At 39.7% G+C, this 70,361-nt stretch overlaps 7 protein-coding genes and 1 pseudogene across 10 annotated transcripts in view; 5 read left to right on the top strand and 3 right to left on the bottom strand.

The window, feature by feature from the left end:
• The window catches only part of LOC133731907 (pumilio homolog 2), a 7,835-nt gene extending 4,961 nt beyond the window's left edge, over window positions 1–2,874 (top strand). The window contains exons 5-9 of the mRNA XM_062159354.1: window positions 294–506; window positions 597–707; window positions 1,224–1,418; window positions 1,874–2,048; window positions 2,337–2,874. Coding sequence (XP_062015338.1) covers window positions 294–506; window positions 597–707; window positions 1,224–1,418; window positions 1,874–2,048; window positions 2,337–2,380 — 738 coding nt within the window. The 3' untranslated portion in view covers window positions 2,381–2,874. The remainder of the gene's footprint in view (window positions 1–293; window positions 507–596; window positions 708–1,223; window positions 1,419–1,873; window positions 2,049–2,336) is intronic.
• Window positions 2,875–4,062: 1,188 nt separating this feature from the next.
• LOC133733193 (uncharacterized) lies at window positions 4,063–4,891 on the bottom strand. Its single transcript, XM_062160817.1, has 2 exons — window positions 4,430–4,891; window positions 4,063–4,323 (listed from the first exon to the last, which is right to left on the bottom strand). Exons 1-2 carry the CDS (start codon window positions 4,784–4,786, stop codon window positions 4,150–4,152), a joined length of 531 nt encoding a protein of 176 aa, XP_062016801.1. The 5' UTR covers window positions 4,787–4,891; the 3' UTR covers window positions 4,063–4,149.
• A 1,484-nt stretch (window positions 4,892–6,375) lies between these two features.
• On the top strand, window positions 6,376–10,589 carry LOC133731908 (transcription factor PCL1-like). Of its 4 annotated transcripts, none has more exons than XM_062159358.1 (2): window positions 6,376–7,551; window positions 10,127–10,589. In XM_062159358.1, exon 1 carries the CDS (start codon window positions 6,569–6,571, stop codon window positions 7,526–7,528), a length of 960 nt encoding a protein of 319 aa, XP_062015342.1. In that variant the 5' UTR covers window positions 6,376–6,568; the 3' UTR covers window positions 7,529–7,551; window positions 10,127–10,589. The 4 variants fall into 4 exon arrangements, with proteins under 4 accessions (XP_062015342.1, XP_062015341.1, XP_062015339.1 ...); XM_062159357.1 differs by lacking the exon at window positions 10,127–10,589 and adding an exon at window positions 8,065–8,457; XM_062159355.1 differs by lacking the exon at window positions 10,127–10,589 and adding an exon at window positions 9,782–10,082 and having other exon boundaries at window positions 6,377–7,551.
• An 18,272-nt stretch (window positions 10,590–28,861) lies between these two features.
• On the top strand, window positions 28,862–33,266 carry LOC133730167 (TMV resistance protein N-like; annotated as a pseudogene).
• A 2,249-nt stretch (window positions 33,267–35,515) lies between these two features.
• Window positions 35,516–36,610, top strand: LOC133730391 (putative pentatricopeptide repeat-containing protein At1g12700, mitochondrial). The gene has a single exon (XM_062157990.1). It carries the CDS (start codon window positions 35,516–35,518, stop codon window positions 36,608–36,610), a length of 1,095 nt encoding a protein of 364 aa, XP_062013974.1.
• A 15,514-nt stretch (window positions 36,611–52,124) lies between these two features.
• On the bottom strand, window positions 52,125–54,533 carry LOC133732946 (pentatricopeptide repeat-containing protein At5g59600). The gene is made up of 2 exons (XM_062160556.1): window positions 52,825–54,533; window positions 52,125–52,732 (listed from the first exon to the last, which is right to left on the bottom strand). Exon 1 carries the CDS (start codon window positions 54,501–54,503, stop codon window positions 52,902–52,904), a length of 1,602 nt encoding a protein of 533 aa, XP_062016540.1. The 5' UTR covers window positions 54,504–54,533; the 3' UTR covers window positions 52,125–52,732; window positions 52,825–52,901.
• A 1,136-nt stretch (window positions 54,534–55,669) lies between these two features.
• LOC133730390 (uncharacterized) lies at window positions 55,670–59,587 on the top strand. The gene is made up of 3 exons (XM_062157989.1): window positions 55,670–56,019; window positions 56,572–58,974; window positions 59,146–59,587. Exons 1-3 carry the CDS (start codon window positions 55,670–55,672, stop codon window positions 59,585–59,587), a joined length of 3,195 nt encoding a protein of 1,064 aa, XP_062013973.1.
• A 2,943-nt stretch (window positions 59,588–62,530) lies between these two features.
• LOC133733491 (disease resistance protein RPV1-like) lies at window positions 62,531–68,654 on the bottom strand. The gene is made up of 7 exons (XM_062161121.1): window positions 68,032–68,654; window positions 66,683–67,322; window positions 65,463–66,591; window positions 64,988–65,308; window positions 63,687–64,892; window positions 63,021–63,580; window positions 62,531–62,923 (listed from the first exon to the last, which is right to left on the bottom strand). Exons 2-6 carry the CDS (start codon window positions 67,153–67,155, stop codon window positions 63,107–63,109), a joined length of 3,603 nt encoding a protein of 1,200 aa, XP_062017105.1. The 5' UTR covers window positions 67,156–67,322; window positions 68,032–68,654; the 3' UTR covers window positions 62,531–62,923; window positions 63,021–63,106.
• Window positions 68,655–70,361: the final 1,707 nt, after the last annotated feature.

Below are 70,361 nucleotides of genomic sequence, written 5' to 3'. Positions count from 1 at the left end.
TGTTTCAGATGTGAATGATACTGCCTTTGTTCAATCTTGTCTTCCATCAATGACTAAAGTTTATTTAGTTACAGCAGTCTCCTAGAGAAAAGTGAGATACAGTGGGTTATTTTTTGTTATTATATTACAATTTCCTTGATAAAATTGATTTCTAAAGTTACTTAAATTTTCAAGGTCATTTTCGTCAGATTTTTTTTTTTTTGGGTTCACAAGGGGTCTTCTCTTAAATAATAGTATAAATACAACGGTTGCTATGGTATATTCCAGTATAAATGGTTTTACTAAATGTTCAGGCAATAGAAGTTGTTGATCTGGACCAGAAGATCAAAATGGTCGAAGAACTTGACGGCCATGTCATGCGCTGTGTGCGTGACCAGAATGGGAACCATGTCATTCAGAAGTGTATTGAATGTGTCCCTGAAGAGGCCATTCGTTTTATAGTCTCAACGTTTTTTGATCAAGTTGTGACCCTTTCCACTCATCCATATGGGTGTCGTGTGATACAGGTAGAGAGACTTCTTTCTCTTTTGTTTCTGTGTTTGTGTAACTTCTTTTTAACAAGCTGAATAATGTATAACAATGTTCTCATGTGGCAGAGAGTGCTTGAGCACTGCAATGACCAGAATACTCAGAGCAAAGTTATGGATGAGATTTTAGGAGCTGTTAGCATGCTGGCACAAGATCAGTATGGCAATTATGTTGTTCAGGTTCATAATTTTCCTTGAATATACTCTTGTGCTGAAAGAACCTTTATGGACTTTTGTTTGGTCACAGTTGTCATTTGTTTTTATGATTTTTGCTTTGATATGTGGTGTTTTGATTTTCTTCTAATTATGGTTCAAGTTTGATGTCTAAAAGTCACCTAAACATTTCGTAGTCATGAAGTCTGAGCCTATATATTTGTATTGCCTTCAGTTTCATTACTGTATCTTTGTTAGCTAAGCAACAGAGTTCCATTACAGTATATTTTGTATTCAGTCTGCACCTGTTGAAACCATTTATTTGGTTTTCCTATTAGATGAAGTTCACCTTTTGTTTTCTTCTTCTTCACCCCAATATTTCACTTTGAAATTAATTGCAAATTATCAGCTTGTTGTTTATTGAGTTTGAAACCACAAACCTTGTGGCTTGTGTTAACATGTCAGCATATCCTTGTGTTAACATTCAAAGCTTCAAATTATGTATTGAATTTTCTTTGATGCTTTACCTTTCTCTATGAACAGCATGTACTGGAGCATGGAAAGTCACACGAGCGTTCTGCTATAATAAAGGAATTAGCTGGGAAGATAGTCCAAATGAGTCAACAGAAGTTTGCCTCTAATGTTGTAGAGAAATGCTTAGCTTTTGGTGGTCCTGCTGAAAGGGAATTACTAGTGAATGAGATGCTTGGCACTACTGATGAAAACGAGCCTCTTCAGGTTAGTCGTACTTCTGTTCTTATTACAAACTTCTATGTATTCATAAGAGTCATGGATTCATTGTCTCCCCAATAAAGGATAATTAAGGTGTGAAATAAGTAGAGGTAGGATTTTGTGGAATGTACTGGATTTTGGATTTGCAGAAATTCTCACCATGGGAAACTAGATTTAGAACCTTGTGCTTTGTAACCAGATGTGTTAAACCCTGAAATTTGGAACATTTGTCATTTGGGATTTAGTTTTTATATACATTAAGGGAATGAGTATACAATTAGAAACTTTTTTTTAATTATTTTTTTGAATACAATACAATGACACACTTAGGTTTCTGAGAATCCATGCTGGTATGCATGGTTCTGTATGCTGATTGCACCTTGACACACACACATAGATTTTTCTTTCTCGAATCTCGGCATGATGTCCCTTTAATTTGATTGATTGGCTTGTATGTACAGGCAATGATGAAAGATCAGTTTGCAAACTACGTTGTACAGAAAGTGTTGGAGACTTGTGATGACCAACAACGCGAGCTGATTCTTTCACGAATTAAAGTTCATTTGAATGCATTGAAGAAATACACTTACGGGAAGCATATCGTGGCTCGTGTAGAAAAACTTGTTGCTGCTGGGGGTACTTCTTCTTTTTCTCTTTGCCATTTAATTTTATAGCTATGCTCTATATTTTACGTAGAAGTATACACATTTGAAAATACACAAGGCAGATGTTTGCATTTCACTCCTATTCCATAGATATCAAATGAGTTCATGTATAATAACTGAACTGTTGACTTGATACTTTCATTCCATCACCCTTTAATTCTCGGTTATGAAATTTTTTTAAGGTGGAAATTCAGTTTATGGATTTTTTTTGGGTTGGTTTTTATAATATATTAATCCGTACTTGGTTAAATTGTTTCAGAAAGGAGAGTTGCTGCTGCTCAGTTGGCTCCTCACCCTGCTTAGGCGGCGTAGGAAAGAAAGTTGTTTGTACAGCTAACTGAGGCTAGTGTGTGTTTCCCTCTCTCCATCGTTCGTATCTAGAAGCTCCGACTCTTACCTATCTTTTTCAAGACAGGTATGAGGCAGGTTGGAAAATAAAGTTGTTGCTTTGTACTGGAAAACTGTACATTGTGTAGTTTAAAAGTTTATACATAGAGTCGAAGCTAGCTGAGGTTCAGATGTTGAATGTTCGCTCGCACCTGAGGCCCCTGCAAGAGGAGATAAATGCACTATACAAGTTTTTCTAAGGGTGTAAAAATGATTAATGGTGAGGTTAGTAGTCTATATGTTGACGTGACTGTACAAAAATGTTGCCATGTGGAGAGCTGTTCATGATTAGGCGAGGCCACAGTTTTTTATAATGTATGGTAATGACGTTGTTTTTTTTGTTCTTCTAATTACATAAAGTACAATTTTCTATCCGATCAAGTATAATGATCGAGGTGTTATCTTATGTATTTGCTGCTGTTTTTTAATGCATCAATGCTCTTTCTTCCACAAAACAGAGAAATTAATAATTCTCCCCTAAACTAGAATTTCGGCCCATTTTGAATCGCTTTGATCCAATCTTGGTGCTTTGTTATAAAAGTTTCCTTTTGAATGCTTTTCTTGATGTTCAATGGGATCTTCAGTTAATGTTTTTTCAAGGTGAGATAACTCCAGTTTATTTTGTTGCCTAGTCTATTTGAAGAAAACATAACAAAGACTGTGACTCTCTTTTGTACTTTCATGTTCAGTAGTGTTTTGCAGATGACTTTTGAGGTGAAAATTTTGGAGATTTTCAAATTGACCACTCATCTGCAGTAATCAAAATTGAACCAAAATTTTCAGGTCATGGATTTTTCTTTTAAATGGAATACATAAAATTTCGATGGAAACTTTGTTTTGATAGGTGTTGGAAGCATTAGCTTAGTGTTCAAAATTTATAAGCAAGACACACTTTTGTTCTTCACCTAAAAATCCACCGAACCTCTTCAAGGTTCCCGTCTCAAAATACGGGCTCTATTTAACTTCACACAACAAACATTCTGAAGGTGTTCGAAACTTCATACTGAAGACAACATCTGAGCAAAAACCTTGAGACCAAATTATATTAGCAATGATACTTGTTGATCTCCATGATCGAGACATAAAACTTTGCACTACTTGCATGAAACAAAATGAGTAGTGTTTTTTTTTTTTTTTTTTTGGATCGTCTACAGTACATTAATGTATCGATACATCAAGTAGACTATGTTCAATACAGATGTAGACTAGCTCAGTATATGGGTAGAAATGTATGGAGTTTTTTTTTCTTTTGACTTTGTCAAGGGGAACCGAAAGGCTTTCTAGGCCCAAGATAAATCCCTTCGGCCCATGTGAAATGCTCCAACTGTACATTGCAGCACAGTGCCTGACCACTTTGACAACTTCGGAGTTCGAACCTAGGTTGGGGAGCACACCCAACTAGGCAAGAACCACTATGCCACTTGCAATGGTTGAGTTGGTCTACCCTTATACCGAGCTAGTCTACATCTGTATTGAACTTAGTTTATTTGATGTATCGGTACATCAATGTACTGAAATATTTTCCTTTTTTTTTTTTTTATGCTCCCCTATTGCTTCTTGCATAACACTATTTTATACAAACTCTTGGCTCATCCACATTACTTTCAACTGTTTCGAAAACTTCATAATACAAATCAAGAGTTACAAAAACGTCGAAATGGTTACAGGAAGCAAGTGCCTACATTTTAATCATCTGCATCAAATTCAAACTCTTCAACCTTTTGTCCAAATCCCTTAGGCCCAGCTCTTGCTCTCAGTCTCCTCTTCTTTCCACCCTTCTTCTTGTTAGCTTCCTCTTCTTTCTCAAGCTTCTCCCTCTCCCTCTTCTGCAAGTAATCTGTCACACCTAGGTACACAACCTGAACCCAAAACCACCCAAATTCTCAAAACCCACAAAAGTTTTCAGTAATTTAAGCATTATGAACATGGTTTAATTGAGAAGGCAATCAAGTATTCTGAGTTTACCCCAATAGTGAGAATGGTGAGACCAACAAATGCAACAAAGAGAAGAACAGAAATGGTGACAGAGACACCATCATCACTAGTGGTGGCCACTATCTCCTGTGCAGTCTCAATTGGGTTTGCTTCTGAAGCCACAGATTCAACTGAGGTTGCATACGTTCTCCAAATTAGGGTGCTTCTCTGGTTGATATTCTCATGTGGGTTGTGGAAAGTTAAGGTCTTTTTGGTTGAAAAATTGGTTTGTGAGGGCAAAGGCAAAGAATTTGGTTTCTGGGTTCTGAGAAATTGGCAATGGTTTGGTTTGAGAATTGGGGGAAAAGTTGTTGGGGATAGAGATATGGATGTGGTAGCCATTCCCATTTGCTACCACTTTGTCTATCTCTCTCTAGCCTCTGTGAAGTGTGAGGGGGTAAACTCTTGGGTACTAGTCTAGTACACCATTGTAATGTGTTGTTCTGTTCAAATTTCTGTTGGGGATGGTTCATGAAAGGCCTATAACTAGTCCACTAGTAAAGGTGGATTGGGTCAACATTATTATGATCAATTTATAGGCCCAAAGTTTTATCCAAGGATGGGGCCCAAGACCTCAAGTAGCGTTTGCTTTTGTGTTGTTCTAGCAAAATTCTTTCCAATAAATTGCAAGAAAGATCATATTTTGGATAATAGGCGCCTAGGATGCTCGATTCTAAAACCCTAAAATTTCAGAGCTGGTCATTGGTGAACAACCTGTTTAGTCATCATGATAAACAATATAACAAGTTGATTTAAATCTGTCATATAATACAGCTTTATTTGCCATTTTATAAATGTTAATAATGAATTGGTATAATTTACATCGATAAAAATTATTACTGTAACATGATGAAGTTTTTCTTATACTTTTATGAAATTAATTAATTTTTTTTTTTTAACAATGTACAACACTAATTCAACTAGAACTCTAATTACTTTCTTACACTCAAAAAATTAAAAATAAACTTGATTGTGCGTTTGCCTGCTCGAGAATCTAGATAAAACTTGATGTATGGCCACTACAGAATTTTGATCATTTCAACAAGACAACAATGAAACAAACACTCCAATCAACAATTGCATTTATGCTTTTTTTTTTTTTTTTCCATCAATCCTTTATATGCATGATAGATGGGATGTAATTGGTACTTTTATTAATGTCTAGAGAAGAAAATGAAAATGATGTGATATATAATGACCTAATTAATATCAATGTGATACAACTACCGACAATTGAACACATGTGGACATGTGGTGTGGTACGTGACAAGTCACATCACCGCATATTTTTCTCAACATAGTCTCCTCCCTTCTGCACCGTACGTTCAGGCATCTCTGATAAAATCGTGCGTCTTCTAAAGCCTGGACCATGGAAGCCCAAAAAGTACCCAAACAAAACTGACAGCTGTCCACCAACATATCTCTTTCCCCCCCCCACTTGTTTAAACTTTAAAGTCGCAACCTTTATTACAAAAAGACCCCAAAATTCCAAAAGTCGGTTCTTTTCTATAAAACAAAATTATTCACTTCCCCCAAAATTACCAAACCGCCCTTCGAAAAGAGCAATCGCTTTGCTGACATGGACACCTCCATCAAATGACACACCTTTATTTGATTCTCAAACCCGCGCCCCTACCCGTCATTTCACATTCGGATAAACCCCACTCCCCAAACCCGAATTATGGAGACGTGTCTCCAATACCCGAGCGAGTAGAGATTCGTATCAAAAGGCCGCGAGTGGGCGAGTGAGATATTTTAAGAAAAGATCAAAAATATCTGGCTTAGTCCGTCCACGTAAGCAAGAGATTGAATCAGATTTTTGCACTTTTTCCAGACTTTTCCATCCCTTTGTAAAAGGTCTTTTTTTTTTTTTTTTTTTTTTTTTTTTTCTTCTCTCTAATTTTATTTCTCCTCCGAATCTCACGAAATATCTTTGTATGAAAATCGATTTGCTTCTTCTTGTTCTTGTTCTTGTTCTCAGTCTTCGTTTCTCCCCTGAATTTTCTCTCCAATCGGATCTCGATCCCGACACGATCCGAATCCGTGACCCGAAGAATTCGACCTCGCTGATGGTAGTAATAATCTGAGAAAAAAAGAAAAAGAAAAAAGAAGATAAGAGTTTGAGCTTGGATGGGAGAGGAGGTGAGGATGAGCGAGTACGAAGGAGGCGGCAGCGGCGGCGACGGCGACGGCGACGAGGAGAGGGTTTCGGAGTGGGAGGCCGGGCTTCCGACCGCCGATGATCTGACGCCGCTGTCTCAGCCGTTGATTCCGATGGACCTGGCGTCGGCGTTCAGTATCTCCCCGGAGCCGTGCCGCACGGTGGTGGACGTCAACCGCGCGTCGCAGAAGACGGTGTCGACGCTGCGTGGGGGAGCGCACTCGCAGGCGTATTCGTCGAACTACAAGTCGTTCGAGGAGAACAACAACCGCAGCGACGAGCCGATGGTGGTGGAGCTGGAAGAGACGGAGCCGTACGGCGGCGGGGAAGGATCCGATTCGAGGAAATCGAGGAGGGTTGATAGCCCCGAGGAGGCGGATTCGGCGCTCCGGATCGAGAATTCCTCGGGCGGCGGCGGAGGGGGCGGAGACGACCCGTCGGGTCGGGCGGTCAAGCGGCCGAGGCTGGTGTGGACCCCGCAGCTGCACAAGCGGTTCGTGGACGTGGTGGCCCACCTGGGGATCAAGAACGCGGTTCCCAAGACGATTATGCAGCTGATGAACGTGGAAGGATTGACGCGTGAGAATGTGGCCAGCCACTTGCAGAAGTACCGACTCTACTTGAAGAGGATGCAGGGCTTGTCCAACGAGGGCCCCTCCTCGTCCGACCCGCTTTTCGCCTCGACTCCGGTGCCGCAGAGTCTGCACGAGTCGGGTGGGAGCGGGTCGGGTCACAGACAGGGGCACATGCCCATCTCGATTCCCATGCCTTATCCGCCGGGCGCCATGATGGCTATGCCTAGTAGTTACATGGGGATGTCCGGCGGGTATCATGGGTTCGAGTCGCATCCTTCGTATAACATGATGCAGCAGCAGAAGTATGGTTCCATGGTGCCATACCCACCACATGTTGCTCCTAATGAGAAATGAAAAATCTTGCACATTAAACTCAGGTATGTAATAAGCTCGTACCGATTTCATTGCAGTAAAGTTTCTAGCTTTTATTGCTGTTTTAATTCATTGGATTAGATTCGGACTAATTGAATTGAAATTAGGACTCTCTTTGCTGCAAGATTAGAATTTGCTCATTCCACATGCTTAATTTATTTGATTGGTCTTGGTCTTGGCATGTGCAACTACAGTTATGACCGTACCTTTCTTTTAATAGTCCTAGAATCTGGACTGCACTGTGCAGTTAAGTATATGCTTCTCAGAAGAAAACTAAGCAAGACCAAGCACTTATTTGGAGCTTTAAATGATGATTTCCATTTGAGTCATTTGGCGTGCCATTGTAGCTGGCATCCTTTCTTTTCTTACTTGTTTACTGCTTTCAAGCTTAGGAAGGCTTTATAGCAGCTTCTCGGTTTTCTTGAGTCCTAGTTTCTTAACCGTGTATGATGCAGTTTTCTGTTGATAACTGCTTACAAATTTCAGGTTATTTATGGGATGTTTTTGTGTAGATTCAGAAGTTTGAACAAGTTGGCTGAAGCTAACTCGTGGAACTCAACCTGTAAGCTTGCTTGATTGGTAAACTTGAACCTGACAGGCACGGGAAGGGTTCTTAGGAATTATATGTAGACCTTTTAGAGGCATATTCCAATATCATTGTGGGTCTTGTATGAATCTGGGAATGTAACAAAACTTCCCTCTTTAATCGTATATATCTACCTCCCACTCACATGACTGGGGAGGTTCGATCCTAGTCTACGTAGTTGACAGCGAGGCATTGAGTAAATTCTTAACCTGTTACAAGTCTACATATGTTATTCTTCTTGTATCAATGAGGTATTAGACCTTTTTGTTTCCTGAATCAAAGGAAACGCTCAATAAAAGAAGAACAAATTTCAGTTGGCTGTCCCTCCATGCTGTGTTGAATGTTTTTATCACCTTCTGCTTCGTTCGTCGTGTTTTCAGGATTATGAACGTTTCTTTATTATCTCTGAATTTGGCAATTACTTCTGTCAACCTTTTTTTTTCTCCGTTGTCTATGCTTTTAGGAAAATGTAATAATTCCCGTGCAGCTTTTTGCTGGAACAATCCCTTTGTTAGTGCTAGTCGTATTATGTGTGCCTTTATGTCCACACTGTTGTTTCTAAATCTCCCTTTCTGATGTACAAGAGTAATTTCTGCACTGTTTAATATTTCAAAAGATCAGGGATGTAGTTCATGACTTGTGTACACTATGCCCAGCTGTTGCAACGTCACAATTTGTTTTCCTTTTGTCTTTTGTTTTTCTTTTTTTCCTCAAAGAAAGGATTTGAACAGTGAGTCAATACAGAAATCATGGCTACTAGTTGGCAGTATTTGTTTTTGTATACATGATGCTTTGAATCAATTTTCTCTTCATCGTAATTTGATACAGGAACTGGCTGTTAATTGTCATTCTTGCATCCAGTATCCTTTATGGTCTTTGTTTTTAGTGACAAAGTTTTGTATTCTTTTTGTTGAACTACACATAAATCCCAATCTATGTCACCTATTGAGTTCAGAAAGAGTGTTGAATCATCAGTAATAAGCAAGTCCTTTGGGATCAAAATATATTGGTCTAAAATAATTTTGATCCGTCACTTATGACTCATAATTGCAAAACATGATTGGTTAGTGCATCACAATCCTTTTGCCTTATACTACCCTAACATCTCCAATATGCTCACCATTTGCATTTAATCAAATTTAACCAAAGTTCATGTCATCTATTTGCTACTATTCTAATTCAATGGATGCTGGGAAGATTTAGGACACTTGAGACTCAAAGAAGAGGAAATATGAGCTTGTGATGGTTAGCTCCCAATTATAGTTACCAGTTGCAGTTACCCCTCAGTTTCGTGACTTTGTCGCCCAGTTTTTGCAGACCAGAGGGTGAGCAGGGATAGATGTAGTTGAAATATTGAACTTGGGTAAAAGTACAGAGAAGCTTTAGCAAAATACTATTACTGGAAAGTGTTTCCCATGAACTTTTAGGTGAAACTGTCCAAAACAATGGAAGATATGCATTCTGCTTCACTCTGTTTTATATGTAAGAGCATCATAATGGTTGGTTTGTAACAAGTTTCCTTCTCCCGATTAGAGCTCTAGTAATGTCAACATCGCTTGCAGTTCACTTGAAATACTTGGTTCCTTGTTATGATCTTTTCCTTGGACTTGAAATTGATGTAATTGAACCATTATGCACATAACTTGCAGATTGTTCCAAGATACTAGAGTTGGACTTCATCGGAAGAGTTGTAGCACCCTGCAACGGCGATAAGTGCTGAATTGCTTGTATCCATGGTGGCATATTGCGCTCCTAACTATTCATTGTTTAAAATAGGCTGCCACCCAAAATTATAATTGTTGTACTACTCAATAGATTGTGACTGAGCTCTTATTGTTTCTTCTTGTAAACTTGAGGCTGAAGTCTAGTTGATAAATAGACACTGAACAAACTTGGTCATGTGATTGGATCGGTTTCTGATGATCAATAACATATTAGCTTATTGTTATATCATAATTGGCTTATACTAGCTAATGCATTGGCATTCTCTGCAGTTTCTATTTTGAAACTAGTTACCTTTGAATGGTCACTTGTTGGAGGAAACTTGAAGAGGCTGAGCTTATAGTAGGTGGGGTTGAAGATGTGTTAAGAACTTGAGATCTAAAGAATAATTGTCTTTTATGTTTTATTATTTCCAACTGTATTATATGGGTATTTCGGCCATTAAGCCTCAATTTTTAGGAAAAATTTAAGAATAGTTGGAAATAAAGACTAGAGTTTAAAAATTTAGTGATGCTCTTAGGTCATGCAGTTCCAGTCAAAATAGTTGTTTTCTTTGATGTCTTTGCATCATCAACCCAGTATGTCGCACAGTTTTGCAGAACGAAATGAAATTTATAGAGTTGGCTTGGAATGTTGGATGCTTTTCTTCTTCACTCCATTATGAAACGCGATGGTCTCCAAGTTCTCTCTTTTTTTAGCCAGGAACACTATTTGAAGAAAATGGGCATATATCAGTGTCATCCCCAAGAAAATGAGTTCTTATAACAAGAATGGTATTTTTTCCCCTTTGGTCTCAAGTCTCAACTGTGATGATGGAGATGAAGTTTGCCGGGATTTATCTACAGTAAATCAAATTATTGCTAAATAAGATATTATTCAAGCTGCTGCAGGTTTTCTTATTCGCAATGAGCAAGGTATTCCTATTGTTGCTTCTGCTAAACATATCGGAAGTTCCCACATCCTTTGCGCTGAAGCTTTTGCCTTAAGAGCAGGATTACAAGCTACTTCTTTACATCAGTTTACCAAAATCAAAGTTGAAGATGACTCAAAGGTTCTTATAGATTGTCTCAATAATAGAACGAACACTCCTTGGCGAATTAGCACCCTAGTCCATGATATCAGGATCCTTGCAGCTCGGTTTCAGAGTATTGAATTCCGTCATATTTGCGTGAGGCAAACTTTGCTGCTGATGCCTTGCACATCTGGGACAACAAATTGATGTTGGCAACTGGAGCTCCAACTTTTCACCTTCGGTTTCTCAGGCTATTAAGTTTGATGTTCTTTCTTTAGGCTGTATTAGAGGTTTCTCCTTGTAATGCATTTTTTTTAACCATCGGAAAAAAAAAAAAAAATATTTGGTGGGGATATGATAAAAAGGTCCGCTGAAAGATGGAAATGATAAATAAGATCACTTTTGGTCAGGAAAAGACTTTTAAGGCCAGACATTTTTATAAATACATTTTGTATCCCGAAGCTGACGTAAGTAAAAATTTAAACTTTACTTTTTCCTTAGGATAACCTCTTCTAAGCCTTGGAATAAAAATAAACTAGCCTTCAACATGCTAGATTCATACACTGCTTAATGACTAATGTTAATACCAATCAGTCCACCTATATTACTTTCGTGTACGCTTACCCCCAAAAAGACAAACAGAAGGATTTTTGGGAGGAGTTAACTAGATTGAAATCTCCCAACAGAGAATGTTGGGCTCTTATGGGAGATTTTAACATCATTACTACTCTTGAGGAAAAACTTGGTGGAAACCAAGTAGTAACGAACTATATGCTACATTTTAACAATTTCCTCAACACTGTAGATCTTTTTTCTCTACGTGCTGCAGGTCTACCGTTTACTTGGACAAATAAACATGAGGATGATACTTTAATGTTTGAACACCTTGACAGAGTCTGTGTTAATGCTAACTTCATTAGCACGTTCCCGGATATGAAGCTGGAAAATCTTCCTATCATAGGGTTTGACCATGGGCCTATTTGCTTAACCTTAAGCAATGAAAGGAAGAGGAAAATTAGGCCATTCAAATTTGAGGCTATGTGGCTCTCCCATGAGGGATTTAAACCCATGGTTAACTCCATTTGGACACAGCAGTTTAATAATGATCCCTTGTTAAACTTTGTTACAATTGCAGGGCAGTTTGGTGTTAAGGCACGCGGGTGGAGCAAAACTACATTTGGAAATCTCTTTCGGAAGCTGGAGGAACTGAATGAACACAGTTATACTATTCAACAACAACTGATGGCTAACCCTTCTTCTATTTATTTAAAATGAACAGGATTTGCAAATCAGGAGGGAGCTTAAACAACTCTATAGTAATGAAGAGGTTTTTTGGGCTCAGAGGGCTAAAGCCAATTGGCTTTCCCTTGGTGATAGAAACACCAAGTTCTTCCAGGTCCAAGCCAATGTTAGGAAGAAATCAAATTGTATTACCAAGCTTAAAGATAATGCGGGCAACTGGGCTACTTCGTCAGCGGACATATCCGGGATTCTAATACAGGACTTTAAGAAAAGATTTCAATTGGACTATACCCCGAATGTGAACCATATTAATGATTTTCTTATCATTATTGAACCACACATTGATGTCAATGACAATTTGGTTTTAATGCAACTTGTTAAGTCTAATCTGTCTAGCATGCCTAACCATATTATGACTTGTTTCAGGTGCCCTAAGAATGTGACTAAGGAGATAGACAGGCAAGCCAAGGATTTTTTCTGGGGATCGGACACCAAATGCCCTCCGGTGGCGTGGGAGCAAATCTGTAGACCTAAATCCCTGGGGGGACTAGGAATCAGACCTGCTGGGTTTTTCAACAATGTTGCATTAGGGAAATTGGCCTAGAAGATTATCAATGATCAAGACAACTGGTGGGCTCAAATCATCAGGAAGAAATATATGAGAAAAGTCAATTTTTTTCAAGCGAAGTAAAAACAGAGGAATCCATGGTTTCGAATGGGATACTGGATACAAGACAGTTGATTCTCAAAGGTATGCGATGGATTCTAGGAAATGGAAGGGATATAAAGTTTTGGACTTTTAACTGGGCTTTGGATCATCCCTTAATAAGTTATATCCCACAAGAAAGGAGGCATTCAATCAACATCGAAGAAACTGTAGGGGATTACATCATCAATGAAGGTTGGAACAGGAATAAACTGGCTTCTGTTCTAAACAACCTTATTGTTAACCAGATTATGGGAATTCCCATTCCAATTTCAGAACAGCAGGATGAGTACGTTTGGGGTCCGACAGCTCAAGGTAAGTATTCTATTAAGTCCGCCACTTCGCTACAACTTTCAGATACACAAAAACATGATCAAATTGATCTCATTAACAAACTCTGGAAGCTAAACATTCAACCAAAAATTAAATTGTTTGGCTGACTGCTTATCCGCGGCAGGCTGAAAACTAGAGATAGGCTTTCAAAGTTTGGAGTTTTAGATGATAACACTTGCCCTCTTTGCCAAGAAGATAATGAAGCAGCGAATCACTTATTTGGTTACTGCAAATTTACTTCAGAAGTTTGGAAGCTGGCAAATGTTGATACCCCAGGAAACTGGGAAGAGGGTTACCTTAAGGTTTTTAAGGAACTCTTTTTGTTACAACACTACGATAATAATTTATTTTGCAAGGTTATAACTATTTGTTGACACATTTGGAAAGCGAGGAACGATGTTATCTTCCGGAATACATCTCCTAACCCGAGAATGGTCTCTATAGCTGCTGCTGCTATTGTGCTCAGCAGCTCAAACCACCTGGCCACAACTCGAAGGGCGCTGCCAAGCTCTCAACCAAACTTAATACATTGGCAGCCACCTTCCAGAGATTTTATTAAAATAAACTTTGATGGATTTGTTTGCTCGGACTCTGCTGCGGGGGGTTTTGTGTTACGAGATACAGATGGAAAGCCCTTGCTAGCGGCGGCTTGAAATTTGGGAAAGACCACGATACCGGTTGCAGAAGCCATCTCCTTGCGCAACAGTTTAGCTTGTGCTCGAGATAAAGGATACAGACGGGTCGAGGTTGAAGGGGACTCTAAGCTTGTCATTGATACGGTCACTGGAAACATCAACCTGCCTTGGAGACTGATCACTCTGTTAGAGATATAAAGGAAATTGCCTCTTGTTTTGATTCCGTTTCCTTTAAACATGTGTTTACGGAGGCAAATTTTGTAGCTGACGCAGTTGCAACTCTAGGACACACTATTACCTCTGAAGTTATTTGGTCTGGTAGATTTCCGACAGGTGCTTCTAGAGCCTTGATGTTTGATCGTGTAAACTCTGGATGTCCCAGAGGTTTTAGTATTTAATAGTATTTTATTTTTTTTCCAAAAAAACTAGCCTTCAACATGCCACAGTTTCACCTAACAGTCTCCTGCCTAATATATGGTTACTAAGACTGGCAGAATCACTTCTATTTGTTTCTAAAACAAAGCAAGAAAGGTTTCCTTTGAAGCAGCAAATTCTAAATTTTAACTTATGAGATAATAACAAAATCTTAAATTCTAATTAATAATTAACAGAAAATTAAGAACTTGACGAACTGGATGAGCAAATTGAATTTATTATTCAAACATAATTACATGCTAAGAACTCAGAGCCTCATTCTTAGATAAATAGCTAAAAACTGTTTAGCTATCCATAATTATAAGTACAAGTACTTACTTGATACAAAAGCACACCACTCCACAAGATTTTTACAGCAAAGAAGGCACACCACAAGCACATGCACTACTGTTCTAACTATATTATTACAAGCACTTCTTCTTTTCTGGCTATCTTACTTCTTGACAGAGAGTGAGAGAGCTTCTATCTCAAGCTTCCGATGCCTTCCTAGAGAAGGTGAGGGCTCCTTATATAGAGAGCGGACCTCAACAAGGAATTCAAAAACACTTAAAGAAAGTGGAAGACTGGAGGAATCTTCCTTTTTGAAAGGTAAATAACTTTACCTTTTGAAAAGTAAAGTTCTTTGTCTTTTTGCGTCGGTCACCGCTCATGTCTTTATCATGCTTTTTGAAAAGTAAAGTGTTTTGTTCTCTTGCGTCGGCAACCGCTTATTTCTCCATCATGTTAGTGATATCGTGGAACTCTTCATCAGCAAAAGTGGCTGATGAGCCGAGACCACTGCCAGGAATCTCATGATCATAGTTCTCATATTCAAGATCTGAATCCGAAGGGACTTGATATTTTTCTTCTCGCTCAATGTTCTCCAACCATGTGGTGGTGGCTAGAGTACAATCAATTTCTTTCCTCAATATTGTTGTGAAAAAGTCACAACTTTCTTGTCAAGCCCCGAATTTTGAATAAAGGAAATTGAAATTCAAAACGCGATAACTCAACAAATCGCCCAAATGCATACAAACTTTTTTACATTTAATCTAAGCAACAAACAAACCAAGCCCACAAATGTCAATACTGACTCGTTCTCTAGAGTCACATATTACATTACCAAATGTTTACATAAACTCGAAAGCATCAAAGTAAATGTAAACGCTCACAAGGAGCATACCGACAAACAGCAGTAGATACACAAAATAGGTTCTAAACTAACATTGCTGCAACAACAAGCCGCGATCTCAACCCTGGTTGCCCTGACCTGTAGGAATAATCCCTACACCATGGAATAGTGCACCGGGTGGCAACAACAAACCCGGTAAGCTTTTTAAGCTCGTATGAGTAAAACTCAACTGAAATGACTCAAAAGACACATGCTTATAATTTCCTCAACTTATGGATAAATTAAAGCAACAACATTTTACTCCACAATACACAACCGAACTTACAATCACACAAGGTAAAAATCAGTAATCCCTGCATAGAAAATTAGTTCAGGAGATCACCTATAATCACACAAAATCACACAATTCAAATCATAGCAACTCCTGTATAAAATTTAGTTCAGGAGATTACATAAAAGCCAAACAATTCAAATGAAAAGGAAAATAAATAAGAAAATCAAACAACTCAAGCTAAAGCCAAGAAATCACCCTTTCAACTCCAGTGAATACTCATACATTTTAAATACAAAACCCATGTCCCTCTTGGACGATAAAAGAAAGAATACACACTCGAAACTCTCTTTTAAAAACGTGTACTCATGAGTCTCAAGTAACACCCTTGTTACCCCCATGACATACGATGGCAGACAAATTAGAGATCTAACTGAATAGTAACCAATCACTCAGCCAAAGACTTGGCATCCCGATATATTTGCCTCTGTCACTACTGTGACACCAGATCGTAGACCGAAAATATTTAAAAAGTCTCACATGACTCAAAATGTTACACCCAAAGCTCAAGTACACTTTCAACATAATATAAACCAACAATTATATGATATATTGCATTCCCAAAAAGAGTAAATGCTCAAACAATAAACTAAATAAAATTACAATTATTATGCTTATCACAATGCCACACCATCAAGATATATATTTCACACACACACACACACACACACACACACACACATATATATATATATATATATATCTATAAGTCATCCACTCAGGAATGCTACTAATACTAACTATAGTCCATAATTGCAAAACTCAAGAAAATTATTTTTATAATTAAAATCTCATTTTAACTTACCGATGAACCGTCGATCAAGTTCATATAATTTAAAACAAAAATTTATTCCCAGAAAACAATTTCACAATTTAGCGATTAAACCGAAACAATAAAGGAAACTCGATTTGTTCATAAATGAACCTAGTGAGATTTACTCACCTCTAAATCCCGCTGCGTCTTCTCTTACAGCCGAGATAAAGTACAGAACACTCTCCGTCAATCACCTAAGTAAAATAAGGTCTCGACTTAGTACACGATTAAAACGAAAGCGATTACGGTTCGAACCGAGCATTTGAAACAAAAACCGAAGATTTCGTCAATTGAGACAAAACTTCCTTTGAGACCCCCTAAGGTCTATGGAACACTTCTAGGATCAATTTATCAAAATTATACGACGATCCAATGGTCTAATCCTCATGGATCGCAAACTGAGAAAACTAAAACTACGTATACCTAGCATGCTTCAAATGATCACAACATGACCCCATAATATATCAACATGCGCGTATCAACAAGTAGAAGACAACTATGAAAACAGAACCCCAAACACTGGCCGGACGCGCCGCCGACAACCCCTAAATTGGGTCATGAAACCTATGCCAAAATGTTCACAACAATAAGCCCAACAACTTCTTCAACTAGCACAAAGTCCAATTTTAACTATAGAAGCCCGAATTTACCTCGAAAGAAAAGGGGCCTATTGAAACCCTAGAATTTCAAGTCCTCAATTCGACCTCCACACTTCACACCACTTCAAGCTGCTTGGAGGGATTGATGTACGTCTCACAAGCTTCAAAACCCCTCAAAAATTGGTGCCGGAGGTGGCCGGAATCGTGAATTCCGACGATGACCCTGAAGCAGCGCTGCCGCCCAATTCTCCGCCTTGCTGTGCCTTCTACGGCCAAAATCGAGCAACAAAGCTACCACAGACTTGAAGAGAGATGAATGACGAATCGATTGGGATCGATGGCGCGACCAAAGGTGGCCGGACGGCCGAGATATGGCAGGAAAACGAAAATGGGGTCGGGTCGGTGCTAAGGGGGAGAGAGAGAGAGAGAGAGTTCGGGTTTTCCGAAAATAGAAACCCTAGGTTTTTCTGAAAATTTCCCAATTTTTTTTCTATTTATCTAAAATTGGAAACTTTTTCCGTTGGCCATAACTTCTTCATACGAACTCCGATTTTCGTGTTCCGCATGTCCACGAACTCGTATCGATGCGCTTTACGATTTCTGTGATGAAAGTTTTCACAAAATCATAACATATAAAAAGTCAATCCATGAATCGAAGCGTTCCGAGCGAATAATTGTCCGCAATAATTTATATATATTTCTCGATTAACATAAGAACAAAGCACCGAAACGATAATTTGTACCAACTTGGACTTTTATTAATTTCACAAAAAATACAAGAAATTAATATGAAAATCCAGGTCATTACATTTCTGGTGGAGGATGATTGTAACAAGTGACCACTATTTTTTCTCCACTTGCAAGAAGACTAGAGCTGTAATCTTTAAAGACCAATTTCTTAATACTTTCTATAGCCATAGCTTTCATCCATAGGATGCTTTGATTTGGTTTTCCATTGCTTCCCACAAGGGCGGGTTTGACTACAAGGCTTTGAATAATCTTGACATGGTGGTATGAAGAAATGTAATGGATTTGCCCATTTATCACTGTCCACTATGGTGGAGTTGAGATGAACTTTAGTCTCAAAATACGCCTGTCAGGTCTAATACTTTTAACAGTTTCAGATATAATATATAGGAGCCCTTTTAGATCGTCATTGGATTTTGTCCACAGATTATGAACAAAACCATTTTCTACAAGCCATAGCTTGGATGCTTAGCTTGAACATTAACTAAATATCTCCCATAATAAGGGCCAGGGACCACAAATAACGTTGAAGGGAGTTTATACCCAAAACCTCCTATGAGATTATGGAAATGAAGCCACTCATATTTCTTTAATGCTAAAACATGAACTTTAGCACTTTCTGGATTTTCAAGATATAAAATCTTGAGATTCTCAGCTGGATTAGTTTTCTCTTTTGTATGGATTTCATACAATTCTTCTGTTAAAGCTTCCAGGCACTGAAGCATATGATTCTCATTACCTTTATAGAAAGCACTGGGAATATTGTCTAAAATAAGCTTCTGTTTGAAGGTCAAAACTCTATTTGTTTTGAATACAGGTTTCTGGAAAACCTTTAACAGCTTATTATGAACACACTTTCTTCCCATTAGAATGGGTTGATTTTCCCCAAAAGGGTTTCGCCTACTTTTTGGCAAAGCAGCATCCATCAACGGACTTGATATGCCTTTACCGTTTGTCGTTTGAGATGGAATAGCCGATCCTTTACCCTGGGATCAATCAGTTATGGTTACCCTTTTTGGATGCAGCAGAAACTCATTTAAGAGTTTTTCTTCATCATTGGACTTAACAGACTACACTTCATCTTGCCAAGACGAATTGTTTTCTTTGGGATCTTGTTTGGGCAATCTAACCCTTTCAATACCTTGACTCGTGTCTAGTCTGCTGTAGGATATATACTATGTACTGGTAGCCTGGTCCGTCATGCAAGAGTTTAACTATTTTGCCACCACTCTTGTATCTTTCCCAAAGACCTTTCTCTTCAGGCTCTGGTTTTTTGCTTCGCGGATTGAGTCTTTCATCTCTGTTAAACATGGTAATTTCTCTTGTGAGCGCGTCAGGCAAATAATTCTTATCACCTGCAACCATTTCAATGTCATACTCATATTGAGTTAAAAATATTTGCCATCTAAGAGTTCTTCCCCTATCAGTTGCATCAATTAATTTATAATTTTTGAAATTTTTAACTATTTTATTGTCAATTCTGACCAAAAACTTGTCCCCTAAGAATGATTCGCACCCTTAATGGTTTTAATTAGAGCAAGGACTTCCTTGTCTCCTGTTGAATAATTTAACTTTGCAGGATTAAATTTTTCAGATAAGAAGTTACAAATCTTCTCATGATTTGTATCTGGTGTTGCTGCTAGAACAACTCCTGCCCAGTAATAATCATTTGCATCAGTCTGAAAAATGATCAAATCACCCTGTTTAGGTAACAGTAAAGGTGGCAGGTCTTTTGTTAACTCTTTAATCTTTCTGACAGTATTACTGTCATCCTTTGTGAAAGACCATTTTCTCTTCAAACTTGTTTTTGGTGAGAGAAGAGCAGTGAGTCTACTGACTTGAGGGATAAAATCTCTAGCAAAATTAACGACTCCTAAAAATCTCATAAGAGATTTAGCATATGGGATTTCGTCTGGAAACTGGCAGATTTTCTTGACTATATGCTCTTGAAGATGAATTTCTCCATCTTTAACATGAATACCTAGAAAATCTATTTCACCTTTAATGAGGTGGATTTTCTTTTGTCCAAGGATGATCCCCTTTTGGACAATAAGTTTGCACACCTGTTCTAGGTACTTCATATGTTCATTCATAGTCTTAGAAAAGACAAGGATGTCATCTATATAAACTATGCAGAAGTTTGAGCAGGGCTTACAGATATTATCCATCTTTCTTTGAAAAATGGAAAGAGCTTGCTTAAGTCCGAAAGGCATAACCAACCATTCATAATGCCCTTGAGGAGTTCCAAACGCCGTTAGAGCAATGGAATCCGGATGCATTTTGACTTGCTAGAATCCTGATGTGGCATCAAATTTAGAGAAAATCTTTGCTCCTTTAAGCCTGTTAATGAGCACTCTCACTTGAGCTATTTGATAACCGTCTTTAACGGTTTTTCGGTTTACATCTCTATAGTCTATTACCATTATGGTTTTTCTTAGTTGTTCAGCATGATTTCTTACTAGGAATGCTGGAGAATGGTGTGGACTGTTGGAAGGTCTAATGAGCTTCTTTTCAAGGAGCTCTTGGATTTGAGTTTCCATTTCCTTCCTGTCTTCTTCTCTGTAGTGAGGAATAGCTTTTACATGAAAAATAGCATTTGCATCATGCATTTTTAGATGGAAATATACTGGGTCTTTTTCCCAATACAACTGAGGATCTTCACTGATTACAGGCTTCAAAAAACTTTTGATCTCTGCAAGAGTCGATATTTTCTTCTGTTCTAGTTTATTTCCATAAAATTTTAAGGTTATGTTCCATGATATTCTTCTCCATCTGAGCTTTCTGCCTCAGATTCCATATGAGATTCTGACTCTGACTTAGAGCTGGTCGGCTCATTTATCAGGATTTCACTGTGATCTTTTAGCTGTAAAACTAACTGGAAAACGGGCTTATGATCACCACACTTCACTGACGATCTCTAATATTGCTGAGTAAAACCAGGACCGATGACACTAACAGCATTAAGAAGTTTGGGTTCCTAGTAAAATCTTTTATTTTTCTCAAAATCAATCATTTGTTGGTTTTGAGTTACTATTTGTTGAAGGAGAAAGTCATTCCCTATCAACAATCAGCATTCAGACTTGTACATTGCCAAATTGTTTTGACAATGAAATCTCCACCTTCCGTGGAGATTTTGACATTTCGAGCTCTTATGTTCATGGAGATCTCATGTGATCCTAAAGCAACTCCAGTAGCTAGTTTATTAGAACTTTCTCAATATTTGCTAGGAATGACATATCTTCTAGCTAGAATATATCTAGAACCACTATCAACATATGCATGTAGGTAATATTTTTTGTGATTTGGAAACTTCAGTTCGACTGTTAGGTAATTACTATACTTGTTTGTCTGGACTTGCCTTGCTTGTTTGATGTTTGCTGGTTCTTCCGGCTGTTCTTCTAGAGGTTATGTAAAAGGCCTAGTATCCCTTACAATTTCACCTTCAGATTCCTATTTCTTTTCAGGACTTGAAGACTTAGTCCTTTTCAGAGATAATTCCTCATTTTGAGGTTTCTTTGTTAATGAAGATATTATCTTCATCTTTTTGATGTCATCTTCAAGGTTCTTTTCTTGTTCTGCTTGAGGTTCATCAAAGATGGCATATTCTTGATCTATCAAGATATGAATATTATTATCTTTTGTCTTTCTTCTTGCTTCAGCAACAAAGCATTCTCGATGATAAGTTTCACAATACATGGGAATTGTGCTATCATATTTGTATCCACAATAGTCACATGTGAAGCTTTCAGGATTGGGATAAAAAAATACTGGTTGTATTAGCAGTATCTTCATTTTTTCAATTTTGGATGTTTAATATGAATATAGAACGAGATCCTATATCATCATCATCTTCTTCTTCAGAACTTTCTGAAGAGCTTTCTGTCTTGTATTCCTCTGAGTAACTAAGAGAATACACAGAGTCATTGTCTTCATCAGAATAAGCTATATCAAATCATTTTAGGTTTGCATATTCTAGAGCTTCTTCATATTTTGATATTAAAGCCTTAGCAGACCTCTTTTCTCTTTTAGGACATTGATTGGCATAATGTCCTTCGGCTTTGCAGAGCTAGCATCTACACGCTTTTGTGTCTCTAAGAGGATTATATCCTGATTTTTTCTTAAAAAACCTCTTCCTAGAGGAAGACTTTTCTTTATCATTCCCAGAACTTTTCCTGAATTTATATTTCTTCTTGGGAAAGGATGTCTTTTTCTCTTTCCTTTTTGAAGACCATTTCTTGTATTTTCTTTCTTTAGGGATATGGCATCCCCATTGTGTTGGAGTATCCATTATTTTTAGACTCATATTTTCAACTCCTCTGAGTTGTTTCCTGGCAGTTTTAGACTTCTGATTTTATGTGTATTGCTTTCTTAGGAGTTCCCTAACTCTCTCTGCTATTCCTCCAACAGTAAAGAATATATTGGAGGGGATTCTCTTCTAGAGACTGAGCTAATGCATCATTCCATGGTTCAGGTAACTTTCGATAAAAAGATCTAACAAGATCATTATTTTCGATGTCTCCAATTGTGCAATAGTAATTCTGGAATTCATTTGTATATTCTTCAAAATATCTCATGTTACAAATACTCAATTTCTGAATATTTGCTCTGGCTCTTTCTTTAGCCTGTTCACTATTCCAAATAATGTCGCCACAAAATTGTGCGTAAATGGGGATTGCAAAGTTTAAGGGATTAAGGGATTATTAGTCTGTGCCAACTTGGTTGCCCATTCAGCCCATTTTGAGCTTTGCTTGAAAGACTGATACCACTTCTGCCAGTTAGGGTCGACTCATAGTAAGCATGAGCGTCCTCATATGAGTATTTTGATAACACTAGAGCTTGGGTTAGCTTTAGACTAGCAACCCAATCATCTATTGTTTTCCTTTTATCTCCTACCCTATCTAGGTCAAGATAAACTCCTCTTTCTGAAACAGGTTGTCCTCATTTGGGTTCAGTAGAAATATATTTCTAAGAACTTCTTTCTCCACTTCTTCCTGTAGGAGCTTGTCCTTTAGGAAGCTTGATCTTTTATTCTCGAATGATCTTCGTAGGATGATTTGTAATATTTTGAATTATGGTTTGTCCTTCTGGACATGGAGGAGTTGTTCTTTCATTTCCTTCAGTTTCCATGGAGGTGGATACTTCTGGTTCTTCTTTTGCTTGATAGGGCAAAAGTTTTCACTTATTCTTTCCAATTTGGATTTGAGAAATCTTCTCTACAATTTTCTCCAATCCTTCTATGGATTCACAAGATTTGGCTTGTGCATATAATTCTTTTAATTCACTTGCTTTAAGCATTCTTATAGGTCTCTTACTATCTTCTTCATCTAAAGATTCTTCATAGAAAATTGACCTATTTTCAGATATGCTAGCTTCTTCATGATTAGCAAACGAATGCCTATGGAATTGCAAGCTTATGTTTCCTCCCATATCTTCATAAATATAAGCATTAGTGCTTTAAATTTGCTTAACTGGAGGTGAAAGATTCCATTCTCTTGGAAAAGAGATTCATGCCATTGAGTGACATGTTTCTGCTGGGAATTATTTCTTGGATTGGTAAGGACGGATGTAGTAATACCGGGAGTGTTTAAACCTGGTATTAGGAGTTATATTCGAACTCATTAACTTGTAATAGATTTGATAATCTATTGCGAGCTTCATCACTCCTTTCTTCATTGAGATACTATCTGTCTTGATTCTCAATCTTAGACAGTGGCCTACATCTCTCAAATGAGTAGTGAAATTAGATAAGACATTAAAATATGCAACTTGGTTGCACAATCAAGCTTCTACAGTTCCTAACAAGCTTTTCTTAAAATATGTTATTCTATCATCTTGTAAGACACATAGAACAGAGCAGTCTATTCCATCTCTTGCAAGGAGTTTTATTCCTACTTGAACTGCACCAATATGCATGTAGGAGTATTTTTTCTGAAAGGCTTCACTCACTTTTTTAGGAGTGATTAGTCTAATATCTGTCTCACCACTTGTGGCTGGGATAGTTAATTCAAAAATTTTAAGTCTGTGAGAGTCTACAACAAAAAAGCCTCTCTTGTAGATCTAACATAGGTGGGCATGTCTATTGTGTTTCCTGAAGATGTTGCAAATGGCATAGGTAGCCGGCCAGATGTAGCTACAGACCAAAAATGAGGCTCATCTCTTGGAACTGTAAGGGATTAAAGTCTTCTTTGATAGCGTAATCTCTTCGCAAACTATGGCGAAAGTACAACCCTGAGGTTATCTTTCTTATGGAGACTCATCAAAAGGAATAGATAATCTCTTCTTGGCAACAGTAGTTAAAGTTTTATCAGTACTATTTAGTCAATCCTATAAGTACTAGTAATGGTGGTTTGGCTATTTTGTGGAAGTCTTCTGTTCAAGTGTCAGTTGTAGAATATAACCTTAATGTCATTGACACTTTGGTCTATTTTGCTAATGAAGATTTCCACTATAAGATATGCTGGGTGCAAGGTTCGAAAAATTGCTAGGCGCTAGTCGGGCGGTGGCTAAGAGACTAGCGCCTAGGCGGTTTTTTTTTTAAATTTAATTTTAATGCATATACAAATATATATGTACATATATATATATATATATATATATATAATTATATATAAAGACTTAAATAAATATTTAAAGATTTATTATAATTTATAAATAAGAGTAATAAGAATATTATATGAAAGTATTTTTAATTCTCATTGCCCATCAGCCCATGTGCTCATGTCAGAGGCGAGCTCCCATTCTCATTTCTTCTTTTCACTTCCAACTTTCATTGTTTACCTCTGTAGCTCTGCTTTACCTTTCAATTTGTTCAAGAATCAAAATCCCGACAAACCCAATAGTCTCATTGAGATTATTAAGATCTGCTCTCCTTTTCAATTCCTTTTCAATTCGTTCAGTGCATGCCCATCACCGCCGACAACCTCACTCTGCATCTTTCCCAGATAGTCTTCGCCGGCGTTTCACTCGCTGTCATGGCCTTCACCAACGATTTTTCTTTTGTTATTGTCTTTTGTAATGCTTGTTGCTTTTGGGCATTCCTGATTTTTCAATTTTTGGTTTGGATTTCTTCAATTTTTGGTTTGGATTTCAAGTCTTTGATTGTGGTTGTGGTGTTGTAATTATGTCAGCAACCTTGTTGCTATTGTTTTAAAGGGATTTATCGATGTGTTTTGTGATCCAAAGCTATGAAACGACGATGTCTCGACCCAAGATCTGATGGGGAAGGAAGAGATTCCGATGCCGACGGCCAGCAAAACCCAGCAACAGACCCGCCTAGCCCGACTGCCGAAGCGCCTAGTCGCCCGCCCAAAAGCTCCGATTTTGCATTAGTCGAGGCGGAGAGCTGCCGTCCAGCGCCTAGGCGCCGCCTAGGCGGCCTGGGCGGCCGATTTTTAGAACACTGGCTGGGCGTATGGCCAACCTGTTGAAAATAAAAAGAAATCTTTTTGGTGTTATATGAATCATTATTTCACTACTCAGTCTATTCCTCGATCGGTTTTGTATTGGTGATTTTAATGATGTTTTATACACTAATCTAGCATTTGGTAGACCTCATGCAATAATTGTCCTAGCTCTAACGTACCGTATCTTTTGTTTCATTTCTTCTAGAACAATGAAAAAAGTAATAGATCGATATGAACATCATAGGTTGTCCCGTAATAAAATCGGTTGCTGCTAATACTTTCTTCTCGGTTCCTTCTTCTCCTTCTTCCATAACCCGAGCTCGAAGAAGGAAGAGATAAGAGGGCCCTATGGAGAATGTGGTCAGAAATCCATAATAGTCCGACCACAATGACCGAATTGATTATCTTCATGCATAAGGATACTAGATTCCCTAGTATAAAAGATTTTAAAATCATCACAAACTTCCGGATCCCCTTTTCTTTTCTATTGTAATTTCTAGATTATTATATGATGATTTTTTAACTTTTCATATATATATAGAAAGAGATAGACTAGAAACGACATCTTATCTCAATGACACCAAAGGGATATTAAATGAATGAAATTGGGATATGGATGGAATATGCAGTAGCATCCTTCTGAATCCATTTAACTTGAATTGGAAGTTTCTCGGCCATTATTATTGTGAGGAAACGTCCACAATAATTAAACTCAGGCAGTTTATTTGTGAAAATCTATGTATAGCCCAAAAAGGATCCCCCTAAAATCGGGTCAAGCTATAGTTGTTCAACTTGACTCTTTAGTAAAATTGGTTAGACTGAAGGCCTATCTGAAGGAATGGATCCGATGGTGGTGGGGTGAGATCAGATAAGATGGGTTGATGTGTTGTGGGTGGGTCCGCTAGCTCAGCCAAGGAAAGGGAAATTGCCAGTTGCATGTTGTCTACAAGTTATAAACTTACAAATCCACAAGTTCACAAACAAATGAATTATGATCAAATTCAAATGAGAGTAAAGAGGAAGTATACGCCAAGTCCCACAACGTTGGAAGGTGCACCTCTATCTTGCATGATTTTATAGAAGATTTGGTGATATGGTTAACTTGCGATTTACGTTTGTGCATGTGGTGAATCCTCTATTATTGCAAAGTAAGCATGGTGGTGCTGCTGCAGCATGGCACAAATAGTCCTTTCTCATTCAATAGAGTTTAAAGCATGGTGAAGGAAGTCTAAGCATGGTGTCCTTTCTTATTGACTTTCTTCTATTGTAATCAGTTTAGATAGGATTCAAGTAGTGTGAATCCTCTTAAGTCTTCTTTCTCTTTCTTTGTGTGTGAATCCTCTTAGTCTTCTTTCTCTTTTCTTTCACCATTATTCGGCCTGATATCTCTTATGCTGTGAGTATTGTTAGTCAATCTATGCATGCTCCTATTATTGCTCACTTGAACATTGTCAAGCGCATCCTTATATATCTTAAGGGTTCAGTTGGAAGAGGTATCATGCTAAAAAACAATGGTAATACAAACATCGTGGGATATGCTGATGCTGATTAGGCCGGAAATGCACTTGATTGAAAAAGCACAACTGGTTTTTGTACTTTTGTTGGTGGCAACCTTGTAACATGGAGAAGTACGTAAGAAACAAAGTGTAATTGCTAGATCAAGTGCTGAGGCTGAATATCATGCCATGGCCTCTTCTACTTGTGAATTGATTTGGCTTAAGGGTCTCCTTTCTGACTTAGGATTCTCCAGTAATCAACCTATGTCGCTTTTCTGTGATAACCAAGCTGCAATGCACATTGCCTCAAATCCTGTGTTCCATGAGCGTACTAAACACATTGAAGTTGATTGCCACTTCATCAGAGCTCAAGTTCAATCCAAAGTGATTGAAACTCATTACATCAAAAGCGAGGATCAGTTGGCTGATATTTTTACTAAATCTCTTCCTACTGCTCATTTTCAGAAGATTCTTAGCAAGCTTGGTTCAATCAACCCTCTTGACCCAGCTTGAGGGGGAGTATTGAAGATTTGGTGATATGGTTAACTTGCAATTTACGTTTGTGTATGTGGCGAATCCTCTATTATTGCAAAGCAAGCATGGTGGTGCTGTTGTAGTGATTTGGTGCTTAAATGCAACCTACGCGCAATAAGGGCACGGTCATCAAAGAAATGAGAAATATTTGGACCCGAAATTATCGTACCACGGGGATTGAAAAGCTAACTCCAATCCTTGGTTGTGCCAATTACTAAGTCACTAACAATTATAAAATCTAAAAAATAACACCAAGCTATTTACATGCTCGGCTCGGAACAACCAAGCCTAAAATGGGTCAAGAGAACCACAAGTGAATGCGGAATCTCACAACCAAGTGATATGGACAATGAAAGTGGTTTGTGAAAATTGAGTTTGATTGCGAAAAATAAAATTGACAATTGAAAATTAAAATTAAAATTGCAACTAAAAATTAATAGAATAGGTATTAATCAAGATATGGAAATTAGGTCACTAGGGTATCCTCATAGCCAAATTTAATGCACAAATATGCTCCGACAATGGTCAAACAATTCATAATGGCATCAAGAACCGCACTCAAGGCTTTTCAAGGCTCATGGGTCATTAGATTCCTTAAAGGGTATTCCTACTCCGGATCAAGGGTCGTAGAAACTCAATTGGGACAATCTAGAGCCTTGTTAGAGCCTTTAGTTGCATCAAAAGGTGAAGAGTCCTAGAATCAAGGTTCCCAAGCTAGCCAATACGGCAATCGAAATTGGTATTGTAACTAACCATGTTCTAAACAAGTGTTCTAGCCATAAATTAGAGAAGTGATTAGGTCCCCTAATTTTTTTTAGACATGCTCGTCTACACATTCAAGAGTTAATCAAGCTCCTAAGCATGCATCTAAGCCAAATATTATAGAATAGAACATATGCCAAACACGAAATTGAAAACCATTAAATCAAAAAAATATATTTATTACGTTAAATCCATGCTAGGGCTGAAACCCTTAAATAGACTACTCACAACCCATCAACAACAATATACATCAATTAAAGAGGTAAATGTGAGGAAGAGTGAGAAGTAATAAGAACAAGTCACAATTGCTATAGAGCAAATATGACAAGCCTTGATTTATGCCTTTTTCACTTTTACCCAATCTCAAATCTTGCAGATGAGATCCCTTGAAGTTCCTTGAAATTTTTTTGAGAAAATTATGAAGATTTGATGTTAGGAAGTGAGGAAAAGAAAAATGGAAATTAAAATGGGAGTGTGGTTTTGGGTGTATTTCCGAGAGAGAAGAATGGTGTGGTGGGTGAGGTTGGCTTTAGAGGGAAAGGGAGAATGGGCGTGTGTGGCTGCTGTAGGGATGGATGATCATTGAGGTATAATTGGAATTAATATATATGTGGTTCTCGGAGGTGGATGGCTGGAGGAAGAAGAAGAGAGTCAGAGAGAAGATAGGACACGTGGCAGCCAGTGATAGGAAGAAAGGAACAAGAAAAAAAATAAAAAGAAAAGGGAAAGAAAGGGTGAAGGACATGCACGTGAGGAAGGGAGGAAAAGATGTCATTGATGACGTCATCAAGGTCAGATTTTTGTATATTTAATTTTTTCCTTTCTCTTCTCCTACACTTTGTGGCCATTCACTCTGCAACTAGCTTTCATTTCCTCTTCCAGTTTTCACAGTTTACAGTGGTTTTCCCTGGACCTTAATTTTCGATCTTGGTGGTTTCCAATGGATTTGAGCACCTCCCCATCTCATGGTTGGGCTGAATCACCTCCCCGTTGGACATTCGACGTCTTCTTGAGTTTCAGGGGTGAAGACACCCGCAGGGGTTTCATCTCCCATTTATACCGCGAACTGGAGCTCTGGCAAGTATTCAAGACTTTCAAGGACGACCGAGCGCTTGAAACCGGAGCTAGTATCTCTCCGAAGCTTGTGAGCGCAATCGAACAATCACATCTTGCCATAGTTGTTCTCTCACCCAACTATGCTTCTTCCACTTGGTGCTTGGATGAGCTTGCGAAAATTATCGAGTCCATGGAAACGGGAGATGAGAGAATTCTGCCGGTTTTCTTTGATGTGGATCCATCGGACGTTCGACATCAAAGGAGCAGCTTTGCTGAAGCCTTTGCTAAGCATGAAGTAAAGTTCAGTAACGACACAGAGAAGGTGAAGAGGTGGAGAGCAGCTTTAAGAGAAGTGGCAGGTCTCACCGGATGGGATCCAAAGGAATATAAGTAAGCACGTACTACATGCAACTTCATCCCTTTTTTATTGTCTTTTAAATTTTGACTTGTTGTAGCAATGTTCTATTATATATGTATTATTAGCTTGATGGTTGTCTCTTTTTCTGTTAGATCTGAAAGTGAGCTTATTGAAGTCATTGTCAAACGTGTGTGGGAGAAAGTGCTTCCTACGATCGCATTGTCATATCCCATAGACAAGTTAGTCGGAATTGATTTTAGACTCAGGCAAATGCGTTTGCTTTTAGCTGCTGAGGAAAAAGATGTTCGATTTATTGGAATATGGGGTATGGGTGGAGTGGGTAAGACTACCCTTGCTAGGCTAGTGTTCGAGAAAATTTTCCATCATTTTGATGTGGCTGAGTTTATTGTTGATCATGGTCCACTAGTCAATCTTCAAAAACAGGTTCTTTCCCAAATCTTGAAGGAAAATATTTCACATGTTTGGGATGAATACAAAGGAACCTGTTTCATTAGAAAATGCCTGTCTAATAAAAAGGTTCTTCTTGTTTTTGATGATGTTGATAGTTGTAACCACCTAGAAAAATTGGCCGGACATAAATCTTGGTTTGGTGAGGGAAGTAGAATCATAGTTACAACTAGAGATAAACGTCTCCTCACCGAGTGTGGTATAGAATTATCATTTGAGCTAGTGCGGTTAAATGACAATAATGCTCTTGAGCTCTTTAGTCACAAAGCCTTCAAAAAAGATCAGCCAGAGGAAGAGTTTTTAGAGCTTTCCAAGTGTTTTGTAGATTATGCCAAAGGGCTTCCATTAGCTCTTAAAACTCTGGGAAGTTCTTTGTATCAGAGAAATCTAGAGGAATGGAATAGTATATTGGAGTCACTAAAGAGAATTCCTAATCCGACAATTTTTGACTCTCTCAAATTAAGTTATGATTCCCTGAATGATTTGCAACAGAAGATTTTCTTGGACATTGCATTCTTCTACAAGGGGGTGGAGAAGGGGCGGGTTATTCAACTGCTAGAATATTGTTATGGCTTTAATATTATTATTGTGAGAAATGTTCTTATCGAGAAATCTCTCTTAACTATTGATCTGTACAACAACGTTGGGATACATGGTTTGATACAAGAAATGGCATGGGAAATTGTTCGTCAAGACTCTCGTGAGGAGCCTGGTCTTCGCAGCCGTTTGTGTCATCGTAATGACATTTTCCATGTATTCACGAAAAATACGGTAAGAAGTTATATAGATAATCCAAGTTTAGATTTAAAAATAAAAAATACAAAATAATTTAAAAATAAAAAATACATTTTGTATTAGCGTGTTATGTGTGGAATTAACTCTTCCTTTGTTCTGAATTAATATCAGGGAACAGAAGTAATCAAAGGCATACGGTTATGTTTACCTCATTTAGAAGAGGCAGATTCAAGCTGGAATTGTGAATGCTTCTCTAAGATGCTCAAACTAATGTTTCTTGAATTTGATAATTTAATAATTAGTTCAGGCCCCAAATTCCTCCCAAATTCCTTGATAATTCTCAAATGGAATAGGTATCCTTCCAAATCTCTTCCAGCTAGATTCCGGCCAAATATGCTTGCTGAACTGAGGATGCGAAGAAGCAATCTTGTCCGGCTTTGGGATGGAAGACGGGTAACAATGTTGATAATGTTTTCTACTTCAAAATATAATTTTAGGTTTTCCAAAGGTAATTATTTGTTCCATGCATTGTACAGGACTTGCCTAACTTGAAATATATGGATCTTAGTGAGTCCAAAAACTTGAAGGAGACCCCAGATTTCACAGGTATTCCGAATCTTGAGAGATTGAATCTTGCAAATTGTGACGGTTTAGTTAAGATCCATCCATCCGTTGCAGTCCACAAAAAGCTTAAATGGTTGATACTTCATCAATGCAAAAATGTTAAGAGCTTCCCAAGTAAGATTGAAATGGATTCTCTCGAGTTTCTCAACCTTTCTGACTGCTCAAAAGTAAAGATTCCAGAATTTGGAGAAGGAATGAAAAATTTGTCATGCCTTCGCATACCTGGGACTGCTACTGAGGAACTACCTTCATCAATTGAACATCTGGTTGGCCTTACTAGTCTGGATCTATATGATAGCAAAAGTCTCCAGAGTCTCCCGGGCACCGCAATTTTTAAACTGAAGTCTCTTGAATATTTCAATATGGATGGATGCCCAAAGGTTAAGAAACTTGTAGAAAATACGGGGGAGACAAAGACTCTGAAACTGCCACCCTTGCGAAAATTTTTTGGTGGATCATCTATGAGAAGGAAGCTTCACATGGGCTTTACGGGCTTATTTAAAAGAAAGAGTCCAGAGCCTTTGTGCTTGGTGTTGCCATCTCCAAGGGCTTTACCGTCTTTCCAGTGGTTAATTCTAAGTGATTTTAATCTTTATGAAGGTGTTATCCCCGACGATATTGGCTACTGGTTGCCGTCTCTAGAAGAATTCCATTTTGATGGAAATAATTTTGTTAGTCTTCCTGCAAGCATTAGATTGGAGAGGTGCAAAAGGCTTCAACAATTACCAGATCTCCCATCGAATAACCGATTAGAAGAGCAGGGCAGATCCACCGATTTGTACTTCTTTCGTTTAACAACTGTCAATTGCTTTGGATTGACTGACAATGAAGGCTTGAATACTGGAATATTTTCAATGCTAAGGAGATTGGCCGCTCAGGTATTCTCTTCTCTCTCTCTTTCAATCTCTCATATTGAACATGTAAAATTATTCCTTTGGTATAGGGGATCTCTCCAAATGGTGCTCCTCGGTCATTCGGTATTGTAAGTCCTGGAAGTAAAATTTCAGAGTGGTTCGATATTCAAAGCGAGGAAGATTCATTCTGTGGAGCTGCCTCCGGATCGGGATTCATGTAGATCAGAGTGGATGGGCATTGCGTTTTGTGATGTTTTTGCCTATGAGAGAGATCTTGTCACTCTCGAGATTAATGAATTGCCAATTGAATGTTTATCGCCTGGGATTGGTAAAAGACACTCTGAGGAATTAGCAATCCCAGGGCATATGAGGGGAGATCATCTTTGGGTGTGTTTTATGCCTCGTGGTCAAATCCAGGATACCACAAGCTGCTCTATGAGGTTCTCATTCGACGCGAAATATTGAGGGATTTGGAGACTGGAGAATTATGTGGGCAGGTGGGGGGCTCGATTGTTGTACGAGCAAGATTTGGAAAACCTCCTTAATGGAACAACCAACATCTTGAAGTGGAGTCGTGAATATTGTGACAAGGAGGAGGCAGGGGCTGAGGAAGGTCCAAGTGGTAGCTCTAACAAAGAATCATTTTTCAAAAGACTCAAGGCATGAATACTAATCGATCTATGGGCAGGTATGTTTTTTGTGATTTATATAAATGGTTTATGTCTGATGTAGGTTCCATAATTGATCAACCTGGTCCACCTAATTTATATTTGTGTATTTGTATATAAAAGGTTCATCGATCAGTGAAGCTCTATGTTGCAGATATCTTCACCAAAGCATTGCAAAGAGAGAGATTTGAATATCTCAGAAGTCTACTTGGAATGAAGAAGCAAAGCATTAAGAGGGAGTGTTGAAGTTAATGCTTTCCTACTTCAACTAGGAAAGTACTGTGCATATCCACTTGCTGCTACTGTTTGCGTTATCTTAATATCTAGATATTTTGGTGTGTAATCAAACTTTAATCTAGTTTATTAGCACTCTATTTCATACCGCAAGATGGTTAGGTAGGGTTAAACTCTTGGACTATATAAGAGTTAAGGATGATGTAATATCCAAGTGAACTAGATCTGAAATAATCAAGCACTTAATTTGGCTGAGTTTTTCACGTGTTCTTGTAGTTCAGTTGCTAATGCAATTCAATCAAAACAACTATGCTGTGTTTATGACTGTGGTGTATTACTATTACATATCAGAAGTTCAAATTCTAACACAAATACTGTGAAGAACTGTGGGGGCCGTTTGTTGTACTAGGAAGATTTGAAAGAACTCGATGGAAGAAGGAACATCTTTAAGCGGGGTCGTGAACATTGTGACGAGGAGGAGGGAAATGAAGGTCGAAGTGCAAGTGCAACCTCTAACAAAGAACCACTTTTCAAAAGACTCAAGGTATGGATACTAATTGTTCTGTTCGTGATTGAAAAAGATGCTCCCAAATAATATTTGAAAAGCCAATCAGCTCCATGTCTGTAAGTCTCCACCTCACTTCCAGCAGCCCATAAATCACACACACACACACAATCAATATATGTATCCGTTTTGACTGTTCTAACTGGGTCATAATACTGTTGTGTTCTTGTGCTGTAATTCTGCACCGTGTAAGTCTATAATTTATTTGCCGGCATGGTTCTTAATTACCGATATGATTGCTAATGAGACTCTTCTGTAGTTCTGTTATAATATCTAAGAGCATCGGCTTGGCATCTCTTCAGTTTGACGTCTTCAGGTTTGAAAATTACCCAATTAAGTAGCTGAGGTTAATGGAAATTTCTTTGGTGTAAAGACCAAAAAATAGGAATAAATAAAAATAAACGAGTGAGACCAGAAGCAAAATGAACCGCTTTTCTTTTGTGTTTATACTTTCTGGATTCATCGAAACCCGACAATGACATATCGAAGAAAACACGTCTGCTACTACTAGCTCTGTTTATTAGTATTATTAATTTTACTTTGTTTTCTGTATTGGGTGCAGGGTTCTAAAAATCGGGCTAGGCGGCGCCTAGGCGCTAGGCGGCACTCCAGCGTTCCGATTCATGCCTAATCGATCGAGCTAGGCGTCTGGCCGACTTGCAACCGCCTAGGCGGTCCTGGGCGGTATTGGGTGGCTGGGCGGTTCTAGCTGGGCGCCGATTAGGGGTTCTAAAAATGATTTTTTTTTTCTTTAGTTAAGGGCTTAAGGCTGAGGTTAAAACGAAATCACCGAAATATGGTACCCAATTCCCAAATCGTGAAACTGCTGCAGCCATCGAAGCAGAACCCTAATCTCCCGCCGGTCGCCATCACCATCGCCACTCCATCAGTCCATCGTCATCGCCTCTCTTCAAGTCTTCAGTGACTTCAGTCATCGACTCGTCGCCGTCGACTCATCGCCATAGCAGTTTGGGTTCAAATTTTAAAACGACGAAGTCGCCGCTCTCTGGCTCTGTTTTGCCCCCTCTGGCTCTCCTCTGTCCTTTGACTCCTCTCTAGCTCCAGCTCCAGCCTTGCCTTCGTCCGATTGAGAAGTCTTCAATTTCTGGGTAAGTTGAATTTCTTGGTTTTGATTTTTGAATCGATTTGTTGTGGGTTTTAATTCCCTCCATGATTTCTCACTCTTTCATGAATTTCTGGGTTTTCATTTTGAAGTATCGAGCTCGTCAGCCTCACCTTCAAGTCTTCAACTGGTTGCCTTCGAGTTCTTGGTGCGATTTAGAAATTGAACTGGGTAAGTTACTGCCTTGAATTAGATATATTGAGTTTGGTTGATTAGGCGTGTTGGATTTAATGAATAATGAATATGCTTGATGCTTCTAGGTTTGTGATTCATGAATTGCAGTTTGTATATGTGTTTTGACTCTAAATTGCAGACTTGCAGTTTGGCTGAGTTTTGTAGTTTGGGTTTGAGTCCGATGAGGAGGGAGTACTAGAGGGATATGAAGAAGAAGAATTTGAGGATTAGGCTTGGAAGAATCAAATTTGCAATTTTTTCAGCTTTCTAAGAACTCATTTTTGATTTCTTGTTGAACATTTTATCTATATTTTGAGTATTTTAGCTTTCTAATACATTTTATATTTTTATCTATATAATTATATGTTATAAAAATAAAAATAATTAAAAATGAAAAAAAAAAACCGCCTAGTCCCCACTTAGGCCCCTAGGCGCTAGTCCCCGGCCTTCCGCCCGACTAGCGCCTAGCGTTTTTTAGAACCTTGATTGGGTGTATGAATTTTAGTTGTTGAGGACGCCTTGAAGGTGTTCCATGAAATGCTTTACTCGCGTCCTCTGCCTTCTGTTATCCTTTTCAATCAAATCTTGACTCAACTTTCCAAATTGAAACAATATTCAGCAGTCATCTCTTTGAATACACAAATGGGTATGCTGGGAATTGCTCCTGATCACTATACTCTTAACATTATCATTAACTGCTATTGCCATTTGAACCACATGGGGTTTAGCTTATCTGTCTTGGCACAATTCTTCAAATTGGGTCTTCAACCAGGCGTCACCACCTTCAACACTCTAATCAACGGCTTTGTTCTCGAGAAGCAACTGGCTGAAGCAGCACGAATTTTCAGCAAAACGGTGGAGGGGGGTCATTGTAAGCCGGATGTGTTTACTTTTAACACACTGATAAAAGGCTTTTGCATGATGGGTAACAACACTGCGGCTGTTCAGTTGCTTAGGAACATGGAAGAAAATGGATGCGAGCCTGACGTAGTGTCCTATAACACCATCATTGACAGTCTTTGCAAGGATACACTAGTTGTAGATGCAATGAACCTCTACTCAGAAATGATTTGTAAAGGTATGGCTCCAGACGTTGTTACTTTCACCTCTTTGATTCATGGACTTTGCAATTTAGGCCAGTGGAAAGAAGCTAAAAGGTTGTTTGATGCAATGTTAAGTAAAGGTATCTTTCTAGATGTCTTCACCTTCAATGTCTTAGTTGATACATTCTGTAAGGAAGGGATGATCGCGAAAGCCAACAGTGTGGTTCAAATGATGATTCAAAGAGGTATTAAGCCTGATACGATTACATACAGTTCCCTTATAGATGGTTACTGTTTGCGGGGAGAAATGGACGAAGCGAACAAAGTCTTTGATCTGATGATTAGCAAAGGCTCCAGGGTTGATGTTCATAGTTGGAGCATATTGATAAATGGATATTGCAAGAGTAAAAAGGTCGACAAGGCTAACAAGATTTTCAAGGAAATGAGTCGTATGGAACTAGTTCCGGATACAATTACTTGTACCACTCTTATTGATGGTCTTTGCAAAACAGGGAGAATTAAAGAAGCAGAAAAGTTGTTCTCTGAGATGCAAGGTTGTGGACTTGTGGCCAAGTTCCAGATGTTCAAACTTATACTGTTTTACTTGATGGACTGTGTAACAACCAACAACTCTCTAGGGCAGTTGAGTTGCTTAAAGAGATGGAAGCCAACAAATTGGAACTTGATATTGTAGTTTACAGTGTTGTTATTGAAGGTTTTTGCAAAGCTGGAAAAATTGAATCTGCAAGAGATCTCTTCTATGGTTTGTCAACAAAAGGAGTTCAGCCTGATGTGAGAACATACAATATAATGATTCATGGACTTTGTCATCAGTGTTTAAGTAAAATAGATTCGAGAGAGAATTTATGGGAGAATTGTAATGTATTATTGAGAATAGGAGCCCTATATATAGGGATTACAAAGTACATATTCTAATGTTACAAGGAATACTAATCCGAGTAGGATTAGGAATTCTAGAACCTTCTCTCCTATTACTACTCCTACTTTGATAAGGCACACTAAGTCGATTTTCCTTCAACACTCCCCCTTGTGCCGCTCAAACTTGGTGGTGACGCTTCATCCGTTGTCTCTTTAAAAACCTTGCCAGGTAACAAAAACCATGTGGGACAAAAATAATCCTGGTCGAAGGACAAAAAGAGCACAACACGTCCTTCACTCTTCGAGATCACACATGTAGACATCATAACTCCCCCTGATGTCGATATCTCCCCCTGATTGCTACAATCGTGGGAGTTCAGATAACTTTCTCAATCCGATGCTCTTCACATGTTTCTCGAAGGTGGATTTAGGTAACGACTTAGTGAATAAGTCCGCTACATTATCCTCTGATCGGATTTGATTCACTTCAATTTTTAAAAATGATTGTTGTTGCTGATTATAAAAGAACTTAGGCGATATGTACTAGGTGTTGTCGCCCTTGATGAAACCTAACTTCATTTGTTCAATACAAGCTGCATTATCCTCATAAATGCATGTAGGTTCATCCATGGTAGACTTTAAACCACAACTTCCTTGAATATGTCTAATTATAGACCTTAGCCATATGCATTCACGTACAGCTTCATGCAGAGCAATAATCTCTGCATGATTTGAGGAACTAGCAACAAGGGTCTGTTTTGTAGACCTCCAAGATATCGCAGTGCTTCCCATGGTAAAGACATAACCCGTTTGGGAGCGACCTCTGTGAGGGTCAGAGAGGTACCCTGCATCAGCAAAACCCATCAAAACATCATTGTCGTTTTGATGAAGGGGGATAGGGTGAGGCCGGCCACCCATAGTGGTGGTGGCGGCGTTGGCGGCTGATTACACGCATTTTTATACGTGTAATTATATCTAAAATACTAGAATTAAGCTAATCCTCAAGTTAATTAATATATGGTTAATGCATTTTTATTTATTTTGTAGGAAATAAGCGGAGTTACAGAAATCATGAGAAAATGGTGCAAAAAGTGGAGCAAATTGGAGTTTCGACAAAATGACAAATTCTCGCATGCACATGCAATTGGGTTTAATTGATTGGTGCCCCATGATTGGAATAGAGCAAAAAAGAAAGAAATAAGCATTAATTAAACAAATGTTTAATTATTTAAACATTTTGTTTAATTACCCATGGTGGCACGTGGGCTGTGTACCTGCAGAAAGAAGAAATGGCAAGGGCTTGATTAATATTAATCATCTCCACCATCCATCATGTGACACGTGGCAAAAAAAAGAAAAGATCATAGTTTCCTCTTAAATCCCAGCCACACGTCACTGACCATATTTTTTCCTCTTGAATCTGAGCCATCTATTCCTCATCTGTTTTTTCTTCCTTGTCGCTCAGCCAACCACAATTAAAAACCCTTAGGATTGGCATAGAACAGTGGCCGCACATCCATATATATAGATATACCTACAGCGCCGCAGAGGTAGAATGAACCCCAGATCCTCTCTCTTCTCCAGCAGCCGCACGACCACGCCCGGATCTAATTCCAATTCTTTCCTTCTTCTCTCTAACACCGAACCACCCACCTCCAACCCATTTTCTATATTTTCTTCACTATTCCACCACAAAGCTTCATCAATTCCACAAGATTCAAAGAGGAGCCCAAGCATCAAGAGCTTCATAAACATCAAATTTGGGTAAAAGTGGGAGGCATGGGATAGGTACAAGGATATTTGCAATGCATGTCCCCATCATGGTTTGACTAAGTCGATGATGATTGACGGCTTCTATGGAGGTTTGTTACCACATGAGAGGAGGAGGGTTGATGTTGCCGCACAAGGTTCACTTCATAGCCATGGTCAAACCGAGGCATGGGATATACTTGAGCACTTGGGTCGACAATCGAGGCAATGGGATGATCATGACTCTAGACGGGAGAGATTGAGGAAAGATCCATATTATGACACCAAAAGCACTCATGAGACACGGGTTGCTCAAGAGAGCTCTAGTGCGGATTATAGAAAGCTTGAGAGGAAGCTTGATCTACTTCTTCAAGCTCAAGAGCATGGTGCACCTACACATCATGTAAAGGCCGCCTCTATGCCTTCATCACTATGTCTACTTTGTGAGTCGCCTACACATGCTACTAGTGAGTGTCATTTTGCCTCTAGCTATCCGGATTTTGTTGATGAGCATGCTAAAGCGGTTGGTAGTTTTCCAAACCGACCAAGGAATGATCCCTATTCAAGTACTTATAATCCGGGGTGGAGAAATCACCCAAATTTCTCATGGAGAGATAGTGGAGGATCTTCTAGTGCACAACAAGGTGGTGTTTATTCTTATGGAGGGCAACAAGGACCAAATTCTTCATTTCTTGGTTCTCATGGCCAAGGGTCTTCATTTGGTACTTCTCATGGAGGTTCTTATGGTTCTCATGCACAAAATGCACCTCCCGGATTCCAAAATAGGCAAGTTCTTCAAGGGGTGCCTAATACCACTCAAGAGCCAACAAAGAACCATATGGAAGAGTTACTAACCGCATTGACCAAATCGCAAATGAAGACGGAGCAAAATATCTCGGTTCTTACACAAAGTCAAAGTTCTCTTGCTCAAAGTGTGGGAAAGTTAGAAGTTCAAATGGGTCAATTAGCTAGAGAGCTTGGGGCACGCCCACAAGGTGCATTACCTACACAACCGGATCCAAATCCGAGACATGAGCAAGCTAAGGCTATTACTACACTTCGAAGTGGGAGGATTTATGACAATAAGGTACGCATGCCTACACCTTCCAACTCCCATTTTAATGTGTATGATGATATGTATGCTCCCACTTCTCCCATATCACATTCTTATGATACATATGTTCCCACTCCTATACATGATCCCCACTCTTCACTCTCATATTCTAATGATGATGATCATGTGTTAGTAGAGGATTGCATTGATAGTGATGATGATAATTTGTTGCATTCATATGGAGCCAAGGGGGAAGAAAATTTACCTCTTGGTCATGTTGCTAATGATAATGTGCATATGCATCGTACTTTGATTTCAAAGGAGGATGGGAACCGGGGGGAAGAAAATGTACCCCCGGGAATTGGAGTGGGTGATGTGACTTTGTATACAAAAGGAAGAAATAAGGGGGTGGATAAGGAAGCCGGGGAGGAAGAAAATGTACTTCCCGGAGGTGCACAAGAAAGGAAGACCTCTTTATCTCATTCTACATCTTCAAAGTCTCAAGCATCTAATTCTTCATCCGCACCGCCTAAGCATGTGCATTTTGGCCCCACTACTCTTTTATCATCACCTAGGGATCTTCATCAAGGGGGGAGGAATAAGGCGGAAGCTGCTTCATCTACTTCTATTGATACACATGGTTCGTCTTCAAGATTGAGTTCTAGGGATGAGGAAGGTTTTGGCCCTACTAAGCAAGGTGAGGCCGTGAAGGCTACGGATCCTAGCTTGGCCAAAAACACCTCTAGGGATCACTCTGTTAGTCGGACTACATTTTCGAATTTGAGTTCTAATGGTTCACCGCCTATTTCGTCATCTAGTGAGCATCGGGATCTACAACAAGGGGGAAGTAATAAGGAGGAAGACTATTCTCATTTACCTTTGGATTCTAGGGATAGGAGTGGACCGATCCATTCTACACTAGGCGAGGCCTTGAGGGCTAAGAACCCTAGTGGGACGGTTACCACCCTTAGGGGTACAAGGGGGAGTCTCACTTTTTCTCCACCTCTTGATTTGAAATCATCGGAGCCTAGACTTCCATATCCACAAGTTAAGAGGGCTCAAGATCAAAAGAAGCGGAAGGAGACACAAAAGCAAGAGTTCATTGAGCTATTCAAGTCCGTTAACATCAATATCCCATTACTTGATGCCATCAAGCAAGTTCCGGCCTATGCAAAGTGCTTGAAGGACATGTGCACTAATAAGAGGAAGTTTGTAGAGAATGAGGATGTGTACTTGAGTGAACATGTTTCGGCACTTGGTGAAGAACATGATCGACACTTGGTGAAGAAGACATTTCTTCCCAAGCAAAAGGTTCTCCTATACAATTCTAGGCTCAAGTTATTTCCCGGGAAGTTGAGATCTAGGTGGAGTGGACCTTTTGAGGTAGTTGAAGTTTTCTCTCATGGTGCTATCACAATCAAGAATCTTCATGGTGGGGAACCCTTCAAGGTAAATGGGCACCGATTGAAGCCCTATATGGACTCTACCTTTGACTCTCAAGAGGAGGTGATCACCCTCCAAGATGTCCCTTGACTCACCCATGACATATGGACCGGCAATGAAGTCCTTAAACAAAGCGCTCGCTAGAGAAGCAACCCTAGCATTAATTATGATTTTTTTTTATTGTTCATTTTGCATCAATAAGGCTATTTAGCCATCTTTTTGGGAGGATGGGAGGTGGTTGAAGTTTGGAGAATAAGGTGATATTTTGAGCTACAATTCTTATATGGAGGTCATGGAGGACAATTTTGGGTTGTGGATTGATGAGATTAAGACCACGAGTGTAATGGAGGACCCTTATCCTTATTCCTTGATGGGCTATTTGTGATGCATTGCTCTTGGACACTACACATTTCTCAATGGAGTGGATCTTTTTATGAGCACCTAGAGCTATTATGGAGCATACGTAAAGGAAGTCAAGGCCTTGTGCCTTGAGGTTGGTGTCTCATATTAGTCTTCTCCAAGGGTCGTGAGCAACGGAGGGTTGACAAAGGGGGTTTTTCGTAACTTTTCTCCGCATTTAGATTTTCATTTTCATAGTTAATTTGTGTGCCTTCGCCCGGACTTCACTCTCATGCCTAAATCCGACATGGATTTTAGCTTTCGAGCTCACTTTACAACATTGAGGACAATGTTGGTTTTAAGTGTGGGGGTGAGGGCTCGGACACCAAAAAAAAAAAAAAAAAAAAAAAAAAAAATTAGATTAGTTGTATGTAATTATATTTTAGTGGTTAATGCCTTTTTCCAACCCCAAGGACGAGACATGGACTTAACTTGTTATGATTGTGGATAGATTGAGCATGATCTAGGACTTTGAATTTGTTTTGTGATTAAGTGTATATGTGATCTATGCTTGATTATATGTGTGCACATAGCCTATGGTTAGGTTCGTTCATCATAGTTAGAGAAGCATATAGATTATTCGATTAACTTGCATGCCTTATTTGTGAGCTTTTGAGCCAAATGTCTATAGTGTATGCATTGTTCATTCACTTCTTATTTCATGTGTGTACAATTTCATGACATTGCGTATCTAGAACTTGCTTGAGACCTCTCGAGGCTACTTTTAGCTTGCGACATGATAGAAAGGATGGAGGCATTAGGATTATATACCACCATGGCCAAAGAAGCATGTGCCCAAAGATATTTACCACTAGATTGCCACTTTGAGCCTATTTATATATTTAGCCTTTTTATTCATTTGCATCACAAATTCCTACCTAGCCTATACACTTTTATCCTACCATTCCATGGTAGTTGGTGAAGCGATTCGAGAGAATGACTTTATGTTTGAGTGCTTCAAAAGAAAAGAAAAGTCAAAAGTGTGAGGTTACAAAAGAATAAGTGTGGGGGTGAGTGATTTGTATAGAAAAGAAAGTTCTCAAAAAAAAAAAAAAAAAAAAAAGTGATCGAAAAGAAAAAGGGTGAAAAAAGAAAAAAAAGAAAAAAAAAAGAGTCAAATAGAAGAAAATCCAAAAATAGAAAGAAAGTAAAGTATTGTATATAGTTTAGTGTGGGTTGTACATTGGGTTTAGAGTAAGTGAGTTAGCGTTCGAAAACAAAAGTCATATATCTCTACAAGTGAGAGTTGCTTCACCGGCTTACATGGACTTTGTATTTCCTTATCCTTCATTTCTATTAGCCACTTGCCTTTAGCCCCATTACAACCAAATAAAAGACCTCTTAATCTTGAATGTTGTGAGCTACCCAGCGGAGATGAGATCGAAGAGCAAGCATATGACGACGCGTGTTGTGAAATTGCTTTTGAGTGAAACACATATAGCCCATAAACACTTGAGCGGTAATATTTAGTGAACCTATGTGAGTTTAGTGGGTCATATCGGGTCTTCTATGTGCCTATTTGATTATGGTGGATTGATTTGATATATGGTCAACACATGCATATACTTGAGCATTTCTCACATGTGCATCTTAATTGCCTTACAAATTCATAATTCCTATGTTATGCTTTGTCGACCTCATGATCATTTACATAATTAGTTCTCCGAGAGTTATGGTTGGAAAGGCTAATACCACATTTTCTTTAGTTGAACACTTGTGTTTGAGTTTGTAGATTTTTATATTAGATTTCATTTAGTTTGCTTGAGGACAAGCAAAGTTCAAGTGTGGGGGTGTGATTACACGCATTTTTATACGTGTAATTATATCTAAAATACTAGAATTAAGCTAATCCTCAAGTTAATTAATATATGGTTAATGCATTTTTATTTATTTTGTAGGAAATAAGCGGAGTTACAGAAATCATGAGAAAATGGTGCAAAAAGTGGAGCAAATTGGAGTTTCGACAAAATGACAAATTCTCGCATGCACATGCAATTGGGTTTAATTGATTGGTGCCCCATGATTGGAATAGAGCAAAAAAGAAAGAAATAAGCATTAATTAAACAAATGTTTAATTATTTAAACATTTTGTTTAATTACCCATGGTGGCACGTGGGCTGTGTACCTGCAGAAAGAAGAAATGGCGAGAAATTCTTAGGTGGGGGTTTCCCCACCACGTGGCTTTAGGGCCACCCAATCAGAACAAAGAAAAAATTTCCTCTTTTCCAAAAATACCCCTGCTGCCTAAATGTACAATACCCAAAAGACCCCCCTGCTAGGCAGTGATTGGTCTGCCGCATTGCCACGTGGTGCGGGTGCCCCACGCAAGTCTTTCTCAGAAATGGCAAGAGCTTGATTAACATTAATCATCTCCACCATCCATCATGTGACACGTGGCAAAAAAAAGAAAAGATCATAGTTTCCTCTTAAATCCCAGCCACACGTCACTGACCATATTTTTTCCTCTTGAATCTGAGCCATCTATTCCTCATCCGTTTTTTCTTCCTTGTCGCTCAGCCAACCACAATTAAAAACCCTTAGCATTGGCATAGAACAGTGGCCGCACACCCATATATATAGATATACCTACAGCGCCGCAGAGGTAGAATGAACCCCAGATCCTCTCTCTTCTCCAGCAGCCGCAAGACCACGCCCGGATCTAATTCCAATTCTTTCCTTCTTCTCTCTACCACCGAACCACCCACCTCCAACCCATTTTCTATATTTTCTTCACTATTCCACCACAAAGCTTCATCAATTCCACAAGATTCAAAGAGGAGCCCAAGCATCAAGAGCTTCATAAACATCAAATTTGGGTAAAAGTGGGAGCCATAAATCAAGGCTAGCCATAATTGCTCTATAGCAATTTGTGGCTTGTTCTTGTTACTCTCTACTTCTCTTCACTTTTTCCTCTTTATATTATGTATTTTGATGTTAGTTTGGTGATGGGTAGTGAGTAGTTTTGTTGTTGGGGGCTAGGGTTGTGTGCCCTAGTCCAAATCTTGTGTAAAAGATGCTTATTTTAATGTAATGATGCAATTTTCATATGATGGATGCTTATATCTATTTTTGTTGGGTTAAAATGCATGTCTAGGAGCCTAGTCAACTCTAGGGTGTGTATTTTGAGCATGTCTAGGGTGGAGTTAGAGGCTTGACCCCCTCTAATTCCTAAGCTAGAAACCTTCAATTTCGTATTCGAGGGGTTATAAGCATGGTGATTTACACCCGTTGCATGAATGCGCGGGCGGGTCGCTTAGTAGTCTAATTCCTCGATCTTTAGGCCTCTTGATGTGAATTAGAGACCCTTGAACCAGCTCTAATTCATGCCAAGTGAGTTCCTACGACTCTTGAACCGGAGTAGGAATACCATAAAAGAGAATTTAGGTCCTTGAGCCTTGAACCGCTTTGGATACGACTACCGCCAAAATAGGAAATTTGCATCTACATTAGATTAGCTTCCAACACATGAGATTTGGGTGAAGGAACCTCCCTAGCACCCGACATTCTCATTATATTGTTCACACTTTTCTAGTTTAATTTCCTTGCATTTTTATTAATAGCTTTGCATTTTATTACTTTTTGTTAAGTTCAAATCAATTCTCAAATATTAAATCCATCGACTCATTTGTGTATACCCATCTTGAGGCTACAAGTTAGTGGCTTTGAATAGGCTTGGTGTGAGCTAAGCCGAGCATTGCCAAGGCTTGGTGCCTTGATTGTTTATAGTTTTTATTTTACTTTTTATTTTTTTTTGTGTGCTTTTAGTATCCTACTGTCAATTATCTTGGTTAGGTCCAACTCCTAATCCCCGAGGTACGATAAACTAAGGTCCAAATACTTCCCTTACTTGACACGATTCGTACGCTTGCGAAGAGTTTATGCATCAAGTCAGCGACAATATGACCGGCCATTTTATCATGGTGGACGGTGGCTCCATGCCTAATGGGGTCCGATCCCATTCTTCCATCATTCCTCTTCTCTCTGTAGGGATAAAATAGGCCCATATCAATCGTACCTCTTAGGTATCGAAAGATTGTCTTTACACCAATCCAATGGCGGCGTGTTGGCGCAGAGTTATGTCGAGCTAACAAGTTCACTGCGAATGAGATGTCTGGTCTTGTGCATTGAGCTAAGTACAATAATGCGCCTATTTCACTTAAATAGGGCACTTCGGCCTCTAATGGTTCTTTGTCCTCATCCTTTGGACGAAACGGATCTTTTCCGGGCTCAAGACTACGACCAATCATGGGAGTACTCACAGGCTTTGCTTTATCTTCATGAAAGATCCTTAGAATTTTCTGAGTATATGCAGACTGATGGATCAAAATTCCATCACTACGGTGCTCGAGTTCTAAACCGAGACAAAACCGTGTTCTCCCAAGATCTTTCATCTCAAATTCGGATTTCAAGTATTTAGCAGTTTCCTTTAACTCATCTAGAGTTCTAATTAGGTTCATGTCATCAACATAAACTGCTACGATTGCAAATCCGGAACTTGTTCTTTTAATGAACACGCATGGACATATTTCATTATTAATATATCCCTTCCCAATCAAGTAGTCACTTAGACGGTTATACCACATCCGTCCAGATTGTTTTAATCCATATAGTGAGCGTTTTCTTATTGAAAATGCGCTCCGTGGTTTAGAGCCACTTGATTTGGGTAATTGAAGTCCATCTGGGACCTTCATATATATCTCTGAATCTAGATCCCCATAGAGATATGCTGTAACCACATCCATAAGCTGCATGTCAAGTTTCTCGGAAACTACCAAACTGACAAGGTAGCGGAACGTTATAACGTCCATTACGAGAGAATATGTCTCCTCGTAGTCGATTCCAGGGCGTTGTGAGAAACCTTGCTCCACGAGGTGGGCTTTATATCTTACCACCTCATTTTTCTCATTACGCTTTCTAACAAAGACCCATTTATGGCCAACAGGTTTTACATTTGGGGGTGTCTGTGTTATAGGCCCAAATACCCTGTCTCTTTGTTAGTGAATCCAATTCAGCCTGGATTGCATCTTTCCATTTAGGCCAATCCGCTCTTTGTTGACATTCTTCAACAGAGCGAGGTTCGATATCATCATATTCTATAATTCCTTTAGCAATATGATATGCAAATGCATCATCAATCGCCATAGAATTTCTATCCATCATCTCATGTACACTAGTGTAATTCATGGAGATCTCTCTATTCTTTGGAGTTGGTTCTGACATTGGAGCGTCCCCCAATGATGTCTCTTGGACATAACCATAATCCGGAATATTCTCATGAGATGGATTATTTACATCGATGATTAATGGATTATTTTGTGCCAAACTCGCTTTCTTTTTTGGGCGAGAATCCATCGAACCTATGGGCCTCCCGCGCTTCCTGGCAGGAGCCATGGGCCTAGCCACAACGTCACCATCACTGTGAGAAGGGACGTTGGTGCCATGTCCTCTAATTTTAGGGACATCAATCCTTGCAGGCACGTTTGCAGCAGGTATGTGTGATCTCGTCACTTTAGCGATATCAGAAAACGCATCAGGCATCGATTATGCTATGTTCTGAAGATTGAGAATTCTCCGCACTTCAATTTCGGACTGTGCGGTTCGGGGATCAAGATGAGACAAAGGAGGGAAAGACCACGACAATTCCTGTCGTTCCTGTTGAACATTGATGTTCTTATCTCCCCCTCACAACGGGAAGACTGTCTCATCGAAGTGACAATCCGCAAATCTGGCGGTAAAGAGATCGCCTGTCAAGGGTTCTAAATAGCGGACAATAGTTGGAGAATCATATCCAACATAAACGCCTAATCGTCGTTGAGGACCCATTTTGGTGCGCTGTGGCGGCGCAATTGGCACATAAACTGCACACCCAAATATGCGTAAGTGTGAGATATTAGGCTCATACCCAGTCACCATCTGGGACGCAGAAAAGGGTTGAGTGGCAGTGGGCCTCAGACGAATAAGCACAGCTGCATGCAATATTGCATAGCCCTAAGCAGAAATAGGGAGATTGGTGCGCATTACCAATGCCCTAGCGACCATTTGTATTCGTTTAATGGCGGCTTCTGCGAGACCATTTTGGGTGTGAACATGAGGAACTAGATGTTCAACCTCAATCCCAATGGACATGCAATAATCATCAAAAGTTTTTGATGTAAACTCCCCAGCATTGTCTAATCTGATAGACTTAATAGGATGATCAGGGTGGTGAGCCCTTAACTTAATTATTTGTGCTAGGAGTTTAGCAAATGCAGCGTTCCTGGTGGACAATAGCATGACATGTGACCAACGTGTCGATGCATCAACCAACACCATAAAATATCTAAATGGTCCGCATGGTGGTTGAATAGGTCCACAAATATCACCTTGGATTCGTTGTAAGAATGATATGTTTTCTTTAGTATCCTTTGCATAGGATGGTCTCGATCCTAATTTTGCTAAAGAGCAGGCTTTGCAGAACGAGTGATGGGTTTTAGAAACAATCAATGAGGATTTTGGTTGAGCCACAAAGTCACAATTGACTTGAGAAGTAAAATTTGGAGACAAAGGAGCATTGGTGGTGTTAAAGCCACCCTTGGGCCGCAGGGGGTTGGCGGCGCCGGCCAAGGATGGCCGGATTTGGGGGTGAACGGCGCATGGGCTCCTTCGGTATCCAAAAACTGATTTTTACTTCTTTTCGTTATGAAAAATGGATGTCCGTGCGAAGTCTTTAATATACGGATCATCATATCACTACCTGGATGCCCCAAACGGTCGTGCCAAAGCCTATATGTGTCAGAATCCCATAAATCATCTCTCATAACATGATTAGATTCAATGACTCGAATAGTGGTTGCATACAACCCACTAGAGCGACACATAAGTTTCTCTAATACTCGTTTATGCCCGTAGTCATTAGAGGTGATGCAAAGGAACTCTTGTCCATTCTCACAATGTGTTTCCACATGAAAACCATTGGCTCTTATATCTTTGAAGCTCAATAGGGTTCTTCCTGCCCTAGGAGCATAAAAAGCTTCAGTGACATTTAATGTTGTGCCATTTGGCAACATAAATTGGGTTGGTCCTTGACCATGATCAATCAATTGAGATGATCCAGCCATCGTAGTCAAGGAAGATCGAGATGGTGTCATCCATAGAAATAGCTGCCTATTTCGAAGGATAGTATGTGTAGTTGCACTATCCACGAGGCATTCTAGCTCTCCGGGAAACATACTGAAAAATAATAAAGTTCGAAATTAAAATATGTCCAAGACATTGAATTAAAATAAATCGATACTTTATTAATAATAGCCAATGATTACATCAAAGTTTCTTGACCAAAATCTAATCCAATATAAAAATCAAATCGTAGATAAATCGTAGTCATTCTATCTGTTTGGTAACTCTAATCAAATATATCCAGGGAAGTAAAGAGAGATGTCGGTGGAGCGAGGCTCTCTTAAGTACCACTAATCTCAATTACTTTCCTAGACATCATACTTAATTCGATGAGCCACATAAGATAGAATTAATACAAAATGTCATTTATTGACTAAGGCATAATTGCTATTACATAATTCTTGGAAATATAAAGGACTACACTAATCAAAATCTGCAACATCCTTGTACAATTCCTTGTCAGATTTGAAGTCCGCTATGGTGAGATTGACATTGGCATCATCACCATCTTCTTTTTCTTCTTCAGCAAAATGGGCTTCATGCTCTCTGAAGTCTGTATATGCCGTGTAATGTGCAGCTAATTGTTTGCTTGCATTGCATTGCTTGAACCAGTGTTCAATAGATCCACATCTATGGCATGCATCATTACGATTTCCTCCCTTGAATTGAGATGCATCATGTGCATGAGGACGAGATTGACGTCCTTGTTGGACAAAGGCGCCACCTCTATGGCCGGCGGCCTTGTGTCCCCCTCTCCCACGTTGGCCTTTGTTGCCACGTGCTCCCGCGCCATTTTGGCGGTTTCCTTCCTTTGTAGGGCGGTTATATGGACCAAAACGTCCGTTGTGTCCCTTAATTTTAGGGTTCCGCTCCTTGCGCCCTCCTTTGGGTGCATTATTATAATTCGCCTCTTGAACGCTCTTAGTTCCTATAGGCCTTGAATTATAATTCTTTACGAGGATATTATCATGTTTTTCAGCTACAGACATAATATTAATTAGTTGATGAAACCTTGTGAGCCGTCTAGTATTGTATTCGGTTCGATATTGCTTCGATAGCAAAATTGCTGAGACGGGGAAGGTGGAGAGAGTTTTCTCAATTAGCTCTTGCTCTATGACAGGCTGTCCACAGAACCTGAACATAGTTTTGAGGCGTAGAACTTCTGAATTATATTCAGCTACGGACTTGAAGTCGGCGAATCGTAGATTGCTCCATTGAACTTTCAAGTCGGGGAGGAGGGTATCCTTGACATTACCAAATCGCTCTTCTAGCGCAACCCATAATTCTCTAGCATCCTTGATTGCCATGTACTCCAATCGGAGTGATTTATCCATGTGGCGTCTCATCAAGATGAGAGCGGTGACATTATTTGTAGTCGTACGCTCAAATATGAGCTCGGGATTTGGTGCTTGAATTACGGGTAGGATCCCTTTTGAAGTGAGATGGTTCTCAACATCCGTGACCCAACTATGATATTCCGAGCTAGTTGAGTCAAGGATAGGAAAGTCAAGCTTTGACATCCTGAAATAAGAAGAAGAAATATATTAGTTTCGGAGTTAAAACTTCCACGACAACTAAATAATAAGATTTCCGAGCTATGCTACCAAGAAATCGGTTTCCAAGAAAGATTGGATTAGACCGAAACAATGATGTTTATAAGGTCATCAATCGATACTTGCGGACGCTCTTAGTCCAAAGTCTTACGAACGCTCTTAGTTCGTTAATTGCGTGAATCCCCACGATTCCGCTTTTCAATGATCGAACCCACGTTATAAGAAAGGTGGGATGTAGAAGAAGGGAGGTTTTCAAGTCCCTGAAGAAAAGAAGGAGGAATTAAATTTGGAAAGCGGGAACTTTAATGTAAATACTTACTTGGTTAATTTGAAGCTTGAAAACTTGGAAGCTTGGGTTGATGTAGATGTCGATTGTCAAGTCTAGGTGGCTCGGTGTTGATGTGTAGCCGGTTGGTAGTGTAGCAGCAAGGTATACGTGCAGCAGGGGCTGCGGTAATGCTGCAGGGGCAGCAGTGGAAGAGGAAGCTGGGCCGAGAGGTGCTGCAAGGCTGCAGGGGCAGCAGCAAGGCAGCGTTGCAGGGCTGCAGGCGCACGGGCACACAAGCAGGCAGCTGCAGATGCGGGGGCGCGCAAGCTGCAGCGAAGGAGCGCAGGAGCGCATAGTGCGGGGCTCGCGAGGGCAGGCTGCAGCGAAGGCTCGGCTAGCTCGGGCTAGGGGCTGCGATGTGAATGCGTTTTCTATTTTGTGGCTAGAACTCGTGCTGATAACGTGTTTAAGTAAAATAGATTCGAGAGAGAATTGATGGGAGAATTGTAATGTATTATTGAGAATAGGAGCCCTATATATAGGGATTACAAAGTACATATTCTAATGTTACAAGGAATACTAATCCGAATAGGATTAGGAATTCTAGAACCTTCTCTCCTATTACTACTCCTAGTTTGATAAGGCACATTAAGTCGATTTTCCTTCAACAATCAGGGCTTATTAATTGAAGCAGAAAAGTTACTGAAAGAAAGGGACCAGGTTCTTCAGATGGTTGCACCTATAATAGTATAACACCATTATCCGAGGGTTGTAAAATAACAATGAGACATCATGGGCTATGGAACTTATTCAAGAAATGGTGGAGTGGGGTTTCTCAGCAGATGCATCAACTATGGAATTGATAGTTGGTTTATTGTCTAAGGATATGGTAGATCCGGCTTTGTTGCCACTGTTAAAAGATTCATGATAAAGTTGATTTGAACATTTGAAACAGAACTTTCTTAGTATTTTTTTTTTTTTGGTCGATAGAACTTTCTTAGTAAGGGAAGGAAATGTGAGAATTCTGCACCTTTTACAGCCTTGGATGTACTATATACTTTTTCTATAATTCATCATTTGAACACCCAATGTCATTTCGTAGATCACATAGCATTTTAGCATTGTCATACCCTTATCTATAGCTTGGATTTTTCATCGCTTGCTAGATTGTTAAGCTGCTAATTATATGGTCCAGTACTCATTTCTTGGTATGATTTTTGAATATGCAGATTAGAGCTATTTGGAAAGAAGCTGATTGGTTGTGGTGCATTTTGTTTATGGAGATCTTTATGTTGTAGGTAGCAGTATTGCAGTAGTCATATAAAATTTAGAATAGTATAGGATGCATTGGTGGTACACCAATGGACGGAAAAGATTTTCCCATATTGTGATATCTGTCATGTATATTAGCAATGGAACCTCACATGTGTACAGAGCATCGCTCATGCTCTGAAATTTATTTCTCAGCTAAGTAGTTACTCAATTACTTGGCACTTTCACAAAAGAATTGATGCCTTGTTCGAGTCAAAGAATGTTTTTGAATCATTGAACAGGAACTGGGAAGTAACAATATTCAGTTGGATGAGCAAGTGATTTTTGAGTTGGTTGTATTCTTCAGAGAATTTCTGCAATGAGGTTCTGAAAGAAACCTGGTAATCCATTTATCTTGATGAATTTCAAGCATAGGGATTTTATTTACGTTCTCCATGGCATTACAAACTTGATGAAATTCCTTTTAAGCATAGGCAACACTTCCATTGGAATGTGAGAAATTGAATCATTAATTTCATCATTGGTTGCAAATAAGAACAACTACGTTTCTGTTAACTATCAACTCAAAAGCCAAAAAACCCCTTTCCTTGAACCAATCAACAATTTCACTTCACTGATTCACTGGCACTACAGAGACCAAGCAGCGGAATCACTTCAATAGATCAGTGATTTCATTTTGCAGAGCTTTTATCAAATAAAAGCCCAAGCTGAATATTGATGGCTTTTGATAAACCTCACAGCATCAGAAATATTCTGCTTATCGTTTGGGAGACACTTACTGAGAACTTTTTCTTGTTAACAAAATGTCGAACGATTTCTTCTGTATGCTGTCTGATACCTTCGACTTGGATTTCTGAAGATTAAGAGACTGTTGAAATCCCATTGCATGTTCCCCTCCTCAACTTCAAAGAAACTGTTCTGCATTATTGCAGATTCCACTTATAATTCAATAGCATGCAAAAAAACTCATATTTTGAGGGACTGCACTAAGCCTCTTGCCTAAAGTGATTGTTATCAGTACTCCAGCAACCAAACACTCGGAATCTGCAGAAATAGCAAAATCTGAAGGGTTGTTCCGGCTAAGAAGGTTGAGAAGAAAAGGCTAAGAAATAAGTTAATGCTCAGGTGCCTTATACCTGTAGATTCCTTTTCTTCAGGTCTCTTCTGAATGAAGAATTGTACAGAACCTTCCTTAAAAAGACATTCTTGTATATCAGGCAGCTTCCGTCCAACTGCATCCTGGTAGTTTCCTTAACTTCTTTTTCTTCATCATTTTCTTCAACCTTGCAACATTTACCCAATTTCCAGCATCTGCATATAGACTTGATAATAGCAAATTGTTTCCTGCACTCTCCGGCTCTAGCTCTGACAAATGCTTAGCTGCTATCTCAGCAAGTTCTATATTCCCATAGTTCCGACTTGCTCCTAATAATGCTCCCCATACAAACAAATCTGGCTCCATGGGCATTGCCTTAATCATATCATATGCCTCAGTGAGATTCCCTAATCGACCTAGAAGATCAACCATACATGCATAATGTTCTAGTCTTGGCATGATCCCATGTTCTTCCTGCATCGAACTAAACAAGCTTTTGCCAAGTTCAATCATTCCAGCATGACAACAAGCAGTAAGGACTGCTACGAAAGTCAAGTAATCAAGTTTCCTGTTGTCTTCTGTCTTCATCTTGTTGAAAAGCTCAATTGCTTCAGTGCAATACCCATGATTTGCGTATCCAAAAATCATTGAGTTCCACGTTACTGTGTTCCTTTCAGACATCTTGCAAAACAATGTCTTTGCTTCATATATAAATCCGCATTTCGCATGCATATCAACAAGAGCACTCCTCACATATACATCAGCTTCAACTCCAGTCACCAATGCATAAGCATGTATCTCCTTACCAGACCTCAAGTTCGCCACAGCTGCACAAGCAGGCAACAGGCTACTAATCGTAGCTGAAGTTGGACATATTCCATGATCCAACATTTGCTTAAATGTATAAAAAGCCTTACTGTTTTGAAAATTCTTCACAAACCCAGATATAACCGAAGTCCAAGAAACAACATCAGGCTCAATCCCATTCACGCGCATCAACTTAAACAGCCTAGAGGCCATTGCTTCATCACCCTTCTGCGAAAACCCAGCAACCAAAGTGTTCCAAGTAATCAAATTAGGCTCAATCCCCACCAGCTGCATTTCCTCCACCAAAACCAATGCTTCTTCCGCCATGCCATGCTGACAAAACCCCGAAACAACAGCATTCAAAGCCACCAAATCTTTCTCCACCATCATATCAAACACCCTGCGTGCCTTCTCCACGCGCCCATTCTTCGAGTACATGTCAACAAGCGCGCTGCTAATAAAAGCATCAAACTCAAACGAGTGCCTGAACACAACAGCATGTAGTTTCTCACCGGTTTTAACATCAGAGAGATGCCCACATGCCTTGAGAACACTGGGAATAACAATCCTATTCGGCCTCGAACCGGCTCTTTGCATCTCACTGAACACATCCATGGCTTGCTGATAAAACCCAGAGCGAGCGTAGGCTCCGATCAGAGCAAACCAGCGGCGTATGTTGGTCTTGGGAATTTGGTCGAACAGGTTACGGGCATGGGCTACTCGGCCGCAGGAAGCGTACAAGGCTATGAGCTTGGAGGCAAAATGGGTCAAACGGGCCAACCCGGTGGTGATCAAATGGGCGTGGAGTAGTCTTGCTGGCTGCAATTCTCGATCACGAGCGTAGATTCCGATCAGCTTTGTGTACAGGTCAGGCGATGATTGAAATGTACGGTGTTGGGTGATGGGAGTCATTGGAATAGTAGTGACTGTAAAGCGCGGGAAGATAAGTGTCATTGGTTTAATATAAAAAGAGTGAATTTACATATGGCATTCTTCTCTCATGAGTCATGATGGTGATTATATGCATGAATTTGTTCTATTTCAAGTGACCAATAGGCAATAGCTAATTTTATGTGATCAATATAGAAAAGCAAAACCTTTTTGTTGGTGAGATATTGAAGGTAATTAAATTAAATATATAGCAAGATTGCAAGAAGTTATACAAGGATGGGGAAATTAGATTTCATGCTAGAAATATTTGGCAAAGTTAGTAAAAGATAATCTGAGTAACCTATTATCAAAACTCAAATAATTGTTTTTGGGTGAGGCTACTGCCACCCTAATTGTAATCTTTAGACTATAAAGTTTCATTTTGATCCTTGAATTCAATTAAGAATAAAACAAAATGAAGCGAAAAAAGATATAAAATGTAAATAAAATAAAATACTAACTGAAAAGCTATCGCCTTCCCTTTGTTCCATGATCCCATCTAAGAAGACAACTATGGTGAGAGTACATTCATACATACAATGACACAGTTAAACCATGTGAAGAAAAATATGTTCATATTAATCTTGTAACGATCCTAAAACAACTGCCCCATTGATACAAACGAAATTAGGAGACTCAATGCCTCAATTGAATGTTTTTTTGTGTGTGTGTGCGCGCGCGCGCGTGAGAGAGAGAGAGAGAGAGAGGATAGTTTCAGCGTTCTTGGCCGTTGGCAAACATCATAGCTTTGGGTTTCTGGATGACGGCTTAAGGGGTGAGTTGCTTGAATAGGGCCACTGGCTTATTTGATTTTGTTATCTTGAATTATTATTCATTTTTTAAAATTCAAATTCTCAAGGGTAAAATTGGATTATTATCCTAAAAATAAATATGTAGGGTGTGATAAGTATTTGGCTAGTATACGATTTTTGTCTCTTTTAAGACTGGAATTTTCATACCTGACCTAGCCTCTGCTAGGGTTTGCTTTCTAAAGGTCTAGAAAGAGAATTGCATCTTCCATCTCGATGGATATCCTTAGTTGGAATTGCAGAGGAATCTGCAACGATACTACTACGAGGGCGCTGAAGGATCTGATATCCCAGAACAAGCCCTAAATCATTTTCTTGTGTGAAACAAAGATAAGCAAGATGGAAGTTTTCAAGTCGCTTCATCTGGCTCTCGGGTTCCCAAACTCAAAGGAGGTCCATAGTGATGGACAGGCAGGTGGCCTAGCGTTATTCTGGAGTGCGGAGATCGATCTGCAAGTTCGTACAAGGTCTGCACATCACATCGATGCGGTGATCCATGGCGGACCGGGGGATCCTCGATGGCGTCTAACGGGCTTCTACGGGTATGCTCGTACTGCTGAACGAGATCGCTCCTGGAAACTGTTAAGAGATTTGGGGGATTTAGACTCGCTGCCATGGGTTGTCATTGGAGATTTCAACGAGATTCTAAATAATGGGGAGAAGATCGATGGGCCTCCTAGGGCTAAGAGGCAAATGCGAGGGTTCAGAGAAGCTTTAGGGCACTACCATTTGCTTGATCTAGGGTTTCAAGGCCCTAGAGCTACGTGGTAGAATGCTGAGACTCATCTGCACTTAGACCGTGCAGTGTGCACTCCCTCCTGGCTTGATGTGTTCGGTTTTGCTAGGGTGACTCATCTCCCACCAAGTGATTCAGATCACGTTCCCGTACTTCTCCAGGCAAGTCATGTACCAATTCCAAAGAGGCCCCGGCATCGTAGGTTCAAGTTTGAATCGTTTTGGATACAACATAAGGAGTGCGATCCTTTAGTGAAGTCAAGCTGGCAAACTGAATTCTCCGGTGTTCCAATGTTCCAAGTAGTTCAGAAGCTTGCTCATACTCGTATTGCGCTGAATAAATGGCAGAAAGAAACTTTTTGAGTTAGGCAGCAGCAAATGTTGGGAGTCCGAGCTAGATTGGAGAAGCTTTTAGACTTGTCAGCTACGGGATCTATTCAAGAGGAGAAGAGGTTGTTGATGAATAAGCTTCAATCTCTTTTCTCTCAGGAGGAAGCTTTTTGAAGACAAAGAGCCAAAGTGACTTGGCTAAAAGAAGGAGATAGAAATACTGGATTCTTCCACCGCAAGGCAACTAATAGAAAACGAAAAAATGCAATTCATGGGCTGTTTGATGAACACGGCGTATGGCGTGAGGATGATGCTGGGGTTGAACAGATTGTTACGTCCTATTTCAAGAACATGTTCACTGATTCTCCAATTGATATGGAAGCAATGAATACTACTCTGGAAGCTATTCAACCTAGTGTTACACCAGAGATGAACGCTCAATTATGTCAGGTGTACACGGAGGATGAGATTCGTTGTGCATTGTTTCATATGTATCCAACAAAATCACCGGGCCTGGATGGCATGCCTCCATTATTTTTCCAACACTACTGGGAGGTGATTGGGAAAGATGTGACTGAAGCTGTTCAGGATTTTCTACATACGGGTAACCTATTAAAACAGGTGAATTTCACTCATATTTGCTTGATTCCGAAAGTAAATAATCCTGAAAAGATGTCAGATTTGAGGCCTATTGCTCTTTGTAATGTTTTATACAAGATCTGCTCTAAGGCAATTGCAAACAGACTCAAGCTATTACTTCTTGATATAATTTCACCGTATCAAAGCGCTTTTGTACCTGGCCGCTTAATCACTGATAACATTCTTGTTGCTAACGAGATTGCTCACTTTGTGCATAACAAGAGAGACGGGTTTGATGGATTTATGGCCTTGAAATTAGATTTTAGCAAGGCTTATGACAGAATGGAATGGTTGTTTCTTCGGAAAGTGATGGAAAGGTTTGGGTTCACAAGGGGTTGGATTGACATGGTTATGCAGTGTGTCTGTTCTGTAAGGTTTTCTTTTTTTATCAGAGGAAAACCTAGAGGACTGGTTATTCCAAGTAGGGGACTGAGACAAGGTGATCTCTTGTCACCCTATCTTTTCCTCATTGGTGCAAAGGGTTTTTCTGCCTTGTTGCAGCAGAAGCATTTGCTTGGCTTACTACCCGGGGTTGAGGTATGTTCTGAAGCTCCATCAGTTAATCATTTACTTTTTGCGGATGATAGCATGTTGTATGCTCAGGCTTCGCTGGAGGCTTGTTATGAGATTCAGGATGTTATAGACACATATGGAAGGGCTTCAGGGCAGCTAGTGAATTTTAACAAAAGCTCAGTTGTCTTTAGCAAAAATGTACAGGTAGATGTACAAGATGAAGTTGCTTCTTTTTTGGGAGTAGACATAGTTGAGTCACATGAGAAGTATCTGGGGCTCCCCACTTATGTAGGACGTAAGAAAACTGCTACTTTTCAGTATATCAAGGACAATTTAGCCAAGAAGCTCAAGCATTGGCAAGGAAAACTACTCAGTGGTGCAGGCAAGGATATTTTGATATGGGTTGTTGCTCAGGCCCTTCCAACTTATGCAATGAGTGTGTTCCAGCTAACAAAAAAATTTTGTGAGGATTTGGAACAAATGTGTGCTAGATTTTGGTGGGGAAGCACGGAAGACAAAAGGAAAATTCATTGGAAGGCTTGGGAGGCTCTCTGCCATCCTAAGGAAGAGGGAGGACTTGGCTTTCGAAGCCTCACTGACTTTAACATGGCTATGTTAGCAAAGCAGGTATGGAGAATTGCTAGCAATCAGGAATCCCTCATTGCTAGAATTTATAAGGCACGCTATTTTCCCGAGAGCTCATTTTGGGAGGCTCCCGCTCACAATGCCCCATCATATTCATGGAGAAGTATTTTCGCTTCCAGAGAACTGCTTAAAACAGGTTCATATTGGCAGATTGGCACCGGTGTATCCGTAAGAGTGTGGTCTGATGTGTGGATTCCAGGTTTTCCCAATTTAGTTCCTAATACCGATTCTCCTCTCTTTGATGAAAATATGACGGTTAGTGAGCTACTATGTGCACCGGGGAGATGGGATGAAGAAAAAGTTCTGGCAGTTTTTACGATTGAGGTAGCAGACGCTGTCTTAACTATTCCTTTGACACGAAGGTTGGTTCATGATAGGATTGTTTGGAGGTTGGAGAAGAAAGGCGAGTTCTCTGTGAAGACTGCCTACAGACATGCTTTTTCTACGTCTGTGGAGAGACCTGGAATTTTGGAGACTACGACGATTCAGTTTTGGAAGAAGCTATGGCAAGCTAACATTCCATGCACAGCTAAGGTACATGTGTGGAAAATTTTCCATAATATCCTTCCATCTCTAGAACGTCTAGTGGCTAAACATGTAATGATTGAATCACAGCTATGTGTTCTCTGTATTGGTTCGGTGGAGTCAACTTTACATTTATGTAGAGATTGTATATTTTCAAGGGGGGTTCTTAGTTCCAATCCTTCTATTGCTCAAGTGTGCTTTACGGCTGAGACTGATGGTTTGGGAGTGCTGGAGTGGCTCATGTTTTGCGCGAACAGGTTAGTAGCCCAACACTTTGATACTTTGATGTTCTTGCTATGAGGAGTGTGGAAAGAAAGAAATTGTAGAGTGTGGGAAGGAAAAGTTAGGGGTGTTAATGATGTCGTTTTATTGGCTTCATCTCGCATCCAAGATTTTTTATTCCATAACTCAAAGGCTACTGGTATTAGCCGAAGAGCTGCAGGGGATGTAAGGTGGAAGGGTCCTCTAATTGGTTGTGTAAAACTGAACACTGATGGAGCCTTCTGTTCAGAAACTGGTGCTGGTGGGTCTGGTTTGGTTTTACGAGACCATCTTGGGAAGTTCTTAGCTTGCAAGGGCAGAGCAGTAAGGGGACTTATATCTGCTGAGCATGCTAAACTCCTGGCAATCAAGACTGCTATTAATTTTATTGTGGAGAGGTCCCTGCAGCCTGCAATTGTGGAGACTGATTCTCTGTTGGTTCAACAGCAACTACTAGGGAATGGCAACAACTTATCAAGACTTGGAAGAATTTATGAAGATCTACGGCTTCAGTTGGCTGCTATGCCTAATGTCAATATAGTTCATACACGACGAGAGGCCAATAAGGCCGCTCATCTTACGGCTACACAGGCTCATTCTTCAGGCTAATCTTTTTACTGTTCCTCTGTACCCTCATTTCTTCATGATGTTATAGTTTTGGAATACTGTAACAACTAGTTCTATTGGTTTCAATAAAGTTTGACATCTTTTATCTAAAAAAAAAAAGTATTTGGCTAGTTTTTTTTCTTTAGAATGTCATGCTAGATTATTTATTAATCAAAAAGAGAATTAATAAGGAAGAGAGACTAAAATGAGTTTAATATGAAATAAGTTATATTGTTTTTTTAGTATGATCAAGGGCTGAATCAAGATTAGTTTGAGGCGGTCATTTATACTAGAATACAAACGCAATACTAATGCTAATTCCAGCTCCAAATTACTAATTTCAAAGTTATATATAATTTTAAAAACCGAGTGCGAGAGAGCGAAAAGTGAGTGTTGTCAACTTGTCCGGCGGCGAGCTCCTTCGCAGTCGTTGGATAGGTCTTTGTTGACCCCGTGTGGGTTTGGAGTAAACCGGGTCCTCGGTCAACGTTTCTTCGTTGGATCGGGGAGTTGAGGTGGTAGTTTAGGAGAAGAGGAAAGGGGAAACCAGAGCCATTGTCGGGTTTTGGATCGATCCTCTCTGGCCTGGTCGACGTTATGGATTGGGGGCGCGAGCATGGAGGTGACTCGACGGTAGCGTGGTCATGGCGGCTTAGGTTGGTCTGGTATGATGACGGGATTTGTCCCGATCGGGTTGGGTCCCATCTGCTGGGTGGTGGTGATCTGAGATGAATATTATATGAGGAAGATATGACGTGGTCATGGTGGAGGAGGGTGGAGGGTGGCGGTCTGGCGAATCTGGTGGAGCAGGGCTGTTGGTGGTTCGACGGCAGTGGCAGGGGTGAGGTTGGGCCAGGCTTGGTTGGCGGTTGTGGTTTCTCCTTGTTTCTGGGTTGAGGCTTGGGCTTAGGTCCTATTTTTGGGCCCGGCCTGGGCTGGTCTTTTATTTTATGTCTTTTGTTTTGCTTATGTTAGTTGGTTAGGATTGTCTCCCCTTTGGCGTGTAATAAATCTCTGCAAGTATCTTGTAGGGTTAGTCGGGCTGAATGCCTGTGCATGCACTCTAAGTGCCTTATATGACCTAGTGAGGCGACAATCTATTGAAATGATTAAATGGTTGCAACCTCCTAGTGACAGGATGAAACTTAGCGTCGTCAGATTTTTTCTTTGGCGGCAACATAGTAGGAAAGCTGAGATTTTGGTAATTATGCTTCATTGTAATCAAGTTATTTTTCTAGTATGTCACCGCTATGTCAAAGCAAATGGAGTAGTCGATCAAGCACTCTTTGCTAATTGGTGCTTGTTTGAATACATGTATTTTGTAGAAACTCCTGATATCATTTCGGGACGTACTCTAGATGCTTATTATACTCAGGGGTTTAGGCTCAATGTCCCCCCGCCCTTGTATTCGAAAGTTTCATTAATGAAAGGTTGAAGGTAGCCGCACCAACCCTTTATTAAAAAAAAATTATATATAATTTCTCCAAAAATGCATGATTAGATGTTAATTATAAATATTTTGTTTTTCAACTATTTGACTGCGTATCTTCACGAGTTCACCCAAAAAACCCAGAGCACCCAAAAACCTAGGTTTTGAGAATTTTGCTCGTTCGGCGGCGCTTGAGATCGGTGAGGGTTTGCCTCGCCGCTAATGGACTGCTGCCGGACGGGGGTTGCTATTTGCCAGGGGAGGTATGAGGGGTAGCATTGAATCTCAAGGCTTTGGACGGGTGGCGGAGGTAAGTTCCCGATGAAATCTCTGGGTGTGGTTTGGGTTGTGCACGGTGGCAGGTTTCGATGCGGGCTCTGGAGATCTGGATGGCGGGGTTCCGATGGAGAGCTGTGGCATGGTTCTGAGGAGCTGTGCATCCGTGAAGTCTAGAGGAGGAGCAGCGATTTCGGACTCTAGAGGGGTGCGCAGCAAAGTAGGCCAAGTGCGATGGTGCGTCGCGGGTCGGGCCGGCGAGGCTTGGTTCAGGCTTGGTCGGCGCGGCTCGATTATGGCGGACTAGTGGTGGCGTACAGCGCTACACGGGTAGACGCATACGGATGATGATGTTTGGGCCTTGCTCCAGATCCTCTTTGGGCCTTGGGAGTTTGGGCTTTCTCTTTTGAGTTACCCCAGTAGGCCTTTAATTTGGGCTAGGGGTTTGGGCCTTCAGCGTTTTAGTTTAGTCTTTTGATTAAAATAATTCCCTACTTTGTTAGGGAGCTATGCTTCTAGGTTTTAGTGAGTGTCATCGAGTCTAGTTTACTCTACCTATTTACTATGTAGTGGTCAATAGTCTATAGGCTCCTTTTCTGAGCATGGAACCGTCAAATGATTGGACCTAATCTATGTATAACTGTGCTACTATCACAAACTCTTTGTCTACCCTATGATGGTAGAGGGATGATATGTAATAGCCCTTTCTGGCTTTAGATGAATGATAGTCGCCCGATTTGGGTTTGTTAAAAAAAAAAAATGTAAATTATAAATTCTCTAATATGTATTGTTGTTGTTGTTATTAACTTATTATTATTATTATATATTTATTACTTCCCATTTTTTGTTGATCATTTACTTTGCTATATACCTAATAAAAATAATTAATTACTTTACTTTCTTTGGTTGCTCATGCACTCAAATTTTTTTTCTCAGCTAATTAGTTATCATTTACTTGGTACTTTCGCAAAAGTGTTTTTCAGAGAGTAAAGAATTTTTTATTTTTTATTTTTAAAAAAGGCCTTACTTGGGTCGAAGAATGTCGGTGAATTATTGAACAGGAACCGGAAAGTGACAGTACTAAAGAAACATCATTTAGCTAGGGAGGCCGAGAACCAAGTACTCATTGCCCAGATGCAATTTTGTGTAGGTATTCAGTACTCCTGCCCAAAAACCTTCTCTACTTACTTAAGAAAGCAGATGATGTATCACATGATGAAAGTGGCAAACATATTGGGAGACCGAGTAGATTGAGTAAATACAAAGATCATGGAACTTTATAGATGCAAAAACATGGTGTCTGAAAGCTCTTCAAACTGCGGACTGCAGCCAGCTAGCCAAACACTGTATAGTATACGAAATGAAACAATTGCAAACAACAAATTGAAACAAGCTGGATTAATGCTCCAATTTGACAGCTTTGGCAACATTGTTATCAATTTATGTTGCTCTTACTTAACGATAGTTATTCGAAACATCATTTCTCAGTTCTTCTGCTGGCTTTAACATCTTGATCGAGGACTTGACATTTCACAGCATCTTGAACCTCCTTCAATAAGCCGAATCATATCCCGGACATACAACAGCAGAGCAGGCTCTACACCCGAAAACTCCAATCCTTCATGCTGAAATTCCTGTATCATAGATAGACATCGTTATGATGTTCAATTTAACATTAGTGAAGGAGTGTGCTTGTGTTTCTGCAAAAGAGGGATAGGGAGATAGACATACATGATATTTAGGAGTTTCCATTGACATGTTCTGCTAGCTTCAACATCTTGATCGATGACCAAGTAGCATCTCACAGCATCTTGGCCTTAGTCTTGAGCATAAAGCAAGCTCACCCCACACCTTTTCACCATGTAGTCGTCAGTAAACAATACACCATCAACATACCTTTTATTAAGTGCATAGAATTCAAAAGAGGCTTCGGTGGCATTGTTAAAAATAGTGAACTGTTGCGCACTTTCAAGGCCATAATACCACACTAAGACGTGATCTGAATTGACGTCACCCCAACGGGTGAGATTACAATCATAGGGAAAATAGTTGTTGAACTGATGGCTTTCTCCGTTGATGGTTTTGAAATCGGATTTACATCTTAAAGAAGATTTTTCAGGGCTTGTAACAACAGCACACAATGCTAAACCCAGGAAGTTTGGATCTTCAGACCAATTTATAGGAAGCTCTATATTTAATAAACATCCTTCAGTTTGATAGCTGAACCATTTTGGAATTTTACTACCTGAACATACAACACCAACTAAAGGAGATCCTTCTTCCAAAAATTTCTGCACCAAAGATGGACGTTCCAGTTTAACATAACTACATAAGCAAGTAAATCCATTTTGTTTGTGTGAGAAAGAGAGATAGAGACAGAGGTAGAGAAAGACATACCCGATAATTAGCAGTTGCGATTCGCATAATTCTAAGATGTGCATCATCCATTATGTTGCTCCTTGAATTCTCATCCAAATTTAAGCAATTATAAAATCTATGTTTCTCATAATGATCTATTACATCTTCACATATTTGATCCAAACCTTGTCTGAGTGCAGTCATCGAGAAAGACACTGTCTTCAGTTTCGGGCAGCCACTTGTGTCAAACACTTTTAGAAGAGATGGGAGCTCTGGCAAAGACTGAAGGCAATTGCAATTCCTTGCATATAAGAACCTCAGCCTAGACGCTTGTTTGATAGTTGAAGGTATACTCTTAATCATACTTCCACTCAGATTCAACGACGTTAAGCTACTAATGCAATCAGGGATTTCTTCTAATACTTTGCAGCCACGGAGGTCTAGGATATTAACATGCATAAAAGAACACAAAAGGAATGACGAGGGAGGCAATTTTTTCAACTTGCAACAGCCATCAACTTTGAAATCCTCAAGAAGTTTTAAGTTGTAGATACTATTTGGGACAGATTCGAGACTTTTGCACTCAGATAACCATAATCTTTTTAGGCCAACTAGATTTTCAATGGAAGAGGGTAGCTCATTAACCTCTGTTTTTCCTAAATTAAGAGACACCAGACAGTACATAGGCTCCAAAATTTCTGGGAAGGTGTTGAAGCTAGAGGATCCATTAAGAGAAAGTCTTTGAAGAGATTTCAACTTACAAATGCTGGTGGGGAGACTCACAAACCTTTTGCAATCGATCAGTTCAATTGAAACAACTGCAGACAGACTCTCAATTGATGAGGGCAGTCCTTCTATACTTGTCCCAGACAAATAAAGAGATGTGAGGGAATTCAGCTTCCAAGTGCTGTTGGGAAGATTCTTAATGCCTTCACACAAATCAAGATTCAATTCAACAAGTTTTTCATGAGACCAAATTGATGAAGGCAATTCTTCTATTGCAGTACTTTGTAACTCCAACAAAACCAAATTGCGTGGCATATCTGACAGAAATCTAAGATTCAAGCAATTACTCAGATTCAGAGAAGTAAGCTTGTGTAGGTTTTCAAAATATGAAGGAACTTCAACCAACCCTATACAACCTTCCAAATTTATACTCTCAATATTTACACTCACTGAGAGATCTGGAACTTCAACCAACTGTGTGGAGTCATGAAGGTCAATCCTTTTTAAGTTCCTAGGATTCTGTAAAAATCCAAGAGAAATTATGGTAAGAATAACCAGGCTTTAATATATAACTTTTCCCTATACTACATTTAATACATGCAACCAAGGCATACCTGTCCTTCATTCCAAAGTCTCCGGAGTTGGCTGCCGGGCATATTAAGCTCAACAAGATTGTCTGAAGAAAATTTTGAAGGCAAAGATTTCAAAGGGTATAAAGGCCAGCGGAGATATATAAGGGTATCAGGAAGAGACTCAAGATCTTGAAGATTAAGGCGCATATCGCAATCCTTCAAAGGGGAGTAGTCCACAAGATCATCATGACCACAAAACTTTAAGAATTTTAGATTACCCATCTTTTTGAAGGCTTGAGGAGTCAATTTTAGCTCTGTAATCATAGACAGGTTTAGGGATATGCTTTGAACTTTTTCAGTTCCCTGACAATCAAAAGAAAAGTGTAAATAAGCTACAAAAAAAAAATTTATTCTTAAAACTACATGTAACTTGTTTAGCATAAGAGCTTTCCTTAGTGTTTTTAATTAAAAAGTTTACGGAATTGTTCCAAAGAAAGTCAATGCATTAGGCTCTTACCTTATTTCTTTCCAGCACATGACAGACATCCTCAGGGGCACACAACCTACTGCGCTTTCCAGGCTTTTCAGGGTATTTTTCACGTTCAATTGCCCAACCCATTTCTTGTATCACATCATGCATCCATAGGTAACGGTCATCTTTGATTGATATGAGAGACATGTCAATCAGGACTTCAATTCCACTACCCGCAAATAAGCCACATGCATCCAGTTGTGCTTTTGCACTACATATTTTCTCCCCTTTATGAAAACATGCAATATACAGAAACATCTCCCTCTCATTTTCTCCTAATGCATCATAACTTACTCTATACACATTCTGAAGTTTCTTTTCAGGGAACTTTTTCAGTTTTTTCAAAAAATCTTCTCGTTCTTGTTTGCTCTTGCACCGACGGAATAAGGAACCCAAAATTTTGAGGGCTAAGGGAATGCCAGCAGCATAATGCAACACCATTCTTACTAATTCTGTACAAGCTTCTCCAGAACGGATTGCTTCGGAATCATTCAAGTGGAAGAGCTGAAGTGCTTCATCATTATCTAGTTCCTCCACCTTGTATATTTGAACATCATGGTTAGCTGATTTCCTCAGCAACTGCATCTCTCTAAGTAGTTGCATATCTCTAGTTGTAATAATAATTCTGCTTCCTGAGCCAAACTGAACTTGATCACCAACTAAAGATTCTAATTGGCTTAAATCATTCACATCATCAAGAACAATGAGGATCTTTGCACGGGATAGTCTATTTTTAATAACAGCAGATCCTATGGATGGAGTGCCGATACTGAAATTTTCTTCCTTCAATAACTCACCAAGAAGCTCATTTCGCAGATGCCTTAATCCGCGTCTCTCCGATTCTTCCCTAATATTTGCAAGAAAACAAGAAGCTTCAAACTGAGAAGAAAGTTGACTAAATACAGCATCGGCAAGGGTGGTCTTGCCAATACCACCCATACCCCAAATACCTACAGTGCGAACACAAACATCTGGTGGGACAATGCATAGTAACGTTTTAATTTTCTGGATGCGACTTTCAACTCCAATGAAGTTTGCTAAATGACTGGACAATTCACGATCCAATTTCATGAAAATAGCTTCGACGACTCTCTCAACTAATTCAGACTCATTGCTGGCATATATGACCAAGGAAAAATCATTAATAGTCGGTCATAAAATTGATTACTCAAAGAAAGAAATTACTAGAAAGGTCACCGAGTTACCAAATAGTGTGTGAATCAAACCCAGATAAGTTGGCTGCTGTTGTCAAAGCACCCTTCCACTTGAGCACCTGGTCCATCCTATCCTTAAAGCGCTCTTCATGTTTAGCAAATGCAGTTGCATAACCCTCTCTCTGGTGTCGTACATGTGATGGATCTATTCTGTAAAAAACGGGTATAACAAACTGCTGATTTATTTTCTTGCATTCAAGTATATGCACAAGTTCATCCAAGCACCAAGTGGAAGTAGCATAGTTTTCAGAGAAAATGATCACGGAAATCTTTGATTCCTCAATTGCTTTCAGAAGGGTAGGTCCAATTTCATCTCCGCTCTCAAGTTCGTAATCAAGGTATGTGTTGATTTTCTTCCTGTCTAAAGCCTTAAAAAGATGGCTGGTAAAGGTATTGCGGGTGTCATCGCCTCTGAAACTAATGAAGACATCATACCTAGAGACATGTGTTGAAGAAGCCGCCATAGTACAGAAATGTGCAAATTCACAGGTCAAAACATGCAAACACTTCCTTAGCTATATAATGGTTTCCACAATCGAATCTGGGTGCTTCCTTGGAGCAAATATTTCTTCAAAGTTGTGACCTTCCAAGAAAGTATATGGATACTGCCTAGTTATTTGTATGTGTAGCTCTGTGTAAAGAATGTCACAGTGCAAAATTAGGTGTGAAGCCTCTATACACATGTATAATATAAATACCTATATTGATATATGATAACATACGCTAACATATGAAACCAAATAGTTCGAGCTGTGTGAAAGAAGAAACAACATTGAGAGATCATGCTGATATCATCAGTTTTCCAGTTACAGCTTTATTTTGAACTTCCTAGCAATTAAGTTTCATATAAAATTGTTATGACAAGGTTCTTGGTAGCAGAGATATAAAGAGGAATTACTCAAGCAAAGTTTCAGGATTTAAAGGTCAACATGAGGAATTCAAAGTGTGCGTATGACTAAACCGAATGTTGAGATGGCGTCAGTTTGTTTTTCCATACTTTTTTCTTTCTTTGGCCAATAACTAAACATGTTCTGTGATGCGTCTTTTGTTGTTAGTCATTCTAAATCATAATGCTTCCTACTGAAAAGAATATGTTAGAAATTTTTAAACCAAATGATCTTATGGAACCCAAATTGCTGTAGTAATGGAACTCTAAAATGCACTGTGAGTAATCCGTAAAACTTGTACCAGAATCAACAAGAATTAGGTGAATTGAAATTTGAAATCAAACAGGAACTCAGGAACTATACTTGCACAGAAAACAAAAAATGAAACCCTAAATTAGATCCCAATTCAAACCAAAATTCCAAAAGTAACAACCCAGAAATATACTTACTTACCAAGATATGAGATTGATGATCAGAGGTGGAGAGTGGTAACCTGGAGAAAACTTGTAACCTGAACCTGTTTGAATAGCTCTCTATGCATAAATAAATAGAAGCAGATAGACTGAGTCAGTCACACAGACTAAACTAAGATTCCAATATTGCCCCATCTTGCATCTTAAGGACCAGGTCAAGTCAAATAGAGTTGGCTCCAAGACCAACAGATAGCTTAGCCAACAATGTTTCTATACCAGGCAGCTGCTATCCATATGCCCTCGAGAACACTGGGAATAACAATCCGGCGGCTTATGTTGGTCTTGGGAATTTGGTCGAACAGGTTACGGGCATGGGCTACTTGGCCACAGGAAGCGTACAAAGATATGAGCTTGGAGGCGAAATGGGTCAAACGGGCCAACCCGGTGGTGATCAATGGGCGTGGAGTAGTCTTGCTGACTGCAATTCTCTATCACGAGCGTAGATTTCGATCAGCTTTGCGTACAAGTCAGGCGAGGATTGAAATGTACGGTGTTGGGTGATGGGAGTCATGGGAATAGTAGTAACTGTAAAGCGCGGGAAGATAAGCTTGATTGGTTTATATTAAAGAGAGTGAATTTACATTGCATTCTTCTCTCATGAGGGTGATTATTGGCATGAATATATTCTATTTAAGTGACACATTTACCCAATTCTATGTGATCGATTGAAAGTAGTATTGAAACGAACAAAAAGTATTATGGGTGTCCATGATAATTTGGAAACCAAAAACCACATTTGAGATATTGGAGGTAATTAAATCAAATTACTAAATACTTGTTACTCCTCAAACTTTGCCCTAAAAAACAGTTTAGTCCCTTGCCTTTTAAATTAAACTGGATAGTCCTTATTCTTTGCAAATCTCACACAACATGTCCAAAATGACATTTATACCCCTCACTTCCTTTTTCTATATTATTTTTCTCTCTCTCTTTTTTTTTTTTACTCTCTCTCTCTCTCGCTCACCAACAGTGACCTGCCTCTTCTTCCTCTTCTCTTCCACAGTGACGGCGCCGCCCCATTCTCCGATGGGCCACTCCACCCAAAACGACCCCTCAATCCTCTCCAACCTCGGCATCGGACCCCACTCCACCCAAAACGAGATCGAGACTCCGCGCCGGCGACATCAACGTTCTTCTGCAACCCAACTCTCTCCAAACGCCATCTCTCTCTCTCTCTATCATCCTTCTCAACCCGACGCCTCCAATTCTGATCGACAAGACCCAGCCTCGATTCCGGACCCGAAGACGATTTTGGTGACCGGCAACAGAGGAAGAGGATCCACATCGCCGGAAGATGATTTTGGTGACCGAATGCCGATGCTCGAGAACTTTGTCCCCGATTTGTCGTCAGGGTCAACGTCGTCGTTTGGGATTGGAGAGACCGGACGTCATTTGGGATGGTAGGTCTATTCCCTCTGGTGCTCGACCCAGGTCCTCCGGTGCTCGACCTCCGGTGCTCGACCCAGCTCTCCGGCGCTCGACTCAGGCCAGTGGCAGAGGAGAATGATAAACCGGGTGCCCAGAGCTTTTCTCTGGGTGCCCAAAGCAATTATTTTCTTTCTTCTTCTTTTTTCTTTTTTGGTAAAATGGGATCGAAGCTGGGTGGAGATGGTGGAATTGGTCTCTGAGGTTTGGTTGAGTTGGGCAGAGTGGTGTGACGAGGCTGTGTTGCGTGCACGCATGCCTGCTGTGCGCGGGGTTGCTATGCTTGCCTGGCTGCTATGTTAGGCTCACATGGCTGTCGCACTCCTACGTTGGGCAAACGACGTCGTTCAAGACGCCGGTGTGGAGAAACTCAACCAGACGGCCGAAGTGGGCGGAGGAGATGTTGAGGGAGAGGGAGAGATCTCCTCTGGTCCAACGGCGCCAGGAAGTTGGTCTTGGCCTTGTTGCCGCGGAGAGACCTAGCAGCACCGTCGTAGACGAGAGCTGCCTCCTCTGGAGAGAGAGAGAGAGAGAGAGAGAGAGAGAGTTAAGCAGAAAATGTAAAATAAAAAAATATATAAAAAAAGGAAGTGAGGGGTATAAATGTCATTTTGGACATGTTGTGTGAGATTTGTAAAGAATAAGGACTATCCAGTTTAATTTAAAAGGCGAGGGACTAAACTATTTTTCAAGGCAAAGTTTGAGGAGTAACAAATTTTAGTCCTAAATCAAATATATAACAAGAAGTTATAAAAATCTCATGAGAGTTGGGATTTACTCTAGAAATTTTGGGACAATTGATAGGATCATAAACATGATGTGAGTACTATATCTTTAAATTGAGGGCTCAACATTTCAGAATTTCAAACTTCTATTTATTAATGA

Source organism: Rosa rugosa, chromosome 2 (assembly GCF_958449725.1).
Source record: "Rosa rugosa chromosome 2, drRosRugo1.1, whole genome shotgun sequence".
Lineage (NCBI taxonomy): Eukaryota > Viridiplantae > Streptophyta > Magnoliopsida > Rosales > Rosaceae > Rosa > Rosa rugosa.
The sequence above is the reverse complement of the archived record's forward strand: the minus strand, read 5'-3'. Positions and strand labels throughout refer to the sequence as shown.

Excerpts from the sequence above, each read along its gene's own strand:
- LOC133733193 (XM_062160817.1), bottom strand. The coding sequence starts at position 4,786 with ATGGGAATGGCTACCACATCCATATCTCTATCCCCAACAACTTTTCCC. Across the intron at positions 4,324-4,429 it reads TCACCATTCTCACTATTGGG|GTTGTGTACCTAGGTGTGAC; the intron begins GTAAACTCAGAA and ends TTTTGGGTTCAG.
- LOC133731908 (XM_062159358.1), top strand. The coding sequence starts at position 6,569 with ATGGGAGAGGAGGTGAGGATGAGCGAGTACGAAGGAGGCGGCAGCGGC.
- LOC133730391 (XM_062157990.1), top strand. The coding sequence starts at position 35,516 with ATGGGTATGCTGGGAATTGCTCCTGATCACTATACTCTTAACATTATC.
- LOC133732946 (XM_062160556.1), bottom strand. The coding sequence starts at position 54,503 with ATGACTCCCATCACCCAACACCGTACATTTCAATCATCGCCTGACCTG.
- LOC133730390 (XM_062157989.1), top strand. The coding sequence starts at position 55,670 with ATGGAAGTTTTCAAGTCGCTTCATCTGGCTCTCGGGTTCCCAAACTCA. Across the intron at positions 56,020-56,571 it reads GGGCCTCCTAGGGCTAAGAG|ACAAAGAGCCAAAGTGACTT; the intron begins GCAAATGCGAGG and ends AGCTTTTTGAAG. Across the intron at positions 58,975-59,145 it reads CTCATGTTTTGCGCGAACAG|CCGAAGAGCTGCAGGGGATG; the intron begins GTTAGTAGCCCA and ends TACTGGTATTAG.
- LOC133733491 (XM_062161121.1), bottom strand. The coding sequence starts at position 67,155 with ATGGCGGCTTCTTCAACACATGTCTCTAGGTATGATGTCTTCATTAGT. Across the intron at positions 64,893-64,987 it reads GACTTTGGAATGAAGGACAG|AATCCTAGGAACTTAAAAAG; the intron begins GTATGCCTTGGT and ends GGATTTTTACAG. Across the intron at positions 63,581-63,686 it reads TCGCAACTGCTAATTATCGG|AAATTTTTGGAAGAAGGATC; the intron begins GTATGTCTTTCT and ends TCTTTGGTGCAG.